Source organism: Schistocerca nitens, chromosome 2, assembly GCF_023898315.1.
Source record: "Schistocerca nitens isolate TAMUIC-IGC-003100 chromosome 2, iqSchNite1.1, whole genome shotgun sequence".
In the NCBI taxonomy this organism is placed as follows: domain Eukaryota; kingdom Metazoa; phylum Arthropoda; class Insecta; order Orthoptera; family Acrididae; genus Schistocerca; species Schistocerca nitens.
This window is the reverse complement of record NC_064615.1, coordinates 912,974,374-913,046,462: the sequence shown is the minus strand read 5'-3', so window position 1 is coordinate 913,046,462 and position 72,089 is coordinate 912,974,374. Positions and strand designations below refer to the sequence as shown.

Genomic DNA, 72,089 nt, shown 5'->3' with positions numbered 1-72,089 from the left:
AGTCGAACTTGACTCTGTTTGAAAAAAATATAAAAAGAGCGAAGAAAAATAAAGACTCGATAATTGAAATAAGAAATATATTAAACGACACTCAAAGATGTCTGAATGAAAGGAAGAGTGCCAATTTTATTGAAATCCAAACCAAGGTAAATTTGCATAAATTAAAGAATGACAACCCTAACCAAGAAATAAAGAATTTCATTTCGAAATTTGAGGAACAGGCAATTCTGTACCATAGCGTTTGATTACTTAGAGAAGTGGCCTATTTCCTTTAATAAATATCAAGTATGCGATTGGATGACGCTGTCTGAAACCCCAGACTGGGTGATGATTGATGATGGTGTTTGGTTTGTGGGGCGCTCAACTGCGCGGTCATCAGCGCCTGTGGGTGATGATTGAAAACACTATCATATACCTGACTAAAATGGTGTGAAGATTTCAGGCGACAGTTGTTTTCAGGAATGTATGTATTTGAAGAACTTTTAAGAAACACTCTGTGGAAGAAAGATGGATTTACCTTCTTAAGGGAACAGAAGTTCCTGAACGCAAATGCCAACTGTTAAAGTTATACGAGTATTTGTTTTCTATTCCCTCACACAACGCCACTATGGAAAGAGTATTTTCACTGATGTCGGCCCACAAGACTGCCGCCAGAGACCGTGTAACCAGTCTTACAGTGACAGTTTAACTACAGGTTGACTTGCGTAGAGTTTTATAAATATGTAAAAGGGAAATGAGACTTGCTGATAAAGGGGAAATCTTTCCGAAAATATGGTTAGCCAATTACTTGTGCTGCAACATGTTCCATGTAATTGTGTTATAAACAAAAAGTAATTACGTTCAGTAAATTTTTTACTTCATTTCTGTACCCCCATTTCGGAGCGTCCCGACGAATTCCCAGCTCGATATGGCAACACTATGCGTATCAGGCATAGTTGATCAAATTAGTAAAATGTGTTGATGCAAACAGACAATGTAGAAATGACTGAAGTTTAACAGTACTGTTGCGTTGATAAACCTGAAATGACGCAGAGCTAAGGCAGATTGTATTGCCCGACAATTTTCTAAAAAATGCTTTAGACTGTTGAATTTTCTTTCTAGAGGCTGAATCACACCATTAATTCTGTTTGGAATCCGAATAATAGTAACAGTCTCTTCATCGTCCTCCTAAAGATAGAGGTTTCATTAAGTCCATGCCAAAAGTCCAACAAAAGCAATGAATTATTTTCTGCAACTGGAATAAAGGCTTTTGGCTGTAATATTGAAAATTATTCTGTCCCATGTCTCCAGATTTTGCTACCTCGATTACTAGATATTTGCAACTAAACAGAGGTATTTTTTTACTTCTAATTTGCCCTGAGGGCCGTAAAAATAGATATAAAGCTACGGAAGCATTAATCCACTTACACTTACCACTGGCACTATTGTGTACGAAAGCATCATAGCTTTCATCGGCTGAACAACTGACTCTCTTTTTTTCACTCGAAATGATACAGTGCGGTTTGCACGTAAATCTTGTACGAAACGTGACCGATTTCCTTTAAACATAGCATTTTAAGGGGCCAAAAGAAGCTTCGTCTTTCTTTTCCGTATAATTTCTTGAATCTGTGTAACCGGAAGATTCAGTCTCGTAGATCTCCTTTGGCAACGGTGCATTGACGATCACGAGCAGTTCTAAATCATTCAGACAATTTTTGTTTCATGCTTTTACAAGTTTCATTTTGGCACATATTTTGTCTTTCGGGTAAATCTGTCTTCCACTAATACTTCTTAAATTCTGATTATAAGAAACGAAATCAGCTTTGCACACTGCTTGACTTTAAGTGCTTTCTCTCTCCTTCGTTTAACCGAAACATTTACAGCCTTTTCTGGCCCTGAAAGCTGTATTGTCCATTTCTTCTTTTTTTTTGCAATTGGAAGGTTCTGTATTTTTGTTCTCGACTTTAATTAGCAAAACAATCACCGTTTAGCCACAATTCATGGAATCGTAAGTGTTGTTTCCTGTTTCTTCTAATGTTTGCACAATTTCTAATGAAATATCGACATCATTCGAATGAATTGCCAAGAATTTAGTTAATAAATAGAATATATATAGGTCTTCAGGAGAAGTGATTTTGACTGCAAACCACGTTCTTCATATTTCATTTTTGCCAAGTTTAGTTTCACATTACTGTCAAACTCTGAAACCTGAACATACAGAGTCCGCCAGAAAAATGTATTCACAATTTAAGGAACGAAAAGTACAACTTATATGTTAATTTTACATTTAATAATTAATCACAGATGTTGTACAACCTTCAGTTTAGCACATGGTTACTTTAAATGTTCAAAATGCTCGCCGTTGGCGGCTATACACATAACACAACAACGAGCGGTCGCCGCAATTACGTCAGTCAATGACACAGTGGAGATCGCTACACATGTCGCTGTAATCTCCTGCGTGGCTTACGTCATAGACGTTATCTTTCACAGTTCCCCACAAGTAAACGTCCATAGGTGTTAGATCTGGCGACCGTGGAGGGAACTCAATGGGCCCTCTTCGTCTAATCCAATGCCCCAGAAAATTGTCACCCAGGAAAGCTCGTATGGTTAGGTGGTAGTGAGGTGGCGTCCCTCCTGTTGGTAGAAGACCTCTTCATCAGCTCCATAAAGCGCACGTATACCTGGAAAAATTGATGTGCGTAAAATTTCCAGGTATACTTCTCCAGTGACGGTAGCATCAAAGGAAAAGGATCCTACTAAGCACCTAGATAATAGTCCACACATGAACCCCTGGTAGACACCACTTTATCCACATAAAAATGCGGATTTTCCGGTGTTCAGCACACTCTGTTACGCCGATTCACGGTTCCGTTAAGTTTAAATCGTGCCTCGTCACTCCACACTACCTTCGTCACAAATTGTTCTGTCATCAGTTACCATTTGCTGATACCATTCTCAAAATTGCATTCGGCGATCAGGATCGTCATCATTAATCGCGCGCAGCCATCGTGGAATGTAAACTTTCCACTTTGCAGCTTTCAGAATTGTTTGTACACTTGTACTGCTAACCCCCACTTCATGTGCACACTGCATAGCAGACGTCTGTGGAGAATTAACAAACGTTTCCAACACGAGAGCCGACGAAGCAAGACTTGCAGCTGTACACTGTCTTCCTGATCTTCTTTTGTGACTATCACAAATCGTTCCATGTAATTCAGACTTGTCATGATGCGTTTAATTGTTAGGCGGGTTGGCGGTTCTAGCTCCCGCCTCCACTGACGTAGCACTTCAACGGCATTATCAAACTTGAAAAACCACTTCACAGTACATTTTCGTTGCTCGAATGTCAAGCGTGCTCCTGCCACCTTGTTTTCTCAATACCGAGATGAAAGTACTAACATCTGTTAAGCCAAAGACCATACAACACACTCGTAACTCAATTCGAACGACAATATCGATATCTCGATAGAGCCTGACAAAGCGTGTATAAATTTTTCTGGCAGACTCTGTAGACAGATGCTATTAGCATACATATACGACGAAAATACAAAAAATTAATTCAGTTTCATCTCAGCTGTTAACACTTAGCGATATCGCAAGGGAATTCCTAATTACCATCTATATTAATTAATGAGATGCGAATTCTAGTGAAGAGTTAGTATGAACAATTGTGACAGAGAAACTGTCAACGAAAACTGAAATTTGTTCACAAATTACGACCACGTCGTGCTGTGTTATCTGTTTATCGATGTTCCGAGAACCAGGAATATGCTTCTGCCGTGTTGTGCATGTATTGTCTGTTACAACTACGGTACTGGTGTACATTCCTCCGGCCGACTGGCGAGCTAAGAATTTGGTAATTTTAAGTACTTTTTAAAAAATGCTTGTGAAGTGTCTAGCAGCTGAAGTTTCGACATGTGTCACTGTGCGCAGGCCTTAGCGTAACTGCATATCATAACCTACAGATGTAATAGGGACGCCTTTCGGGATACAAACTCCGCATAAAGAAACGTTCTGATACCCTGAAGTTAAACACTAGGGCAGCTTAGAGCAGACAGGCTCAGAAAACAAGAGCATACTCGGTCTCCACTGTTGGTTGTTGGGAGGGGGGAGGGGGGAAGGGAGGGGGAGACCGGTCGTGCGGTTCTAGCGCTGCAGTCCGGGACCGCGGGACTGCTACGGTCGCAGGTTCGAATCCTGCCTCGGGCATGGATGTGTGTGATGTCCTTAGGTTAGTTAGGTTTAAGTAGTTCTAAGTTCTAGGGGACTGATGAGCTAAGATGTTAAGTCGCATAGTGCTCAAAGCCATTTGAACCATATGGAGGGGGAGACCATGTCATCGCCAGCTATAAAATCTCCACCGTCCTAAAGCTCGTTCTCACAGTGAGGTTATCCATCTGCAAACTACTGGTATGTTTACAGTATTTATTAGCCTGGCATTATAGAGTACATTGGGGGAAGAAGCCACGCTTCTTGCCTGTATGTGAAATTAAAAAGGTAAATTTGGAAATATTCAAGATATTAAACACATAAGTCTGCCAATGTATTTCCAAACTGAAAACATATGTAAATGGAAAAGTGCAATATTTCTGTCCCATAACTTTTTTTTTCAATGTTGGTGTAATGGGCATCTCACACCGAAGATTGCAGTAAGATGGCAAAATAAAATTGATAGAAATATATGCATTTTCCAATGATAATACGTGATTTACTGCATACAATAACACAATCTAAACTGTTTTATTGTAATTTCCGCCTTCGCCGAGTTTGATATTTACTGTCTTTCAGCACAGCCGTTACACATATCTGCTTCATCTATGCATGTTTCATGTAGCCATTTTTGACAATGAATGCAATGGATCCAGTCCACTTGTGGTCGACTGGGTTGATAGTAGTTTATTTTGCGGTGGTCGTGATCATTGTCTTCAGCTGTCAATTTTCCTTTTCTGTGTTGTTTGCTGATTGATGGAGTTTTTTTCTTGCTATTGATTTTCTGTTGCATGGACTTCATGATGTTCAGGTTTTCCTTGTCTGTCAACACCGCTGCTGATTTCTGCCTTCTTTTTTAAGATGGTCTCAAAACCGGTATTGGGGCAATACATTGAAACGATGTCCCTAATTTAGTTGCAATATGCGTATTAGAAGCATGGTGTAACAATAACATTGGTATTGTCAAGCTTCATATTCGTCAACGCAGAACCAGAAATAGAAAATGCTTCCTCTGGACATTCAATAGGAAGACACCGCAGGTTTCAAATGTGCTAGTGGTGTTTGATGGCGTTGTACATTTTTGCCACACCTCCTCCGGAATAGTCAAAACTGGCCTCTGGAGACTTTCCTAGCCGGATGAGAGATTGTCCAAGTACGCATTGCCTTGTAAAGGAAGTGCTTCAGCAACTTGAGGAGGCATCGATCTAGTGACTGTAGGAAATGTTTTGAATTAGGAGGCAAGCATACCGAGATAACGTGATGTCTGTCTGCATGTTCCAACATCTCAGTATCAGACATGTGCGATGTATGACCCTCAAGGAGCAACAAAACCTTTCCTTGTGGTTTCCTCTGGATGAAATGTTCCTTTCAGCACAATATGAAAACTGATGAATTGACATACCGATAGAATTCATTCATGAAAATTCTCGAACCATTTGGAAGAGAACCATCCAATTCAAATATCTCGTTTTTCCAACTGAAAATACAACCTGGAGACAAAGAATGCCCTTCAGCGCTACAACATGCTGTTATGGTAATTATTTCCCCCGTTTCCCCACAGGTCATGTCATTGATAATTGGGGAATCTTTTTCAGCAATGACTGATTCAACTCTGTGGTTCATCTGGAAATTTGAAATAATTTTAAATGTCTTCCCTGTTGAGAGCCATTGCTCTGTCGATGGAAAATCCCTTGGACTTCCTCTTCACAAGACCGGAAAAGCATCTCAAGAACGACTGTAACCATCCCTCCCTGCCATGACAGCATCCCTGTTGAAGCGATGAGCAATACCAGTGGTTTCGGCAAACTGAAATGCCTGTTTTCGCACTACTTCTCCAGTAGCAGGAAATCCGGAATCCTGCAGCCTCTTAATGTATAACATAAGTTGTTCCTCGCTTTCTGCACCAAGACAAAATAAAAACAAACACAATATTCTTTATTAAAAGTGGTATTATCATTTATGATAATCATCTCTCCTGTGTATTGTAATGTATTATTACAATATCTATGTTAACATAACTTTCATTTGTTATGATTTCAATAGATTAATAATTAATTAATTAAATTTTGTGCTGGTTCGAAGTCAAAATCAAAAGAAATACTTTTTCTAAGTTACTCGCTTTGAGGTCCCTTTCCTACTTTTTTTGTTGTCATTCTTCCCTAATCGTCTTATTAAACACCAATATGGAATCCCATAAGCTTCAGAAGTTAGAACGCAGCTGCTCATGCCACCAGTTTTCATGTGTTTCATTGCTAATTGGAGACTTCCTTCACTCCACTTTCTCCTGTCGTTTTTTCATAATGTCTAGGCGTTATCTTTAAAGAAATAAATACATATAAAAAAATCATGTGAATGACCGTTATACCCCGAAGAAAACGTAGCGTCTTCCCCAGCGTTCGGAGTGAGACGCCAGTTGAAATATTTAATCCAAAATGGCAACAAGATGCATGTAATATAGGTTAAGATCGATGCTAAGTGGTAAACACACTGTTATACCTAATACCGGTGGATACAAAGCGCTACTATTGCTTTAATATTCGTTTATAATTATTTTACAGCGTAAATCGACACTTACCACAGATTTTAAGCTCACAAATGTGAAAAAAAACATCATGACTGCATAATAACTAATCTTTATTAGCCACAGACTGTTTCGGCATTTATCACCATAATCAAGAAGGTCTAAATTGATGTGACGTCCATATAACGTCTTTAATGAACTGTCTTATAACTCACTGTTTTAATAAGATGGTAAATGATGTACATATACTGAAAATAAAATGTTAATTACGGAGTGACAGTAGTTTGTGAGCTCCACTCTTACGACGCTATACGTTTGTATGATATTTTCAGATGACCTGAGTTTCTAAAATGTCTCAACAATTTTTCCTGTCTTAAAAGTGGAAATTTATGTTAATTTGCAATAGCTTCTATTTTAGTTTCTAACAATTTTAACTGGTTCTTCGTCATATAGGGTGGTTACAATAACACATTCGCTAATTGCGAAAGCCTCAATGAAGAATGAGCTGTCGAAGGACAACGGCTCTTCGTGGAAAATTTGTAAGGTCTTGCCGGCCGCTGGTGGCCGAGCGGTTCTGGCGCTACAGTCTGGAACCGCGCGACCGCTACGGTCGCAGGTTCGAATCCTGCCTCGGGCATGGATGTGTGTGTTGTCCTTAGGTTAGTTAGGTTTAAGTAGTTCTAAGTTCTAGGGGACTTATGACCTCAGCAGTTGAGTCCCATAGTGCTCAGAGCCATTTGAACCATTTTTTGTAAGGTCATGTGGAAATGATATAACGAATAAACCATTGGAAGAAACACATTTTAATTTCCACACGAGTGGATAATATTTGTTGATTTCGTGCGATGTTTGTGTGCCAGGTTGCAAACGTCGCTCAATGTGACGACCATCTGCATCCGCGACAGCGTGAAACCGAATCAGAAATACACTACTGGCCTTTAAAATTGCTACACCACGAAGATGACGTGCTATAGACGCGAAATTTAATCGACAGGAAGAAGATACTGTGATATGCAAATGATTAGCTTTTCAGAGCATTCACACAATGTTGGCGCCGCTGGCGACACCTACAACGTGCTGACATGAGGAAAGTTTCCAACCGATTTCTCATACATAAACAGAAGTTGACCGGCGTTGCTTGGTGAAACGTTGTTGTGATGCCTCGTGTAAGGAGGAGAAATGCGTACCATCACGTTTCCGACTTTGATAAAGGTCGGATTGTAGCCTAACGCGATTGCGGTTTATCGTATCGCGACATTGCTGCTCGCGTTGGTCGAGATCCAATGACTGTTAGCAGAATATGGAATCGGTGGGTTCAAGAGGGTAATACGGATCCCAACGGCCTCGTATCACTAACAGTCGAAATGACAGCATGTTATCTGCATGGCTGTAACGGATCGTGTAGCCACGTCTCGATCTCTGAGTCAACAGATGGGGACGTTTGCAAGACAACCATCTGCACGAACAGTTCGACGACGTTTGCAGCAGCATGGACTATCAGCTCGGAGACCATGGCTGCGGTTACCCTTGACGCTGCATGACAGACAGGAGCGCCTGCGATGGTGTACTCAACGACGAACCTGGGTGCACGAATGACAAAACGTCATTTTTTCGGATGAATCCAGGTTCTGTTTACAGCATTATGATGTCGCATCCGTGTTTGGCGACATCGCGGTGAATGCACATTGGAAGCGTGCATTCGTCATCGCCATACTGGCGTATCACCCGGCGTGATGAAATGGCGTGCCATTCGTTACACGTCTCGGTCACCTCTTGTTCGCATTGACGGCACTTTGAATAGTGGACGTTACATTTCAGATGTGTTACGACCCGTGGCTCTACCCTTCAAATGGTTCAATTGGCTCTGAGCACTATGGGACTTAACTGCTGAGGTCATCAGTCCCCTAGAACGTAGAACTACTTAAATCTAACTAACCTAAGGACATCACACACATCCATGCCCGAGGCAGGATTCGTACCTGCGACCGTAGCGGTCACGCGGTTCCAGACTGAAGCGCCTATAACCGCTCGGCTACAACGGCCGGCCTCTACCCTTCATACGATCCCTGCGAAACCCTACATTTCAGCAGGATAATGCACAACCAGATGTTGCAGAAAATGTTAGACTGCTGCCCTGGCCAGCACATTCTCCAGATCTCTCACCAATTGAACACGTCTGGTCAATGGTGGCCGAGCAACTGGCTCGTCACAATACGCCAGTCACTACTCTTGATGAACTGTGGTATCGTGTTGAAGCTGCATGGGCAGCTGCACCTGTACATGCCAGCCAAGCTCTGTTTGACTCAATGCCCAGGCGTATCGAGGTCGTTATTACGGCCAGAGGTGGTTGTTCTGGGTACTGATTTCTCAGGATCTATGCACCCAAATTGCATGAAAATGTAATCACATGTCAGTTCTAGTATAATATATTTGCCCAATGAATAGCCGTTTATCATTAGCATTTCTTGTTGGTGTAGCAATTTTTATGGCCAGTAGTGCACATTTCACAACTGATCACAGCACTTTTCGAATGGTGGGTCATAGAGTGTTCAATTGTCGTGATACAGCTCGTGCACTGCTTGAAGACCGCACATTATGTCCAGCATTCTCAGCCAGTCATAGGTGTACCTGTCAAAAACTTGGATGCTGCACTAGCACCTAAAGAAAGGCAACAGCAGAATTTCCACAACTTCATCTACTTCGTAATCATCGACTGTGCTACTTCTCATTACTTTCGTCTTTCTTCTATTTACTCTCAGTGCATATTCTTTGCTCACTATACTGTTCATTCCATTCAAAAGATCCTGTAATTCTTCCTCACATTCACTGAGGTTAACAATGTCATCAGCAGATCTTAACGTTGATATCCTTTCACCTTGAATTTTAATTCCACTCTTGAAACATCCTTTTATTTGCGTCATTATTTCTTCGATGTGTAGACTGAACAGCAGTGCCGAAAGGCTACATCGCTGTCTTACACCATTTATTAATCCGAGCACTTTGTTCTTGGTCTTCCACTCTTGCTCTCCACTCTTTGTAGTTGTACATGTTGTACATTATTCGTCTTTCCCCATAGTTTACCTGTACTTTCTCAGAATTTCGAACATCTTTCACCATTTTACATTGTCGAACGCGTTTTCCAGGATGACAAATTCTATGAACGTTTATTGATTTTTCTTCAGTCTTGCTTCCATTATCAACCGCAACGTCAGAACTGTTTCTGTGGTGCCTTTACCGATCCGAAACCCAAACTGAGCGTCATCTAACAGATCCTCCATTTGCTTTTTCATTCTTCTGTATGTTATTCCCGTCAGTAACTTTGATGGATGAGCCGTTAAGCTGATTGTGCGATAATTCTCGCACTTGTAGGCTCTCGTAATCTTCATTGTTACCTATAATTATCATTCTGATAATTAATATTTCCCTCTAAACTCAGTTACAGCGCTCAGCATTGGGCCAGCAACCAACACTAAACCACCTTGAGAGATTCTCTCCTGAAAATCAGTTGTACTTGCTAATACCGGTCGCTACTTCCTGAAGAAATGGGTTTACAATGTACGTCTGTTCATTCACCTTACAATCGTTAATACCGAGCGAGGTGGCGCAGTGGTTAGAACACTGGACTCGCACTCGGGAGGACGACGGTTCAATCCCGTCTCCGGCCATCCTGATTTAGGTTTTCCGTGATTTCCCTAAATCGCTTCAGGCAAATGCCGGTATGGTTCCTTTGAAAGGACACGGTCGATTTCCTTCCCCATCCTTCCCTCACCCGAGCTTGCGCTCCGTCTCTAATGACCTCGTTGTCGACGGGACGTTAAACACTAATCTCCTCCTCCTCCTCCTCCTCCTCCAATCGTTAACGAATTTATAACTCGTGAAATGTAACTATTGCTTTCTGTATCAAAATGAAACTACCAAGATCTTTTATGATTTTTTAAACATTAATTTAAGAACTCTGCAATGAATTTAAGCAAATGAAATTTAATCAGGTAAGGTAACAATGCGACACATCAAAGACGTGCGCCTCCATTTTATTGCTTTAATAAATCCACGATAATACATTCGCTGTTATTACTTTTCTACGCAAGTAAAGTGAAGTAAAATAATAATAGATACTTGGAATAATGTGGGAAACTGTTTTAAATTAACTGTCAATATACTGAACGAAAAGCACTTTTCAACATAATGTACGAGCACAATCTGGCTCTTCTGCACACGTATAATGAAATAAATTGTCTGTAGCAGGCCTTGTCATAAGCAGTGGAGATAAGAAAGTGATGCAAAAATGCTTCTGCACATTCTTCACGTCTCTTATTAGATACACTGGACTCCATAATGTCTATGTTTGAGAACATTCTTGAAGTAAAGTACCGCAATTCTTGCCATATTTTAGCCTGGAAAAGTCTTGCATCCGTGGCTACGTTTTGCATGAGGCGATGTATCAATGAAGAAGTGCTGATTATGGCCTTCTTACATGATTTGTGATAATGTCAGCACAAATATTTAATATCTTGCTGAGCGCAACGAAACGTGATCTCACTCTTACATTGTTGGCAGCCTTCTCCTCACAGTTCATTCTGTCTACAGTAAACATCAGTTTAAAACGTGTTCATAGAAACTGAAAATGACAGGGTATCATTTTCAACCCTATCTCGGCGCTGTACACTGGTTGGGCCAACAGCCTACTTCCCTTCGTAGAAAATCTGTCCCAAAAGCGGAACAAGTGCAAAAGCTTGGCCACCCTCAGGCCTAAAGCACGGTTCTCTTAGGAGACACTGTGTGAAAGTAATTTTGTTACAGTATTTAGAAATTCGATGATAAAGTAAACGTCTTAGAAGCCTTTAACAGACAACAGCACCGGCCGGTGTGGCCGAGCGGTTCTAGGCGCTTCAGTCCGCAACCGCGCGACCACTACGTTCGCAGGTTCGAATCCTGCCTCGGGCATGGATGTATGTGATGTCCTTAGGTTAGTTAGGTTTACGTCGTTCTAAGTTCTAGGGTACTGATGACCTCAGATGTTAAGTCCCATAGTGCTCAGAGCCATTTGAAGCAGACAACAGTCTCCACTGTACAGGGCTTTTGTTTTAACTTGAAAGAACTAAATATCTCGAAATCGACGCATCGTACGAAAACATGTGCTAGGTGAAAAGTTAATATTAGTAAAGTCGACTGGCCATCATCTACCCACCCCGTCTATGTAGGCGGGGTCAGCTTTCTGTTTTCAAATGGGAACTGGCTATTTTTATTGCATATTCTAATTCTATCAGCTTTCTATTTTCAAGTGGTAACTGGCCATTCTTATTGCGTATTCGAATTCTACTTTTAGGACACGTGCGATTTACTCAACCATTGTTTTTATTCACGTTAGAGGGCTTAACTTTTCACCTTGAGCATGTCTTCCGTACAATTCGTTGTTTTCGAGATATTTAGTTGTCTGAGATTGAAACAATCACAAAACAAGTTTCATAGTCTGTGGTGAGTTTTATAAAGCATATAACCTCGCCCAAGTTTCTCACCGAACTTTATTATTCGCATACGATGAAGATGAAGTTATATTTAATTAATTTAGCATAATCGATATCAGCTCCTTTGAATCAAACTCATTGTTATGGCCTTCTGTTATTGTGAAATCTAAAGAAAACTACTAAATGATAACATGTCCTTTCTCAAATACTGGATTTTATTAATTAAACATCCTTTTGTAAACGAACATTTATAAATACTCATAGAAATCAAATACTGTGTGCTATTACACCTATTTTCTGCCACTAATCTCCGGCCTCGCTCCCGAGCAACCGTCTCTAGCCTCCCCCACATCCGACTTCCACTCAGGGACCCTAACACTCGACTCCCGCTCACCCACTCGCACACTGTTTACTGCACTGCAGTCTTTGCTTTAGTTTATGATCGCTGCATAGAGCTATGATCGATACTATGTGAGGGTACTGTACCCTTAGAAGCAGATAAAGTATGCAGCCTTATACAAACTATCGTGCTGTTCTGTATTAATTGTTGTATTTGTGGTGTCACTGCCAGACACCACACTTGCTAGGTGGTAGCCTTTAAATCGGCCGCGGTCCGGTAGTATACGTCGGACCCACGTGTCGCCACTGTCAGTGATTGCAGACCGAGCGCCGCCACACGGCAGGTCTAGAGAGACTTCCTAGCACTCGCCCCAGTTGTACAGCAGACTTTACTAGCGATGCTATACTGACAAATACGCTCTCATTTGCCGAGACGATAGTTAGCATAGCCTTCAGCTACGTCATTTGCTACGACCTAGCAAGGCACCACTACCAGTTTATATTGAGATTGTTATTAGAGTACCGTCAAGAGCGATGTACACCAGTTATGGATTAAAGTTAAGTATTCAAGCCACTACGTTCTTTATTTATTAGACTCAACTCCTTTAATTGTTCCAGACCTCACGCCAGTCTGCGTGAGCTTAAACGCGTGTATTTCGGCCTCCTCTAGCAACACGGTGTTGGCTCTTCTGCCAACACTACAGTATTAGTACTGCTTATCAGCAAGGCCATTTAGTGAGCAGCCAAGTGCTTGAGTGACAATGGCAGTCGTCTGAGTAACTTCACTAAGAGGTGTTGTAGGTGTGCTAGTTGTGGACCTGGGGAACGCTGCTGACGAGTACTGCTAGGACGAATGGTTGTCATTGTAGTTCACTAATGAACTAGAACAGCACAAACGCTGTTGGTTTAACAATTCAGTTTTTTTTTATGATTCGAAAAGCTCCGATCTTGGTCTGCGTAATGTGATCAGGACAAAAACTTTTAAATGTCGTAGTCACGGTTTTTCATCTTCTTGTGATGGTGGTGGTTCCGAGAGCTCTTCCAAACAGTTTTTACAGTAAAATGTGTCCTCTCGTTTAAATAATTGAGAAGGGCATCACTTTCATCCCTCTTTTTGGTCGGAGGACGTTGTCGTGTGGTTAAAACAGTTGGTTCCGATGTTTACTGACATTCAGCGGAAAGTGGTTCACACTGACTTGTTTAAGGACCGTTATCGGAAGCATTGCTGCAGAGGTCGTTGCTGGGTTCCACCGACACGTTACGACAACTTTCCTTATCTTCAGCGTGCGGTATAAAATCTGAAAAAAAATGTTCCGTTTATCATTCACACATTCTAGAAATCCCAGTCTTTCCCAGTAGATGATTCTATTCTTTTTTATCTGCAGACCCTGTGATACCTATTTCTTTTTTTTCTTTGTGTCTTATTGTGATCATGGATCCACTTTTTTAGCACTCATTGAGTAAAACGCAGCGTACAGCGCCCTAGAGTTCTGTGGGTCTGGTTGGCCTCTCATGCCTGATGCAAGGCGGTGGCACACTGCAAATTGCGCTTTGTCGGAAAACACATTCACTATTTTGTCAGTGTTGAATGGACGACGCACTACGCCGGGCGCAGTACGTTCTATGCGGCGCAAAAGTCCTGTTCTTCGGAAGGCCTCGCTTAAAGGCTTCCACCTTACTGTGGCAGAATTTTATGCTTTTCGCAATAGTGTATTGTCATATATTAATGAAAAGCTCAGACTTTACAAATTGGCTTGTTTCATGTTCTTAACTACAGAATAAAAAAATAAATGTGCAGCTCTTAATCCAACTATACTTTTACAATGTTTTGTTCATATCTCTCCATACAGTCATCATTACATAAGAACTAATCTATAAAGTCAGATCTCGACAACATACTACGTGAATGTAAAATAACGCTGTTACGTTATTGAGATGCACACGCTACATGAGAGGCTTAGTGCATTACAGAGAGGTTTACTGTTGAAATTCGGAGAGCGTACGACTCTGGAAGAGTCAGACTATTTACTAACTTGTCCCATCGACATCTTGCGGAATGGCAACGAAAAACACCCAAGAACTAACAGCTAAAACGGCGGTACAATCGTTGTTCCCATACGCCAATCGCAGATGAAACAGGGAAGTGGGGCCAAGACTTTTTTTTCAGTTTTCTGACTTGTTTGATGCGGTCCGCCACCAATTCCTCTCCTCAGACGACCTTTTCATCTCACAGTAGCACTTGCAACCCAAATCCTCCGTTATTTGCTGAATGTATCCCAATCTCCCCTTCTTTTTGTCAGTGTTTTCCATGCAGGAGGATCTGCAGCGAATTTACGCATGGTGCAGGGAATGGCAATTGAATATCAATGTAGATAAGTGTAATGTGCTGCGAATACATAGAAAGAAAGATCCCATATCATTTAGCTACAATATAGCAGGTCAGCAACTGGAAGCCGTTAAGTCCATAAATTATCTGGGAGTACGCATTAGTGATTTAAAGTAGAATGATCATATAAAGTTGATCGTCGGTAAAGCAATGCCAGACTGAGATTCATTGGAAGAATCCTAAGGAAATGCAATCCGAAAACAAAGGAAGTAGGTTACAGTACGCTTGTTCGCCCACTGCTTGAATACTGCTCAGCAGTGTGGGATCCATACCAGATAGGGTTGATAAAAGAGATAGAGAAGATCCAACGGAGAGCAGCGCGCTTCGTTACAGATCATTGTTGAAGTTTCGAGAACATACCTTCACCGAGGAGTCAAGCAGTATATTGCTCCCTCCTAAGTATGTCTCGCGAAGAGACCATGAGGATAAAATCGGAGAGATTAGAGCCCACTCAGAGGCATACCGACAATCCTTCTTTGCACGAACAATACGAGACTGGAATAGAAGGGAGAACCGATAGAGGTACTCAAGGTTCCCTCCGCCACACACCGTCAGGTGGCTTGCGGAGTATGGATGTAGATTTAGATATTCCTTTCCCCGCCGATTTTACGGAGAACTTCCTCATTACTTACCTTAATCAGTCCACCTTATTTCCAACATTCTTCTGTAGCACCTCATCTCAAATGCTTCGATTCTTTTCTGTTCCTGTCTTCCCACAGTCGATGTCTCACTACCACATAATGCTGTGCTCCAAACGTACATTGTCAGAAATTTCAACCGAGCGAGGTGGCGCCGTGGTTAGCACACTGGACTCGCATTCGGGAGGACGACGGTTCAATCCCGCGCACGACCATCTAGATTTAGGTCTTCCGTGATTTTCCTAAATCGTTTCAGGCAAATGCTGGGATGGTTCCTTTGAAAGGGCACGGCCGACTTCCTTCCCCACCCTTCCCTGATTGAATGACCTCGCTGTTTGGTCTTTTCCACCAAATCAACCCAACTCAGAAATATCTCCCTCCGATTAAGACGTATGTTTGATACGAGCAGACTTCTCTTGGTCAGGAACAGGGGGACTACATAGCGGCACGAAAAGTACCCTCCGCCACTGCACTCGGTCTAGATAGCCGCGTTTCGGACGCCGCGCTGTCAGCGAAGGCCGTGGGTGTTGTAGGTACACAGTCGAGACGAAGGTCACGACGCAGCAGATGTGAAGTAGTAGTGTGGGGCTGAGTCAGCAAACTCCTGCTAACGGCTAGCCGCCGCCTATGTCGGTGACACCCCAAGTGCCTGCAGTGCGTGATTTGCGACTCGTACCTACACCGATAAGCACTGGCGCAGCTACAGTACTCTTTTCATTGCATCGCGTATCTCTTGCTGACAACGCAAGATAAGTATGTCTAGCTGTCTGTGACGAGTAGTTCAACGCCTGTTCCAGGATGGTACTTTTCTAAGAGTTTTCTTCGGTTATTCCCCCCCCCCCCCACCAGCCCAGTTTACTATCTCATTACGTGTAAAAATGTGGAATGTAAAATTTGGTCTTTCCTTCAAAATCGAGAAAACCAGCCAAAAAAAAAAAAAAAAAGTCCACCAACTTCGCAAAATTATTACTTCTAAACGAAAGACGCACTCAGTTCGTAACGTGTGTAAGTAGGCTGTTTAGGTTTTTATGTTGCTAACGTCACCTAGCGCTCTGTATGGAAATCACTGGCTGTGCTGTGTGCAGTCTGTGGCTGATTGGCATTGTTGGAATATTCGCCATTGTAGTGTTGGGCAGTTGGATGTGAACAGCGCGTAGCGTTGCGCAGTTGGAGGTGAGCCGCCAGCAGTGGTGGATGTGGGGAGAGAGATGGCAGAATCTTGAGAGCGGACGATCTGGACGTGTGTCCATCAGAAAGAGTAAATTTGTAATATTGGGTATCATGAACTGATATATATATTATGTCTTTTGAACATTATTAAGGTAACTACATTGTTTGTTCTCTATCAAAATCTTTCATTTGCTGACTATGCCTATCAGTAGTTAGTGCTTGCAGTAGTTAGAATCTTTTATTTAGCTGGCAGTATTGGCGCTCGCTGTATTGTAGTAGTTCGAACAACGAAGATTTTTCTGAGGTAAGTGATTCATGAAAGTTATAGGTTATTGTTAGTCAAGGCCATTCTTTTCTAGAGATTTTTGAAAGTCAGATTGCGTTGCGCTAAAAATATTGTGTGTCAGTTTAGTGTTGATCAGAATAAGTAAAGAGAGTAATGTCTGAGTACGTTCAGTTTCGCACAGCTGTTTGAAAAGCAAATAACGTAAAGGGTTTTCCAGCACAGTAATTCATCAATTTTTCTAAGGGGACGTTTGATGTGCACAGGTTGTTCGTATACAAACATATTTCCATTCCAGAGATGGCTTTCGTCTTGTGGGTGACGTGACTTGCCCAGTGAGGCCAAACTAGCCAGGCAAAGGGCAAGAGCGAGCCGAGTCGTTCCCTGTTAAGATCCAATACGGACCACTCCAGCCGTTGTTCAGTTTTCATGGAAAGTAGCAGTCGCATCAAAAACAATCTTCTCGTCTTAAGTTCATTCACGACAGAAAATTTATCTCCTTGGCTGTTGTTCCCATGAAATAACTGGAAGCGAGCCCTTCGTCTGTGAACCAAACGTTTGTGGTTTTTCTTTTAGAATTTGCTGTTTTGTACTGCGCATCAAAATGTGACGAGCTAACACAGTAGTGACAAGTTGTGGTGACGCAGCAAGAAATCCTATAGAAAAGATGAGAAACTACATACTAAATTAGAAATTTGTATAAAAACAGAAGCTACTAGAAAAGTAAAATAATAATCGTGAGGCAGAATCATCAGACGATGGTATTACCGAGAGTTCAGTGGGAATGCTTAAAATTCCGTGAATTATCAGTAACTGAATTGAACTGTTTATAATAAAACAAAACTACTTTTTTTACCAAATTTGGCTTCAATGATGAGCTCCTTATGTCAGTCCCTTTGCAGTGATATAAAAATGAAGATTCAATCACAATCTACACCTGCAACAACAAAGTAACGGAAAGGAGTAGGAGAAATACGAAAATTATTAAAAGTTGTTAGAAGCATCTGTCTAAAAATTTTGCGAAGGAAGGATGCTAAATATTGTTTTGTAAGGAAAAACAGCTCTCTTAGGTTTCTTAGGGTATGTTTGTAACCTAGTTAAAAAACGAATAAGGTATGGACGACATAAATTCTTACATCATTTGCGTAGCAATGAGAATACGAAAACTGAGTGCGACATCTAATAATGTGCTATGCTTAATATTCACAGTAAAACGAATTCATTTATATGATGTAATAGAAGCTTAGTGCCTATGGGACTATTTTAATTAAAGTACTGTTGGGCCTTCAACGCCTTTTCGGACTGTGTTCGTTTGCGTATAAAAATAGAAATAAAAGAAACTGTAAGACATCTCGTGCAAGCTGAAAATGTGATTGTGGTTGTCTCAAAACGTGTAGTGGAGATGGAGTTGATATTTTAATGGAAAGGTTACTAGTCCGACGACCATTGCTGAGAAAGTGGAGCCAGCAGAATTTTGAAGGTTCTTCAAGAGTATCAATTGTTTCCTACGATGAGTAACCAGTAAATCCAACAGCTGTTTGAGACAGTCAACAAATGTTTAGTTTATCTTCATTTTATACTGCTGTTGATATTCTGGTATGGTCTGTTTTTATTTCTGTTCCATCATTTACTTAAAACAAAAATTAAATACTGAAAGCCTTATACTTTCCCAGTGATTCTGGTAAACATTATCTTTGCCATTAAAATATCCATGTACCTACTAGTAAGTGTAACTGGAGCTACATTCAGCCAAAAGTTATTCCCCCCTCTTTCGAGAGACTATTCTATAGACGACCGCATTTTATAATGGTTACATTTGAAGATCATTTGAAATATAGTACGCATAAATGTAATTAACGACGTATATTGAGCTTTCCAGTGTAGTCAAATTAGTTTGTTTTAGAAATGCTGTTTCTTACTATAAGAGTTTGAAATAACTATTGAGAATAGTGTAGATGTGGTACTGTCTTTTACATCTAATGTCTAAACCAGCGAAATAATTGCTGCGTAGCACGAATTGTTGTCAGCGATTTCTACATGTTTTGTTATATTTCTCAATTTGGTTACATTATCTTACTTTTTTGTTAAACTACAATGATAAATATTAACAATATCATGTAAAAAAGGTGGAGTTTTAAATTTTGAAACAATTTTAGAAAACAAATTTAATACTTTTTTATTTTTTAAGAGTCTGAAACACAAGAGCGACGAACGTTGTATGTCTCCCATAACAACAGTTTAAATGACACATAAATTAATACGTGGACATAATTACATAACATTCTCTTACATCATGAACATTATTTTTCACAACAAAATGGAAATTATACATAGGAAGATTGGCTAAAGGTGTTTTTTTTCATGTACAGTAAATCTACAATTGACTGATTGTGAAAGATACTCTGTTCGAAGTGTCCCGACTTCTACCTGTTGCTGACTTGGGAATCGCCCCTTGAAGAAGGGTTCAAATCCCTGTCCGCTGTCATCAAATTACACGTTTCCGCCGTTGCCCAACAACGTTTAAGGTGGTGAATGCACTAGGACCGGTTTTCCTCTCCGCAAGTGAACGAACCATCGTTAATAACATGGTTCGACCTCGATCTTCCTTCCTTCTTCCTTGCTTCAAACAGTTGTGCGCGGACTGTATTTGTCACAGATTTTAGGGATTCGAAGGTATCGTTTCGCTTTGTTCTCAGTTTTTTGCATGACATGACACTCTTAATCAGTGCTTTGTCAAAATATTGATTGCAGCACTGGCTCACCTGTTTCCTACACATTGAACTCGTTCTATTACGCTCCAAGACAGCTCTTTTCCGTCGCGGAGACTCTTTCGTCTACACGTGAGAGATGCCTTCTATCTGCAGGTCATGTCTAACACATTTCTGCCTGCCCATCTCTGACCGTACTGAACAAAAATGGTTACAATCAAACCATACCAAGATCTTACAATTCCTGATCTTTAACTTTCACTTGCGACGAAACTTGCGGATCGAATGCAAATAATCGGAGAAATTTACTGCTGGCTAAGCCGAAAATTACAGTAACAAGTGTGAATATCGGGCGGGAACACAGAAGGGAGCCGAAATTTCAAATGGTACAGACTGTTTAAAGTCTTTCAGTTCGGCGTCCGAGTAAACTTCCAGCCTCTGAAATTTACTTCATGTAATCTTCCTCGTCTTAACTGACGTGGACATAATTACATATCGGATCTGTCCTGTGAGGAAATCTCATCAGTGTCTGAATGATCATAGGGAATTACAGAAACCTTAGGTCGCATAAGATGGTTAATGTCTACAGGCGCTTCTCAGCCCTTTGAGTTCATCAATTTCTTCTTAACTTGCAACTATTGCTTTTGCTGGCACCCATTTTAAGGGTGATAAACACTTCATATATTACGTACTCGCGTGAGCTCTACTTGTACAGCGCACAAATTCAATGAGGTGGAAGGTTTGCTTTTCTGTAGAGATAAAAGATAATGGTTGTACGGACAAGATAATGAAATTCCGCACAAGCGACAAATTTGCTTGTTAGTCCTGTTAGTGCGCAGATTATAGAAAAGAGATCTAGCCGTGATTTGTAAGTTTACCTACATCTCGTCGCGTCATACCCGTCCGCTAACCATTAACGATGACACGGCGTGTAAGAATGACGCTGCGGTAGTTCCGTATAAAACAAGCAGTGATCTCCGAGACCATCATAGTTACTGGGAGACGCCAGAAGCATCACACGACGTTTAGCGGTTCGTCAACTAGTCAGGTATGTACTGTTTCCTCAGTCATTGTGCTAGACGTCAAAACTGCATTACAGTCCGCAGCTCGTGGTCTTGTGGTAGCGTTCTCGCTTCCCGCGCTCGGGGTCCCGAGTGCGATTCCCGGCGGGGTCAGGGATTTTCTCTGCCACGTGATGACTGGGTGTTGCGTGTTCTTCATCATCATTGACTCGCAAGTCGCTGAAATGGCGTCAACTAAAAAGGCCTTGCAATATGGCGGCCGAACTTCCCCGCGTGGGGCCTCCCGGCCAACAATGCCATACGAATTTTCACTGCACTACAAAATGCAACGTGCGTTGTCTGTATTACGTTTAAAGTTAATAATGTCAATGATGGTCTCTTATAATTAACGTAACATTCTAATCAGCAAAAGGCGACATATTTGTGAAAAATGTTAAGTATTCCTCTATTATTCGTCTGAATCTGTACGTAAATGGCGTATGAGCTGATCCAAAATAATGGTTTGTAAAGAACCTCGCTAAATCTGCAGGTTTGTATTACCAGTACGTTTGATTTGTATTATGATGCAATTGATATGCAGTCAGAAAACTCTTAGGGATAACATCGGATATACTGTCAACAGATCCACTGAATCACTGAACTTAGACTATCCATTTCGTCTGCGAAGTTTTATACGCAATGCGCCTTCGTATTCGCGGTTACTTGCAGTTTTACAAAATTACCGCTGGTCTCAATGGAGCCGGTTTGAACGATGTTATTGAGACGGTCTTTCATACTCAAGATCTGACTAGCAACACATCGGACGAGAGGTGATGACCTACATATCATTATTACCACTATCGCCACACCATAATCAAGTAGCTGGCGTCTGGTTCAGAAGTCGGCGTAGTGACTTATGTTTTGGACGCTTGTGATTATTCAGTTCCTGCGTTACGTTTTGGAGATCTGTCTTTTTCGAGCATGGCTGTGTTCTCTGCCCGTAAGACCCTAGCCTTATAAATACTCAAAAAATAATGAGACCACATGCTGCAGCTGGCACATCTAAATCGGTATATTCATAGTTAAATCGTACACAGTTTTCTGCTTATGGACAACAGCGGTTTTACTTGGCGTTAGGGACAAGGAAACACTAGTATGTCCCAGTTTCCTCTGATAAACATTATTAGTTATATACATTAGGCCATGACACGTTATGTGTGTGCGGGAGACTGCACAGCGGAGAAGCAGGTGAGTGTTTCTACTGTCCCAGTTGTGGGTTTTTCATGCTATCCTTAACTAATTTTACCTGAATTCCTAGAAGGTTCCTAAAAAAGTCATGGTCTTCGTTATCTAACCAGAAACTACAAACCGTCTCTGATGGTCTCTACAGGACGTTGAGATATGAATCTAGCTTCCCTCCGTGTACTGAGTTCGTGACGTCCAAATCCCAATTCGCTGTTGATAGCAAACAAATAATAATAATAATATCTGAACTGAAAATCGTTGGAATCAAAAATTGTATGCAAACACGCCAACACATACTGCAGTCATTCATAAAGAACATCGTTTGTTTGCATCACTGATAAAGACCAAACAACATGCAGTTATTTAGCTGTAAAACCAAGTCAACAAAACATCACACAATTATGGTCAAATGTTAACAGCGAAGTTTACTGAGCGGTTAATTCTATCGGAGAATCATAAACAATGAATCGATTTAGAGAGAATCTGAAATTTACTGAGCGGTTAATTCTATCGGAGACTCATAAACAGTGAACCAATTTAGAGAGAAATTATTTGAAGAACAGGGGGGAGAAATTTATAAAACAGTGTCGATGGAAAATTTAATTCTTTTCTTAACATATTTCGATAACATTTGAGCCGTGTTTTCCCGGTAAACAAATAATTACAAAATTAAACAGAAGCAAGGATGGGGGGGGGGGGTGGATAATTCTTGTGATTAAAGAATCTTGTGCTAGTAAGAGTGATCTGTACGGCATCTAATTCAAAGAACAAGCAGTAGTCAAGATTTGAAATCCATTGGCATCAGCATTGTCAAATCCCCCATTCTGTCATAAAAAAGGAAAACTCATGTAAAAACCACCAAAAAATACGGCCAAAACCTATTTGGAGTGTTATTCTACAAGAAACCAACAAAACTAGGCATCCAAATAAAAATGAGGCAGCAAAAAAGAGCTCTAGCGGAAATAGTGACCCTTTCAAGTCACTGGCCGTCAAATTCCATGACTGCTTCTTCACAGTGGCTGCAAACACTGCACTCAGTATTAAACGAGCAAGATTTACTTGTACAGACACTGCATGCAATACGAACGGACGTTAGTTATAAAAACACATGCCCTGAGGAGATTACAGAAGTCAGCTGGTCACTAAAAAGTACGGTAGTAGTTTAATGGACATGATGGTGTTTCTCCAAGAATACTAAAATCTTGTTGTGATTCCATAGGATTACCTCTAAGCTATCTTTGTTGTCAATTAATAACTCAGGGAATTTTTGTTGATAGAATTAAATAAGCTTAAGTAACACACGTATACAACTTTGGAGATAAGCAAACCACTTCTGATTACAGGCCTACATCACTGCTTCTAAGGTCTGAGAATGTGGGCAATATGGTGTACTGATCCATTTAAATGAACACGTCAATTGCATCTCTATTTTGCTTTTGTATCGGTTCTTCATTGAGAAAGAAATACAAGGTCTCACAAATGAAATGTTACCAGAGCTAAATCAGATAAATTATCTTACTGTTATATTCTGCGACCATACCAAATCCTATCACAAAATTATGCTTATAAACTAATATGTTATGCAACTGGCTGCATTCCACTTGCAGGGATGGAATCCTGCGTCCAGGCTGATGGTCTAATTAACAAGTTATATCTCAGGCTTGAAAATAACCCCATAACAGGGTAACAACATAAAGTGCCACAAGGCTCGATCTTGGTCCACTCTTCGTTCTAATCTACTTAAGTGGTCTTTCAATTAGTAGAGTACATCGTACGTAGAGGACATTGTACCTAGGAACACACGATATTTTTTGGTCGGTAATTCAGTCTAATGACTGATTTTGTGATCAAATGACGGAATGTGCACAGGGGACCACCATAAACAGTTTCAGGCATTCTCTACAGTTTTTGTTGTTGTTAGAGGCACGGATGTGTTTGGCACGGCATTTGTAAATATTCCACGTCCTGCACATTTAGACGCTGTATAATATATGTGGTGCCCGATCATGACACGGAGGAATTATAGACATTAACTGTGAAAGGGCATTGGTTGAAATCAATGGGGAAAGCTGAAAATTTGTGTCAAAGAATTTGGGTCTGACGGGAGGCGTGCTGACGTGCAGCTGCAGTTACCACTTTGGCCGGGTGACTTGGTGTTCAGAGCAGCTGCCTATTAAGCAGGAGACCCAGATTCGAATCTCAGTCTGGTGCAAATTTTCAACTTTCCCCATTGGTTTCAATCAATGCCCACTCGGAGCCAGTGGCTGTAATTCCTTTCTGTCTTAAAGAAATCTGGAATATTATTATTATTTAATGGTGAATATATAGAATTTTATTCATTGTTTATTTAACATGTGGACAAACTTCTTCTGTCGTGTACCATCTTGTACTTTGATACAGAAGAAGAGATTTTACCATGGAACACGTGACATTTGCAGATGAACTGAGTTTTTTTCTTGGTGTCTTAGTAATTTGTCCTGAAAGTGAAAAGTTGAGTTATTTTACAATAGCTTCGGTTTCAAAAGGTATTTAACTTGTAACTGTTTTCTGCTAAAATTAATTTGCTTACTGAGTATTGGTGTGTAGTAAAGTAACAATCCAACATTTAAATTATTGAAAATAGTTCTGACAAGATTGTCTCGATTGCAACTCTTGAATTTCAGTCGTATATTTTTTTGGTACATGACCATGTTATACCTTGGAGCGAATTTCACGTTTGGGAATACGTTGAGTCTCCAGAGTAACTTTTGTAATGGTAGAAAAAACTTCAGCATATACAGGGTGGTCCATTGATAGTGACCAGGCCAAATATCTCATGAAATAAGCATCAAATGAAAAAACTACAAAGAACGAAACTCGTCTAGTTTGAAGGGGGAAGCCAGATGGCGCTATGGTTGGCCCGCTAGATGGCGCTGAAATAGGTCAAACGGATATCAACTGCGTTTTGTTAAATAGGAACCCCTATTTTTATTACATATTCGTGTTTTACATAAAGAAATATGAATGTTTTAGTTGGATCACTTTTTTCGCTTTGTGACAGATGGCGCTGTAATAGTCACAAACGTATAAGTACGTGGTATCACGTAATATTCCGCCAGTGCGGATGGTATTTGCTTCGTGATACATTATCCGTGTTAAAATGGACCGTTTACCAATTGCGGAAAAGGTCAGTATCGTGTGGAATTGTGGCTATTGTGATCAAAATGCCCAACGGGCGTCTGCTATGTATGCTGCTCGGCATCCTGGACAACATCATCGATGTGTCCGGACCGTTCGCCGGATAGTTACATTATTTAAGGAAACAGGAAGTGTTCAGCCACATGTGAAACGCCAGCCACGACCTGCAACAAATGATGATGCCCAAGTAGGTGTTTTAGCTGCTGTCGCGGCGAATCCGCACATCAGTATCAGACAAATTGAGCGAGAATCGGGAATCTCAAAAGGGCCGGTGTTGAGAAAATTACATCAACATCGATTGCACCCGTACCATATTTCTATGCACCAGGGATTGCATGGCGACGACTCTGAACGTCGTGTACAGTTATGCCACTGGGCACAAGAGAAATTACGGGACGATAACAGATATTTTGCACTCCTTCGATTTAGCCAGGAAGTGTCATTCTCCAACAGCGGTAACGTAAACAAGCATAATATGTACTATTGGGCAACGGAAAATCCACGATGGCTCCGACAAGTGGAATATCAGCGACCTTGGGGGGTTAATGTATGGTGCGGCATTAGGGGAGGAAGGATAATTGGCCCCCATTTTATCGACGGCAATCTAAATGGTGCAATGTATGCTGATTTGCTACGTAATGTTGTACCGATGTTACATCAAGATGTTTCACTACATGACAGAATGGCGAGGTACTTCCAACATGATGGATGTCCGGCACATAGCTCGCGTGCGGTTTCTTTCTGTGGGGAAAGTTGAAGGATATTTGCCATCGTGATTCACCGACAACACCTGACAACATGCGTCAGCGCATTGTCAATGCATGTGCGAACATTACGGAAGGCGAACTACTCGCTGTTGAGAGGAATGTCGTTACACGTATTACTAAATGCATTGAGGTTGACTGACATCATTTTGAGCATTTATTGCATTAATGTGGTATTTACATGTAATCACGCTGTAACAGCATGCGTTCTAAGAAATGATAAGTTCACAAAGGTACATATATCACATTGGAACAACCGAAATAAAATGTTCAAACGTAGCTACGTTCTGTATTCTAATTTAAAAAACCTACCTGTTACGAACTGTTCGTCTAAAATTGTGAGCCACACGTTTGTGGCTATTGCAGCGCCATCTATCACAAAGCGAAGAAAGTGATCCAACTAAAACATTCATATTTCTTTACATACTTCACGAATATGTAATAAAATGGGGGTTCCTTTTGAAAACACTTAATTGATATCCGTTCAACCTATGACAGCGGCATCTAGCGGGCCAATCATAGCGCCATCTGGTTTCCCCCTTCACGCTTGGCAAGTTTCATTCTTTGTAGTTTCTTCGTTTCACGCTTATTTCGTGAGGTATTTGGCCCGGTTACGATCAGTGGACCACCCTGTATATATGGAATAACAAAATATATAAAACTTATATTACAGAGCTGGCTAAAGGCGAAAGTCTGAAAAGTGCACCAAAGTACAACACTCTTCCCGCCGCTACTTTAAAGGGCAGTTCAAAACCTGTAATGGCGAACGGCCATCATACTGTCGCTGTTTGTGATTTTATATCTCTTGCGAACAGAAACCAGACTGTCGCCATGTTTTTTAATTGTCTGCCTACTATGTTACCTGTCTGCATTCTGTGTATTTTTATTCGCTTTGCCAACCCTTTATTTTATGTTTTAACTTTCCCCAATTTTCCGCCGTTTTACAATTTAAGTCCCCGTTTTATTGTTTCTTAACTTATCCTTACATTTTAAAAAGTCTGTAGGCTGCAGAGCAGCGTAATAAGCTGCTGCCAGCCCGCCCCCTTCGAAATACAATAAAGGAAAAAAAAGAAACCTCTAATGTTTGCTGACGACACAAGCATACTAATCAACGCTCCTAACTCAACCTTAGCAGACACAGTGCAGATGATAGTTGAACCAGCCTACAATTTGTTCACAACTAACAATTTAAATCATAATCTCTCAAAGACACATAGTAGCGGTTTCAAATAAGCAATAACACACCACGAGTGGTCAAACATTGCACGAAGCGCATTGTATTCAAATGGTTCAAATGGCTCTGAGCACTATGGGACTTAACATCTGTGGTCATCAGTCCCCTACAACTTAGAACTATCTAAACCTAACTAACCTAAAGACATCACACACATCCATGCCCGAGGCAGGATTCGAACCTGCGACCGTAGCGGTCACGCGGTTCCAGACTGAAGCGCCTAGAACCGAACGGCCACACCGGCCGGCCAAGCGCAGTGTGTGAAATTCCTTGTGGTTCAGAAGGATAAGAGGTTAAACTGGAGGCAACATACGGATAAATTAATCAAGAGGCTAATTTCAGCGTGTTGTGCCCATAGAAGCACTTCTCTTTGTGCTGATTTCAAGACAAGAATATTGATTAATTTTACATATGTTCACTTGCTACGTATTATGCAATTACCTGAAGCAAATAATGTGTTTCTTTTTCACCAGACTCAGTACTAAGAATATTGTGTGAAACTGGTGTATCTTATAGAATCCTTTTTAAGGATTTTGCAGTTCTGGTACTCACTTCCCAATACATTTACTCCTTAATACATTTTTTTTAAAAAAAAGAATTCTTTATTTCATCATTATTGTGATACAAAGTAACCTACTACCTAAATACATTAGTAGGTCCTATTTTTAACTATTTCTAAGTTTCTATCTGCAGCTATTGTTACGTTTAACACTACAGGTTTTACTACAATCCATCACCACTATGGGGGGGGGTTCTGCTGCTGTGCTATACTATGTTATTATTTGTCTAGTGTTACTATGATTTTAACTTATATTGTTTGGATGCTACTTGAAGATGGTTAATTATTAATTACTATGACTACTCTACCTGCAGCGTTACAAGTGTGCCAGAATACAATACAAACCTAATTTTTTGGCCATTCCCACTGAGCTAATCCCAGTGGGACTTCCCCTGGCACTGGGCTGGCCATTGACGTATTCGCTGCAGTTCTATGCTATTTCTATTATCCTAATTTGATCTTATAACTAACCTTATATCTAATGTCATAATCGGTGCATAGTCAAATCCGGTGGTAATGTACTACCCCCCAACCTATTCCGAAGACCTGGCGGAATCCAGTCGTGAAGCGACTGGCCTATTCCACGTCCCGGCGGAACCGGGGGGTGTACGCGACAAGTCTGGTGTTTATTTAATGATTGTTACGTAAATATTCTTTGAGGACTTTGCTCGATATTACGTTTGTTAGTTGATTCAGGACGTTGAAGGTGTTTTCATGCCGGAGCAAGTGGTGCGTGTCGTTGTTCGGCAATTGTTCCCTAAGTTGGTGTGCAACATCGTTGAAGAGGGGACACTCGTACACCACATGGTCTGGTGTGCCCTGCACTGCTCCACAGTCACACGCTGATGTTGCCCTTTTCCCGAACCGACAGAGATATGTCGGGTAGGGCCCGTGCCCAGTAAGAAAGTGCAGCAATCCCCTTGACGGTTTGATGTAGGTAAGTTCAAGGCGTTCCTTTATGCTGGGAAACAGCTCGTGCGTTTTTCGGCCAGTTTCATCGCTATCCCAGAGTTCCTGCCACAATTCCATTCCCCTTCTTTTGATGCTTTGTTTATCCCCTACATATACCCCCATAATTTCTTCTATTTTCTCCCTTCTATTTTTCTTGATCCAGTACCAGGTGGCCTGTTCCCCGATTTTTATGTCCAATGGACATAACCCCATCAGTACTGAAAGTGCCCCTCCTGGAGTTGTTCTGTATGCGCCTACTGACCGTAGGAGCATATTTCGCTGCACTCTTCTTACGGCCACGGCAGGCATGACCCTCGTGAGCCTGTGTGCCCAGACCGCTGACCTGTAGCCTACTATGGATGTGAGGATGCTATTGTGATACAATTTAATAAGATCAGGTGGGAGGTGAAATCTTTTGTGCCCTATTCCAATTAAGTTGTGTAGTACTGTGAGTGATCGTTGTGTTACTGTGTCTATATGTGATGCGTAGTTCCACCTCTCGTCGATGATGACACCAAGATACCGAGCTTCTCGGCGCCTGAGGATTGGTAGGCCATTTATTCTAACGGTAGGGTTTCTTATGAGTTGACCCTTGAGCAGCAAGTAGGTTGACTTATTGGGTGCTATAGACATCTTTGTTTTATGACACCATGTGGTCAGTATTGTGATAGCTCTTTCTACTTTTGGCTCCAAATATTCGCGGCTATGGCCGCCGACCAGCAGGAGGAGGTCATCTGCGTAGGCTATGACCTCTAGCACATCTTCACTGATCTTTACTTCTTCTAGGAGTGGTTCCATATTTATGTCCCAAAAGAGTGGCCCCTGGACGGATCCCTGAGGACACCCCTTGGTGATTTTCTTACTGACTTTGCCACTAGGGGCCGATAGCCAAACCTCCCTGTCTTCACAATAGCTCCCTAGACAGCCATATAGCGGCCCTGGGCATTCTTTCTCCCGCAAGCAGGAGAAGAGCGAAGGCCACCACATGTTGTCAAAGGCGCCACTGATGTCCACCATGATGCCAACTATGTACTTGTGCGGGGCGGAGCCACGGACATCCGCGGCCAGGGCGATTGCGTCAGACGCCGACCGCCCTGTCCGAAAACCGAATTGTCTGTCACTCATCCCGCACAGGACCCGGTGTGCAGCCAGCCTGTCTGCCAGCAACCTCTCAAAGAGCTTGCCCAACAAGTCCAATAGACATATAGGTCTGTATGACTTGGCTTCTTTGGGGTCTTTGTCTGGGCCTTTTTTAATTATGACTACATTCGCCTTCTTCCATATTGAAGGGAATGTCTGAAGCCGTAGGCATTCGTTGTATAGCTGAGTGAGAGGTGCCACCAGCTAGGGGGCGAGGTACTGTATCACTTCCGCAATAATGCCGTCTGGGCCGGGAGCCTTACCTTTTTTGAGACCTTTTATTTGGGAGCTTACCTCTTCTTCGGAGAAGGGGTATACCACACGGTTGTTTTCATAGACCCGTTGGTTCTCTCGTCTTACTCTCTGCTGTTCTTCTGAGTCATCTTCCTCTCTATCGTCAGGTAACAGGGCACGGAGTAGGGCCTCTGCAGTTTCCTGCCAGGTCTCCGTCATCCGGTCCCCGTCCCTGACGGTAGATAACACCATAGGTGATTTAATCTTTTCTCTAACTATTTTGTAGGGTAATCCCCAGGGGTCCGTAGCCAATTGGCTTTGCACATATTTCTCCCAGCTCCTCATCCTGACAGCCTTAAGTTCCTGTTGGAACTGTTCTTTGGCTTCTCTGTATATCTGCAGCCAGCGCTGCTTTTCATGCCAGACGACACACCGCTGGTAATACCTCCTCGCCCTCCGTACTGCCTGGCGCATTAGCCCTAGTTCGGCTGACCATGGTGAAGGTGAGGCCGCGACGGCCCTCCTCCTGGTTGGTACAGCTGCCTTTACTGTCCTAATTATCGCACTTGTAAGATCTTTGGTATATTCTTCCACGTTGACATCACCCTCCAGTAACGCAGGAATGTCAAACTCCCTCGCCAGGCGGTCCCAGTCGGTTTTGTTATAGTTTAGCTGCGTTTCCCACCCCATGTCCCAGTGGCACTCGCTGTCTCCTATGATGAATGTTATCATGTTGTGGTCGCTAGTAGTGATCTGATCCCACACTGTCCAATTCGATAATTTTGTTGCAAGGTTTGGTGTTACCAGTGTAACATCAATGTTTGTACCATGTCCTCCCCCTCCGGTGTAGGTGGGAGGGTTTCCCTGTTTGTTAGCGACTATGAATTGTAATGGCATGATTGTATCGACAGCTTTTTCTCCTCTGTCATCCTGAGTACCACTGAACCACAGGGGGGATTTTGCATTGATGTCCGCAGTCACAAGAATTTTTTGTCCCCGCAACTCCGTGGCTATTTGGACAAGCTTATCCAGAAATTCATCAATTTGTCTTCCATACTGGAAGTACATGTTAACTAGGTATAGTAATCCTGTGGGTGAGTGAAGCTCCACGACGTTGCAGTGGTCATCCGAAAATTGTGTTAATACGGTGGCTCTTAACGCTTTATTTATGATTATAACCGCGGCCCTTGGCTGCGCTCCACTGTAGATTTGTTGCCAGTTGACTGCGGTGAACGGGATCCGGCCAGCCAGGGAGTATGGCTCCTGTATGCAGAGTACATCTAGACTCTTCTCCTCCACCACTTTCCGGAGTTCCTGCAGGACCAGTCTGCTGTTATGAGTGTTTATCTGTCCCACTCTTAACTGGCTCACGTGGGAAGTATGTATGTATATGAGACTCTGGCCAGTTTTTGCGCCAGTCGTGTGCTATTCTGCCGTTTGTGATGACAGATTGGTTGTATAGCTCATTTAGGTCGAATTTTTCATTTCGCCTTTCAAACACTTTCTTGACCAGGCCTCGCAGGGCTCCGAAGTCTGTGGGGAGATTCATTGTCTTGAGCTGTATTCTGTCTACAGCCTCCATCACTGGGAAGGTAATGTCTCTACCGTATTCGTGGTCGACACGCACCACGTGCCTCAGGGCTGTTGTGAGGGTGGCCGGCTCTTCCAGCCTAGACAGCTGCAAGGCGTGCTCCAGGTTGGGGTAAATCCTGGCAGGATCTATTCCCGGCCCTCGTTCAGTATGTGGGCTTGTTTGTGTATCAGTGTTAATCGGTACACTAGTGCTACTTATTTTATTTACTTGCACTAGCTCCTCCCGCATTGATAACCTCCCTACCACAGGATGCCCAAGTGGTCGTTCTTGATCTTTAGGCGACCTACCTGTATGTCCCCGATTCGGAGGGGAGGGTGCATCATTCTCATCACAAGGATCTGTCTGAATACAGACGTCTTTCATTGTGATGATGAGGTGTTGTGGCCTGGTAATCATCTGTATAAATTCTCTGAATTTGTTGGTCCTTATTGCATCCCTCAGCCTCTTGCTTGGAGACTTTCTTTTGGGCTTCCTGTTCCCATTTTGGGACTCAGCCATAGTCAATTCTAGCTATAAGTGTCTGCTCGAGCATCCTGTAGGTAGGGCAGTTTCTGCCAGTGGTGTTACATGATTTTTTGCCTCTCTTTGTGCAGGGTATACATTTTCCGGCTTTGCTGCAGTTTTTCCTCGTGTGATCTTCATCCCCACACCTGGAGCAGGCCGGCTTCCTTTCACAATGCTTATGTATGTGGTCTAACTCGCCACAGTTGTGGCATCTGGGAACTACTAGGTAGTCCCGTACGTTTATAGCGTGAAAACCTAAATAGATTCTCCCCATAGTGGTGATTTTACGCCACATCTTTCCAGAGACCTCGGCAACGTGATGTACAACGTCACGCTCCCGGGGCCCTGTCTTGAAGCGTAATTTGAAGTCATTTCTGAATGTTTCCCACTCCATGTCATCGAAGTTCTGATTATATAAAGTCTCATATATATCTGATTCCGTTAAAGCTACTGGTACATCATGATCACCAGCGGATTTCGCTTTTTCGGTGGTTCGCACTTTACTGCTGTATTCAATTTGGTGTTTTTTAGGATTTTGTCTCTATCTTCTTCTGTTACTACATCAACTACTACCACGTTTTTAGTTGCCTTAACTTTGTTTATTTTAATTTTATCTTTGGCAGGGTCAATTGTTGTAGTGAATATCTCTTGTACCTTTTTTACTGTTTGTCCGGGCAGGGGTCTTAGGAAGACCGCCGTGTCCGGCCTTTTTGTGACCTTAGCTATTGCTTTCTTAGTGGTTTGCGTTTTTGTGGGTGCTTGTGCAGCCACTGCAGCCCATGTCTTAGTTGGCTGCTGTCTTAGTCTGTTATTCTCCTTTTCTAATTCTTCGAGTCGCTCCTCAAGCTTTGCACTTGCAATAGCCCAGGCCGCGAGCTCATTTTTAATGGCCAGGACTGCAGCCTGGCTGATTTTGCCATTTTTCACGAATCCAGAATTTGATTTATTTTGGTATGTCTCTCGAGTGTGGTTTGCACATTCTGTTCCGCTTCCTCCTGTGAGGCAGGAACAGTCGCGATCGACGCCCTCGAGGTCGCATTAGAGTCACTCGTCTCTGATTCAGCCATGTTTAGACGAGTGAAAGAAAAGGATGGGAGCCCGTCTCTTGCCCCGGACCGGCTCCTCTGGCATAGGGGGGACTTCTGCAGCTCGCCCACCAACCTCGCCCCTAGGTCAAGGGCACTCCAGAGCTGCTGGGTTCAGCGCGCCGTTGCCAGCGCCCTGGTCCCCGTCGAAGGCCTCGTCGTCGACGATTGCACACGACGCTCCTCGGCAAGTGCACCCCGTACTCTGGAGAGGCGGATGCACCCCTCGCCCTTCGCCGCCTACTTGTCCGAGCTTCCACCTGAAGGCCAAGGACCCACTCCTACTCAGGTGGTGGGTCGGTCCCCCAGTCGTTCGGCGGTCTGGGCCCATCTAACCTGGCCCAGGCGATGTCACCACCTCCTGGGTTTGGCAGAACACGCCCCGGTTACCCAGGGGCGCGGCGAAGCACCCTTGCCGACTCGCGCCGCGATCCCACGCCGACAAACGAAGTCGCCGGCATGCAGAGCACCTGCTGGACTGTGCCCTGCGAACAGAAAGGGACAGGTGTTCGGTCCCTTGACACAGCTCCCCCTGTGCCACGCACCCTTCACTTTCGCATCGGGTTGGGTCGCAGTTCTTCCTTTGGTCGCAAAGCAGAATGCCAAGCTTAACGTCTGGCACCACGGGAAGGCGGAAAGAGCCACTTGGGAAGGAGAGGCTATGAGAGACGCATCACTTCCCCTGTGACGACTGCCGCGGCACACCCGACTGAAAGCGATACGCCCCAGTGCGAGCTTCCGTGCCTTACGGCGCGCCGGTAACGGGCGGGCCCGCACCGAACGCGCCGTCAAGCGACTGACCCCACGCCAGACTCCTTAATACATTTACTCCTTAATGGCTTTGTTGCTGATAATTATAATTAGTTTCACATTCGGAGTCAGTGTGCTCTTCTGACCGATCCGTGCCGGCCGCGGTGGTCTAGCGGTTCTAGGCGCTCAGTCCGGAACCGCGCGACCGCTACGGTCGCAGGTTCGAATCCTGCTTCGGGCATGGACGTGTGTGATGTCCTTAGGTTAGTTAGGTTTAAGTAGTTCGAAGTTCTAGGGGACTGATGACCACAGATGCTCAGAGCCATTTGAACCATTTTTTGACCGATCTGTTATGCTGTTACAGCGTCTCAGCTGACAACGCTGTGCTCCCCGTCTCCTGTTACGCTACTGGGTCCACTTCTCGTGACATCTGGTGGTCTATTCTGCGTTACATAGGGATGTCTTATACGTTTGATTGGATAGAATATGTTAGACTTGTTCCGCTCAAATATTTCAAACAGCAAATAAAAACTGACACACACAATATTAGTGTTCACTTGTCTGATGATCATTTAGGAAGCCGAAAGCCGGTTCATAAAAAAAATACGAAATGAATATTGTTGTGGAACATCAATACTTTGTGTGTTAGTTTTTAATACATCTCTGTTCCTCCAAGTACCAACGGAGTGCTGCATAAATTTGTGAAATTGCCTGGACATCTGAGGCGTCAGGTGAGGTTCTGCATATCTAATCATTGCAAACTGTGAGCGTTTTTGAAGTATCTTTCATCATCAAAGGCATTCATAAAACAGCCACGGACTATGACTGAATACGCTGAGTCGATGGCTGATGTCTGCAAATACTAATAGGGAAACTGTTGTGTTGCAGACCCGGTTAGCGCTGATTTGTGCAGTCTCTATTAGTGTTGATTTCTGTCACTTTCTCAAATATTGTTGCATACGTGTATGTCCACCCTCCATGACGCATGGACCTAGCCGTTGGTGGGGTGGCTTTTGTACCTCAGCTATGGAGACAGCCGTACCGCAGATACAATCACAACGGAGGAGTATCTGTTGAGAGGCCAGACAAACGTGTGGTTCCTGAAGAGGGGCAGAAGCTTTTCAGCTGTTCGGGTCAACATTCTGGATGACTGATCTGGTCATGTAAACAAAACGGCCTTGCTTTTGATAACACGACCGATTGAAAGCAAGGGAAAACTACAGCCGCAATTTTTCCCGAGGGCATGCACAGTATGGTTACATGATGATGATAACCTTTTGGGTAAAACATTCCGGAGGTAAAATAGCCCCCGTTCGGATCTTCGAGCGGGGACTACTCAGGAGGATGTCGTCATCAGAAAATTCAGAAGGGTGTAAGTTGCGGTTGTTACTCGAAAATGAAGAGGCTTGCATTGGATAGAGTAGCATGTAGAGCTGCATCAAACCAGTCTTTGGACTGAAGACCACAACAACAACAACAACAATAAATGTATGTGTATGAAATTAATTACTGAGAAACTCATATTTTAACATTCATTAAGACTGGCGTGTCTGAACAACTCCTGTCTGTAACAATTGTACCGTCTTGTTCACTATATTGTTCTCGAGCAATATTGCAAAAATTAAACACTAGACTTGGGAAAAATGATCATGAAGACATGCAAAGGGATTTAAATGATTTATTTCTCTCTTACTGTTGTAAAAAGAGAAAGCTCAGCTTAGCACATTTACAACACTGTGAGTATCCTATGAATGAAACCTGAAGCAGTTCGCCTTCTATAAGAAATTTACAAGTGGTACTGCAGAGTACCCCCCCATGAACCATGGACCTTGCCGTTGGTGGGGAGGCTTGCGTGCCTCAGCGATACAGATGGCCGTACCGTAGGTGCAACCACAACGGAGGGGTATCTGTTGAGAGGCCAGACAAACATGTGGTTCCTGAAGAGGGGCAGCAGCCTTTTCAGTAGTTGCAGGGGCAACAGTCTGGATGATTGACTGATCTGGCCTTGTAACATTAACCAAAACGGCCTTGCTGTGCTGGTACTGCGAACGGCTGAAAGCAAGGGGAAACTACAGCCGTAATTTTTCCCGAGGACATGCAGCTCTACTGTATGATTAAATGATGATGGCGTCCTCTTGGGTAAAATATTCCGGAGGTAAAATAGTCCCCCATTCGGATCTCCGGGCGGGGACTACTCAAGAGGACGTCGTTATCAGGAGAAAGAAAACTGGCGTTCTACGGATCGGAGCGTGGAATGTCAGATCACTTAATCGGGCAGGTAGGTTAGAAAATTTGAAAAGGGAAATGGATAGGTTAAAGTTAGATATAGTGGGAATTAGTGAAGTTCGGTGGCAGGAGGAACAAGACTTTTGGTCAGGTGATTACAGGGTTATAAATACAAAATCAAATAGGGGTAATGCAGGAGTAGGTTTAATAATGAATAAAAAAATAGGAGTGCGGGTTAGCTACTACAAACAGCATGGTGAACGCATTATTGTGGCCAAGATAGACACAAAGCCCATGCCTACTACAGTAGTACAAGTTTATATGCCAACTAGCTCTGCAGATGATGAAGAAATAGATGAAATGTATGACGAGATAAAAGAAATTATTCAGGTAGTGAAGGGAGACGAAAATTTAATAGTCATGGGTGACTGGAATTCATCAGTAGGAAAAGGGAGAGAAGGAAACATAGTAGGTGAATATGGATTGGGGGGAAGGAATGAAAGAGGAAGCCGCCTTGTAGAATTTTGCACAGAGCATAGCTTAATCATAGCTAACACTTGGTTCAAGAATCATGAAAGGAGGCTGTATACATGGAAGAAGCCTGGAGATACTGACAGGTTTCAGATAGATTATATAATGGTAAGACAGAGATTTAGGAACCAGGTTTTAAATTGTAAGACATTTCCTGGGGTAGATGTGGATTCTGACCACAATCTATTGGTTATGAACTGCAGATTGAAACTGAAGAAACTGCAAAAAGGTGGGAATTTAAGGAGATGGGACCTGGATAAACTGAAAGAACCAGAGGTTGTAGAGAGTTTCAGGGAGAGCATACGGGAACAATTGACAGGAATGGGGGAAAGAAATACAGTAGAAGAAGAATGGGTAGCTCTGAGGGATGAAGTGGTGAAGGCAGCAGACGATCAAGTAGGTAAAAAGACGAGGGCTAATAGAAATCCTTGGGTAACAGAAGAAATATTGAATTTAATTGATGAAAGGAGAAAATATAAAAATGCAGTAAATGAAACAGGCAAAAAGGAATACAAACGTCTCAAAAATGAAATCGACAGGAAGTGCAAAATGGCTAAGCAGGGATGGCTAGAGGACAAATGTAAGGATGTAGAGGCTTGTCTCGCTAGGGGTAAGATAGATACTGCCTACAGGAAAATTAAAGAGACCTTTGGAGAGAAGAGAACCACTTATATGAATATCAAGAGCTCAGATGGCAACCCAGTTCTAAGCAAAGAAGGGAAGGCAGAAAGGTGGAAGGATTATATAGAGGGTTTATACAAGGGCGATGTACTTGAGGACAATATTATGGAAATGGAAGAGGATGTAGATGAAGACGAAATGGGAGATAAGATACTGCGTGAAAAGTTTGACAGAGCACTGAAAGACCTGAGTCGAAACAAGGCCCCGGGAGTAGACAACATTCCATTAGAACTACTGACAGCCTCGGGAGAGCCAGTCATGACAAAACTCTACCATCTGGTGAGCACGATGTATGAGACAGGCGAAATACCCTTAGACTTCAAGAAGAATATAATAATTCCAATCCCAAAGAAAGCAGGTGTTGACAGATGTGAAAATTACCGAACTATCAGTTTAATAAGTCACAGCTGCAAAATACTAACGCGAATTCTTTACAGACGAATGGAAAAACTGGTAGAAGCCGACCTAGGGGAAGATCAGTTTGGATTCCGTAGAAATGTTGGAACACGTGAGGCAATACTGACCTTACGACTTATCTTGGAAGAAAGATTAAGAAAAGGCAAACCTACGTTTCTAGCATTTGTAGACTTAGAGAAAGCTTTTGACAATGTTGACTGGAATACTCTCTTTCAAATTCTGAAGGTGGCAGGGGTGAAATACAGGGAGCGAAAGGCTATTTACAATTTGTACAGAAACCAGATAGCAGTTATAAGAGTCGAGGGGCATGAAAGGGAAGCAGTGGTTGGGAAAGGAGTGAGACAGGGTTGTAGCCTCTCCCCGATGTTATTCAATCTGTATATTGAGCAAGCAGTAAAGGAAACAAAAGAAAAATTCGGAGTAGGTATTAAAATTCATGGAGAAGAAGTAAAAACTTTGAGGTTCGCCGATGACATTGTAATTCTGTCAGAGATAGCAAAGGACTTGGAAGAGCAGTTGAACGGAATGGACAGTGTCTTGAAAGGAGGATATAAGATGAACATCAACAAAAGCAAAACAAGGATAATGGAATGTGGTCGAATTAAGTCGGGTGATGCTGAGGGAATTAGATTAGGAAATGAGACACTTAAAGTAGTAAAGGAGTTTTGCTATTTAGGGAGTAAAATAACCGATGATGGTCGAAGTAGAGAGGATATAAAATGTAGACTGGCAATGGCAAGGAAATCGTTTCTCAAGAAGAGAAATTTATTAACATCGAGTATAGATTTAGGTGTCAGGAAGTCGTTTCTGAAAGTGTTGTATGGAGTGTAGCCATGTATGGAAGTGAGACATGGACGATAACTAGTTTGGACAAGAAGAGAATAGAAGCTTTTGAAATGTGGTGCTACAGAAGAATGCTGAAGATAAGGTGGTTAGATCACGTAACTAATGAGGAGGTATTGAATAGGATTGGGGAGAAGAGAAGTTTGTGGCACAACTTGACTAGAAGAAGGGATCGGTTGGTAGGACATGTTTTGAGGCATCAAGGGATCACAAATTTAGCATTGGAGGGCAGCGTGGAGGGTAAAAATCGTAGAGGGAGATCAAGAGATGAATACACTAAGCAGATTCAGAAGGATGTAGGTTGCAGTAGGTACTGGGAGATGAAGAAGCTTGCACAGGATAGAGTAGCATGGAGAGCTGCATCAAACCAGTCTCAGGACTGAAGACCACAACAACAACAACCGCAGAGTACACCCGCGGCGCTGTCCGCTGGATCTGTCACTGTTTTCAGATAGCCCCCGGTTGTCCCAAACTTTATTGTTGTATTACTGAATGACTGTAAGAGCAAATCATGTTTCGGAGAACAAAATGATTGCTTGAATTATTACCTAAATCATGAATTTCTGTGACGAAACGATATTTATTCTCCCGGTACATATGACAAGTATACAGCATTGCATAATCACAAGCATATCATCCAAGGAGAAGTTTATTTTAGATCTGAAACGATGTGATGATTTTCAGAATCCACAATGGCTCCTCTAACTCTCTACATCAGCCCTTTGAGCGCTCCATGCCGCTTGGTGCGTCTAGTGGCTGGTATTGTTGGAGTTGACTTGAAAATAGTGAACGTAAACGATCTTGCTAAGGACCTGAAGACGCCTGAGATGTTGAAGGTAACATATATATAACATATATAATCAGTATAGTTTAAGTATTAATAAGCGCAAAAAGTAACTGAAGAAGTCTGTTTATCTATCGCCATTACTTGTTGTAAACTACTATCTAAAATTACCAACATTCTCTGTGAATTTTAGAATGTATTCAGAAATCACGTAGAAAACGAGTCGAAGTGTGGATCTTGGAGTATCTGAAGAATAATATACTTTATCAAGTATTTTATACAGCTTTACTTTGCAACAGTGTTGTTTGGCTACAACAAGTGGTTTTATTGAGTGTCTGTTAATTTTTTATTATAGAAATGTGGTGCCTGGAAAATAAATACATTTATACTCCTTAATTTCTTCTCTAGACGTCCTTTCATCATAAATTGATATCTCAGATGTCATATGTCTACTTTTTTGTGATTCTTTTCCTTATTTCAGAAAAACCCACAACACACTGTGCCGACGCTGGAGGATAATGGCCTGTACATTGCTGAGAGGTAAGGCTACAGACTTAATAGTGAACAGTGTTACTACTCCTCGAAGAATAGCAGTGCCCAATCAATATATCCCAAAATCAGTCTTCGAAAGCAGAAAGAAAATTTAGTGTTTTGTAATGTTTTGGTTTCAGTATAATGTACCTTTCTTCTCATCCTTATGACTTGTTGTTAGCCGGCCGTTGTGGCCGAGCGGTTCTAGGCGCCCAGTCCGGAACCGCGCTGCTGCTATGGTCGCAGGTTCCAATCCTGCCTCGGGCATGGATGTGTGTGATGTCCTTAGGTTAGTTAGGTTTAAGTAGTTCTATGTCTGGGGGACTGATGACCTCAGATGTTAAGTCCCGTAGTGCTCAAAGCCATTTGAACCATTTAAATTTGTTGTTCCCTTGGGATGAAAATGAGCAACACCTTATTACGATACCAAAAGCAATGAGAAGCTGTTGGTACCTGTATGATGCATCTCGTAACTGAAAGTCACTTCTGTTTCGAAAAGTTTCCTGTTAGTAAATTGCTTACTAACAACAATCGGCTTTATTTGAGAGAGAAAACTTCTGTTTGATATTGAAAGAAAAATAGGCCCCTCTTGAGTTTGTCAGAAAATGTAGTTAGTAGCCGCACTGGATTAGCCGAGCGGTCAGTTCGGCGCTAGCGGCCGTGCGAAGCGGAGGTCCGATACTTCCGCCTGTGCGGCGTGTGCGAGTGTTTGTTTACTTGCGGACTTAGTCTGCGCGCGGGCTAATAACAACGATCATGGCGAACAAGTACAGGAAAACTACATTACGATTCAATTTCCGCAAAGACTACGAACGACCAAAGGCTTTAGCAGTGGAACGATTCATTCGAGAGGAAGTCAAGATACCGCCAAACGATATTGTCGGAATTCACCTGTCCATCATTAGTCCCACGGTGTATGTTAAGATGGTAAATGACGCGGCGTGTGAGAGAATTCTACAGGCGACAAAAGCAGGTCTCCGATTTGGCCATAGTGACGGGAATGTCGGCACGGTAACTGTAGAACATGCTGGTCTGGGTGTACGGACAATACGTGTTTTCGTGTTTTTGAGCTGCCATTTGAGCTCCCGGCTGAAGAAGTTATCGAGGCTTTTACGCCATACGGCACGGTACGTGGTCACACGGCAGAACGCTGGACACAATTCGCCACGTACCATGTTCTTAACGGAGTGCGACAGATCACTATTGATCTTTAGAAGCATGTACCGTCCTGTCTGACAATTGGTGGTTGTCGGGCGGTGGTGATTTACGATGTTCAACCGCGTACATGTTCTGGCTGTGGCCAGGAGGGACACCTCAGGTCGAACTGTATGCAACGGCGGATTACGCAACTGCCTTCAGATGTGCGGGAGCCATCGCCGGCAATGACATTACTACCGATCACCTATGCCAAAGCCCTCACTGCGTCTGCTGATGACCGAAAGGACACAGCCCCGGTGGAAGATCAAGATGGCACTCTCCGAAACCTTGTCGCAGACGTCGGGATGACAGAGGATGCTGCTCCATCGAGCATACAATCGACGGCGACAACATCAGATGAGACCGAACTCCCACCAAGCACACCGATAGTACACGAAACAGTTCCAGCCACTACGGATGCTGTTCCGTCTGGAACGCACTCTGAGACGACAACATCAGTTTCGACCGAACCTCCGCCAAATACAACGATGGGACTCGAAACACCAGGTTCCTACGGATGCTTTTCTGTCGGGCAGCCGTGATTCCCTACAATCTGAGGACACGGAAGGAAGATCACGCAAACAACGTTCCCCGAAAAGGAGGAAACGACGGCGTCGCACGACATCTCCTCGGGATGACTCCCCTTGCCCCGACGACGATGCGCATGTGGACCAAGACGATACAACAGCCTCTACGAAACAGGATGAGGCAATGGGAACTGTTCGATCAGACCCACAGCGGTCTGTCACATTGACGGTACCGGGACGTGGTCCTGCTGAAGAGGAATCACAGCCAGTTGGCTCTCCAGACGCAGATGCTGTGGCTATGGACACGAATACATCACAGCCTGAAAAGATGTGGTATGACGATATTGAGGAGGCGCCGGACGTCATACAGAGGCAGCCGGCGCTCACGGAGACGGCCTAATAATTGCTGAAGGTGAAGGGAGAGGGGCGAGAGCACGTCTTCTAACTCAGCCCCTAGCGCCGATGCAGGGAGATGTTGTTGCGCCTCGACAGAGTGGGATTCAACGCCATGCGAACCGTATTGCGACATTAAATATAAATGACGTGCGTTCACCGGCCAAAATACACCTACTGAAGGAAACGATTTGGGCATCTGATGTGGATATTTCTTTGCTGCAGGAAGTCCACATAGCTGCACTCCCATACATCGCAGGCTACCAATCCTATTCGTCGCATGAAGATCACAATGGGAGTTGGGTGGCAGTTTACGTGCGAGATGGCTTCCCAGTGGAAAACGTGTGTTATCTTCCGTCGGCCAGGGGAATGGCTTTCACGATGTTTGGGACACGCATCATCAATCTTTATGCACCGTCGGGAAATAATTGGCGGCGGGAAAGGGCGCGATTTTATGCAGAAGACATTACCCCACTATTCCATGGACGTTATGAATGTGTAATAATTGGTGGAGATTTCAACTGTGTTCTCAGCCAGAAAGACCAATGGCCGCAAGCAAACATCAGCCAGGAGTTGCGAATCGTTGTCAACGACCTTGTACTTAGTGACACGTGGGAATTACGACATGGAGATGCACCGGGATACACCTATGTGACACGTCATTCGGCGAGCAGATTAGGTCGCATTTATATCTCACGGGCTCATGCAAATGATGTCCAGGACGCGGAACGCTGGCCATTGGCATTTTCCGACCACAGCGCTTACATCTGTACGGTGCTTCTTCCCCGTAGAGAGGTGTGGAACAGTAAGGCCCCGTGGAAACTAAACATTCACCATCTACATGATCCTGAATGCCGTCAACGGATCCTTGAGACATGGACGATGTGCGAGCGAAGGGTTGGAAGGTATACGACGATACTTGATTGGTGGCTGACTTGTGCTAAACCGGCGCTTCGCCGTACGTTCATCTCATATAGCAGGGAGATGGCAGAATGGCGCCGCCGTACGACCGACTTTTATTTTGCAGCACTGCGCGACCTGGATGATGATCCGCCGGGACAGGACATCTGGATCGAACGCAAAAGGATAAAAGCTAAACTGGTGGCTTTAGCTCGGAAACATCTTCAGGGAACCATGGTGCGCGCCAGATGTCACGATACGATAAGGCACGAGATTCCTTCTATGCACCACGTCGTGAATGAACGAAAGCAACGACGACGTGTTTTTGTACGGGAATTAATTACCCGCGAAGACCGAAGAGTGACGCGTCAAGCGGACATTGTCTCTGCATTCGTCGACCATTACCAACACATCTATCGGGAAGAAGCAGCCCCTGTCGATGACCTCGACCCTATAGCCACGTACGTCTCCCGTACACTGACGGTGGAAGCCGCGGGAACCTTACTGGAAGCCATTAGCTGTGAGGAAGTACATGATGCGATCGCACACGGTGCGTTGAATCGGTCCGCAGGCATTGATGGGCTTCCTGCTGAATTTTATCGAGCATTTCGCAACGAAATGGCACCGCGATGGAGGAGATGTTAAATTCCGATGCGCCTACTCCACCGGCTATTATGGAAGGCCTCTTGGTGCCAGTACATAAACCGAAGCCAGGAATTACGGTCACACATTATCGCCCCATCACCCTGCTTAATGCCGACTATAAGATCTTTGCACGGTTGCTAGCGTCCCGATGTCGTATGTTAATTCGTAGCGTTCTCTCTCCAGAACAGACGACACCGGGTGGATCGGTGAATGTTCAAACAGCTACTGGCGAATGCCGTAATGTGATAGCGCTGGCGGAGGAGTGCCGGCTCAAAGCGGCGATGGTGGCAGTGCTTTTGGTAAGGTGCGCCACAACTATCTGTACGCTGTACTGGAACAAATGGGATTTCCAGACCGTTTTAATGGTCTCATTAGAAGGATATACGGGGGCGCACAATCCTTGGTACAGGTTAATGGGCGTGTAGCAGGGCCCATTCAAATTCGACGATCCATTCGCCAGGGCTGCCCTCTTTCGATGCTGCTGTTCGCGATAGCGTTGGAACCATTAATTGAGAGGCTAACCAATTCTCTTTCTGGGATAGAACTACGGGGCTACACCTTTAAATGTCGTGCGTATGCGGACGACCTCCTGCTGCTCGTTCGTTCTGAGGAAGAGGTGAAGACGGTCCTTGAACTGTTGTTGGCCCACAGTGTGACGGCGGGTAGTGCAGTGAACATGAACAAATCGGCGGCACTGCCGGTTGGAAGGTGCCTTACGCCGGAAGAAATCAATCCGCTTCCTTATGTGCAACGATTCCGCTATCTCGGCATAGACTTTACCTCATCTGTTAAACATACTGCTGCAGTTAACTACCGACGTATTTTACAGACAACACGAACCATGGTCCGACAACATCTCCTATGGCGCCTTGATCCTTTGCAGCGAGTCATCTGAACACTAACGTGGTTTCTCGAATGGTTCATATTTCGCAGATCCTGCCCCTACCACTCACGCTCGGACGTCGACTTCAATCAGCACTAGGCTATTTTGTGATGATTGGATCGCCCCTCAAGGTGCGACACGAAACGGTCACGCTCCCTACGGACAAGGGGGGACGAGGACTTACGAATGTTCACTGCCGAGCGACGGCGCTCCTTCTAGCCACGATTTGCAGGCAATGGCGTAGCGGGCGTGATTCCCTTACATCCCGCCTACTGGATCTCCTGGTTCCAGCGTTCCTCACACCTCCGGTGGCGGTGGGCAACATTACGCTAGATTTTGCGCATGTATCAACATTTATCGTGGAACTTAGTTATGTCAGAGACGAGTTTCCGCGCACGAGACCGCCATGCGCGAAGGATTTTTATGTTTGGCTGCTACAGCGGATAAGTCGTAATGTCATTGAACTCAAACACCCCAGGTTGCATTGGCCGAAGATTTGGAGACATGTGCACCAAAAATTCCTTCCTAGCTTCGTTCGGGCACTGTGGTTCTCTGTCGCCTGTGGCAAGTTCAACACCAACCAACGGCTCCATGCAATTGGACTAGTGGACACTCCACTATGCCCGAAATGTCTCCAAGTGGATAACGACCATCACCGCTTAACTTGTATCGCGGTGGAGGACGTATGGCTCCTAGGAAGACAGATGGTGGCTTGCTACCTCCGTGTGACCCCCCAACAGATTACACCTGCTTCCTTCTTACATCCGGAGAGTGACTACTTTCCGGCGACTAAATCACAGTCGATCATCTGGGTCAAAGGTTGGACGATCGCGTACCTCTATGGGGATGCTGCCAAGTCGCGACTTGACTTTTGGTATTTCTTGCAACAAGCCCACAATGATGTTCGTAGATAGTCACACTATCGGAAAACCTTTGCCAAGTATCTTCAGGCAGTCTTCCTCGACCCCCCACGCAGTTGGGATGTGCCGGGTGCAGTCGGTGTGCACTTTTGACAGCTGATAATGAACCTCACGCTTCTCTCACCACTTAATATGTAATTCACATACTATATGATGAAATGATCTACATGTTCCTTTTAACAGAGTGATCTTTATTGAAAATAAATAAATAAATAAATAAATAAAACAAAAAAAGCGGTCTAGGCGCTGCAGTCATGGACTGTGCGGCTGGTCTCGGCGGAGGTTCGAGTCCTCCCTCGGGCATGGGTGTATGTTTTTGTCCTTAGGATAATTTAGGTTAAGTAGTGTGTAAGCTTAGAGACTGGTGACCTTAGCAGTTAAGTCCCGTAAGATTTCACACACATCTGAATTTTTGTAGTTAGTATTTTTTCTTTTCAGAGCATTTCTGGCATTGGAAATGTGTTTTTGCTTTTTAGACACATCGCAAGTCGGCAGACTGACGACTGCTTTATACTGTCTCCTAAAACGATAAAGCTACATATTTTTGATCCATAAACAGCATTACGCACGCAGTTAAAGCTGTCAGCAGGTATAATGGCTTTTTTGTCTGGTTCTGGAGGTTAACTTTTCCTAAATGCTTTTTCACCCACACAAAATTTTCGTTTTTGGAAACTATCCTGTCTGTCCTTATACGAGAACATAAAAAATACTGTTTTGGCAACGTTACTGTTAAAATTTTCAGATTATTAATGAAGAAATAAGGAATTATGGAAGAAGATAGCTTGGTAAGGATGGGTAGTAGTGTGTTGTGTCGAAAATAATGATCAAAACAAAAACGTTTAAATTTAAAATAAGTTATGTTAATATTCTCTTGAGAACTGAGTTCTAAATGCAAGCACAGTACTGGGTATTCGTTGTCTAGGCTATGGCTGCATACGTCGCTGACAGTCCAAAATTGCATATGTGTATGCTGCACCTAAATAGTTGTATGTGCACAGTATAAATGAAGACGACGTAATCTATTCACAGAGTGAGTTTGTGTTACAGTTGAGTCCGAGTTGGTTCTTCATTCATAATAATTGACGTTCTAGGGAATGGAGCACACACAGTATTATATTTGAGCCTAAGTATTCCACTGGTAACATGTTACGTTCTTCGGCCGCAGTTCACAAAAGGCATTACGTGAGGCAGCTCTCGTGAAGTTAACTCTTACCTCGATCTTCCTTGGGCGCACTGAGTTGAGACAAGACAAAAGAGACCACAGAATCATCTGCAGTCTCCAGAAATCACTGGAGTCACATTCAGCGTGCCTCTTGTTATAAACTCATCGATCTTATGTCTAATGCTTATACGAAGTAAACCACTGCATCACTTGCAATGAAGTTCTGTCAACGGTAGGTTCTAAGAGAAAGAGATTGTCCATACCATTATTTCAGTGTAATGAGTACTTTCCTGCATTCAGTGCAAAAAAGGGTTTGTACCTGCCTACATTACTAACCTTCCCATTGCCACATAGATGTCTTTGGGCTAATAACGGTTGTTTGTTATGGACAACCTTGCTACTGTAGTTAAGACTCATAGCATCTGAACTGCTTCACTTCCTATCTGTTCCATGGAAATCTTATACAAGCAGTATTTGCTTGAAGTATGCTTGAGAAGCGGTCAAATTCGAAGGAACAAATGCTTTTAAATAGAAAAAAGTGGTATACGCATTATCTGAGAAGCCACTATCAATTAAATGTATAATAAGCATTAAATAAGTAGAGTCCGAAGCTTTACTTCATCAGTACACGATTCGTTTCATTTTCTGTGGTTCCATTAGTAGTTAGTGAGTCTTAACACAGTTTATTTAAATATCTCTCGAATATGTTTTGTTACATTTTACTGAGAATTCTTCAACTTTCTTAAGCCTTGAGAATGCTAGCTCTGAATCAGTAAAATTGAAAGTTCCCAGGAAAGTGGTTTTCTCAACTTTTTGTGAGTAATTTTATGCACAGCAACAGTCTTCATGCAGACACTTTTGAAGGTTGTCTCTCATGTCATATTGCGTGTGTTTGAGTGTTATGACATTTCATTGTAGAAAAATGTGTAAGTGTACAATTTATTAGTGGACTATTTTTGAAATCAAGAGGATCTCCAAACAAAAAAATAATATAATCCACATTTCTTAGGTTCATAGAAAATCAAAATTGTATATGGTAGTAATTATACTCACTCCTCGGTGCAGTAGTTTTGCGTGGCACGGAGCAAATTCCACCGAAAGGGCTAAGCAAGACGCGGCAGACAAAATTCGTCGTATTTTTCACTAAAATTATTACAAATACAAACGCAACACACGAAAAGCTAATTAGTGCTAATATCTACAGTTTTGTTCGTGTATTTAGGAAGAGTATATTAACTTACGTGGCAGATATGAATACGTACTACTATCGTCATTATTTTACGTTTTCCCTCCTGAACTCCATCTGGAAGGCTTGCAGTGGCAGCAAGGGTTGTAATGTTTCATTATCTTGTAAATAGTAATAGTGTAGTTCAAATGGTTCACATGGCTCTGAGCACTATGGGACTTAACATCTGAGGTCATCAGTCCCCTAGAACTTAGAACTGCTTAAACCTGACTAACCTAAGGACATCACACATATCCATGCCCGAGGCAGGATTCGAACCTGCGACCGTAGCGGTCGCGCGGTTCGAGACTGAAGCGCATAGTGCCGCTCGGCCACAACGCCCGGCAATAGTCTAGTAAAATAATACACATAATTATATAGATAATTAAATATTCCAGCATAATTTAGTTGATCATGTTTTGTACATGCAAGCATTTTATGTTGAGTCCGTAGGGATAGAAATGATCTGAGCATAGAGAAACAAAACGGTTGCTGCTGAAAGGTAGTCTCATTCAAAATGCCACTGAGCAGCTGAAATACCTATCAGAATGAAATTAATTCGCAAAAGTTAACCAGATTTAAATCTCCTTCTTTCTGTAATGAATACAATCTCAATAACTTTTCGTTATGTATAAATTCCCAGTATTTCTGAGCCTACTCTTTAGTAATATTTTTGTTTTTTGCAAACAGCCGCGCCATAGCCATGTACCTTATTTCTAAGTACGGAAAGAACGATGCTCTCTACCCGAAAGATGTCAACAGGCGGGTCCTCGTCGACCAGAGACTGTTTTTTGACCAAGATTTCTACAGCAGGATTGTGAGTGTTTTCGTAAGTATCACTTTATTTCCCTCTTTCACACTTGTCTAAATAAGTATTCTTCCATTTTTCAACGTCCTTACGTAAAAGTGACTTTATGTGCCGACTATCGAACGATACAACGTAGGAGGGAGTAGAAGAACTGACGTTTACAATGTTAAGTTCCTGGGTTCGCTGCCAGATGAGTTCGTCGAAATGAAGCGATGTTTCAGTGAGTATCACTCTCATGATCCTCAGGTGAAGTATCGGAATGGAATCTGAGTCACGGTTTTACAGGTGGTACCAGGGTTTGGTATGCACACTGTCAGTGGCCCAGGAGTGGGGTAGGTGCAGGTCGCGTATGAATCTTTTCATCAACAGCGAGAAAGTTGAATCCCTGCTTTGAGACAACTGTGTGTTAGCAGCTGTTGGCAGCTTTCAATTGAAATCTGGGGAGCGGTATTAGGCCCACACGAACGTTCATTTATAAGACGGCTTGTAGCAAAGGGCAGTCACCTGAAATTAGCGGCCTAGAATTCTTGTTTTTGTAAATTAAAAATAAATGAAATGGAAAGAATCGCTGGTATTTCTTATTACATTAAAATAGTTGAACAAAAACTAACTGGTGAAAATGCTACTACTTTTTTACTTTAACCTGTGAATTCATAAGAGATAATGATCTTGATTTTTATGCCCTGAAACGTCACCCCTTTACATCAAATCTGACCCGTATGTGAATAACTGCAATCTGCGTAATTTTATTTTAAGTTTCTTAGTGGCAAGAAGTTTCCCAAAACGCAACGAAATAATTAAAGGAGGTTTATCAAGAGTTAACCAAGTCAAAACAAACTTTAATCCTTGCAATATCCATCCCGCAGCTACTCACTATGCATGTGAAATAATTGGGTTTATAGATTGACTCCGTTCCATTCAAATGTTTTTGTTTTCTATGTCTTTCAACGGCCAGTAATTTGAAAACTTGAGTCAGTTTAGCAGCAGATATCGTCTCGATGTCTCCATCTTCACTGGCTAGTGTCTACAGCGTCATAAATTTTACTGTAGAACTGAAAACCTTATTTAATAAAACTGTAATCTCTACTTCAAGCAGATTATTCCCTCACAGCTTTTCTTCTAATTAAAATGAACATTGCACGTTTCGAGATTGTAGTTCTTGATCAACACATTTAATGTTAAGGAATACGAGGAAGATCAATCTGAACGCAAACCAGGGGGTATGAAAATAAGCTTAAAAAATTATACTCAGATCTAATATAATGACCAAATACTTGACTACCACATATCGTGTTACGTCTACAAATCCATTTAGACGGGCATTATGTCCTTACATTACCATCCGGATACAACAGGCAAAAAGAAAATCTACCGCATATTAGAGTTAATGCTCGAAATATTATTTTACGAATGAAGGGCAACGAGACAAGCCATTTGAATAAAAACGTAAATTGATCCCACGCGTTACGAAAAATGGAATGTACGGAAAAGATCTTACATTTCCAGCACTAGACTCGACAGCAAAGTGTATCCCTGGAAGAAATCTAATGCTCCATAATCTGAAAACCACGCAATATGCAATCACATAACAGCAGCGCAAACGCACTAGCCAGCAACTATCTCGTCATAATCCAGAGCAAAGTCGATTGAACGCACCCAAGTCACCCTCGCAAGATACAGCGTCTATATTAAATGGTGGAATCGGCAAATCGACATCTAGGCAACAGGCGGAAGGCAAGAGTGTGTCTTTGCCGGCTACTGGGTCTCGAACAAATTCTGTCACCAAACTTCACTACCGTCTGAGTCCCCTCAGAGCCCATGCGACTTGCTGAGCCACAATTTACAGTTTCGACCCAGATATGTACTACCTATCACACGGGCTTAAGTCAATAGATCTTCGAGGCAGACAAGTGCTTATCGGTGCGTGCATAAATACGTGGCATTTAAGTCCCTAACAGCAGACGCCTTTCGCTATGTGACATCGGAAGGCTGTTGATACCTATTCTTGCACAAGGGACCGCTGCTTATTTAAAACATATAATAATAAAATTGACAGAAGTTAGAAACCACCTACATTACAATGAGTATACCAAAGGGAGTATGGTGGTGCATCATACAGACGTTATGGCGTCGTGAATGATTCATCAATTTCGTACTATAACTGAGTAATACATTTTGACGTCACGAACAAAATAACAAACATGGCCACTGATGACACTGAACACACATGAAAAGCCAGGTAAAGATGCAAAAATGTTTAACAACGGTTCACATTAAATGGAAAGTTATACAGCAAAAACCATAAATACATCACTACAAAATTCCGGATGAGGAGAATAACAATATATAAAAGCCAAGTCTAAGATGAAAGAGAAGGGATAAAACAGATGAAGACTAGGCGGCACAGTAACTACGTGTCGTATTCCATGGACAAAGAGTGTAAGGTGTATGCTTCGCCGGCGATGGGCGAGGCATGACAGAATCTCTGACCAGAGAGTAGTTTATTGTTAGTTGTTGCTTGTCGCGAGTCTGCGCTAATCTGCGCGAGTCGACAGTAGTAGCGAGTGGACGGTAGTAGTCGGCGGGAGTCGGCATGCGTCGGCTGTGTGCTCTGTTCGCGCCTCTGGTCAGGACTCTGGAGGATGAGTATTGTTGTAGAAAGTAAAGAAGCAGCCTTGCGCATAATTAATAATATATGTTAATTGTAATTTAATTTGTTCAAAAAAATGCCCCAATAATAATTTTTACAATATAAAGTAACTTTTTTTAAAGAAAAGTATTCATTTCAATTTAAAGAATTTTTCCAATGCATTATCATTGCTTCCAAGAATAAAAAAAAAAATATACGCCAGCATTGCACGAAGCTGTGTCGATAAATAAGAGCAGAAATAGTTGCAGTTTTTATTGAGGTAAGAATTTTTGCTTTTGTTATTCAGAATACAGGGCCGAAGGTCAGCGCTTCTGTCCTTATAAAATTTACCTGATATTATTATTTCTGTTAGGAGGTTACATTTCGTTCATGGTTCATTATTTAATTTATATTATCGTGTGGTTTAATGGTCAATTATCATTCATTAATTTTTGTGGGGAGGTTACGCTTGGCACCATTCTCATTTTTCATTGAATAATTTCTGCTGGGAGGTTACACTTGGCGACATCCGGCCAGGATCTTATTTCTTTGTGAATCTTCTGAGAACTAGTCATATATCTGCTCTTAATTACTTAAACGTAGATAGCATCTGGCGCAACGCATTTTACTAATTTGTCACTCTTTCTTCCACAGATCATCGGCAATTTCTTGCTCTTTGTTGTATTTGTGTTTGTTGCATTTTTGCATTGTGTTTGTTTCATTTGTGAATAATTCTGATTTTTTGATTTGTGAAAAATGCCGCGAAAAACTGTTAACAGTACATCGCGATGTGTAATGAGTGAAATAACCGACTCGAATAATTTGACCGATAGTACTTGCGACACGCAGTGTAATGATGACAATCCTCCATTTGTAGACAATCAGTGCGTACCGACAACTAATATTGATTTTGATCCTAGTGATGAGCAAACGAATTCAGTTGTGTCGTCTGTTAATTTGACGACAACTGATGACGCGGGACGTTCTATTACAATGAACGCTGCCCAGCTTGACACACCCGGTTTGCAAAATTTACGTAATGAACAGACAAAATTTTTTAACGAAAATGAACAGTTTAATCAGAGTACGACAGATTTATTTGATTCCGGTGTAGTGACTAACAGTGCACATCCGATTGGCAAACATTTTCAAGAATCACAAAATAACCAAATGGTTACACAAAACGTGACAATTGCAAGTATGCCATCAAACAGCACAGTGAATAGAGCCGCTAAGTGTAGTTGGGATCAAGTTATGGCATTTTTACGACAAATGAATGAAAAACAGGACAACAATTATAAACAACTTAATGAAAATTCCATACAACAGAATGAAAGAGAAGACTACAATAACAAACAGCTTAATGAAAATTTCAAACAACTTAGTGAACAGAACAAACAACTTAATGAAAAACAAGACAACCTTAATGAAAAATTAGACAACAATTCCAGACAGCTTAGCGAACAGATTACAGCCGTTGCCACGCAGTGTCATGATACTAAAGAACAATTACGTGAGGAAATTGAGGCTTGTGCTAGTAATAGTAGTGAAGAAACTAGATCTGTTGCACAAGAATTAGGTAATAGACATGCAGGTACAACAGAATCAGTTAGAGATGAAATTAGTGCAGTCACTGAACAATGTTCAGAAAACGCAACACAGATACGCGACGAGTTTAATTTAAAGTCACCAGAACTTTCACACAGTCTGGATACGGAAGTTGATAAGAAATTTGAACAACAGATCAGTCAAATTGACGAAAGTATCAAGGTAACAGAGATGAAAGATGTTTCAGTCACTAACACTTCACAGCAGGCGCCACATTCCGAACATTTGTCACATTCACACAGCCAGTGTAACTTAGGCAATTTACAGAGACTACGCGACTTAAAATCCGAAAAGACACAAACAGATTCATATGCAATCGTGAACATATTCACACATTCAGAGACGATAACGTTGATTACGAGCAATTTTTATCCGTAAGAAAATGTAAGGAATTTAAAAATGACAGAGCACAGGTATACGCTTTGAACTGGATACGTCGATTTATTTTTGTACTTTCACCAGCTTGGTCTGTAACGCAGAAACTAGCTTTGAACTGGATACGACAATTTGCTCTTGAATTTTTACCAACATTTCATGTAATGCAGAAACTAGAATTAGCATGGATTCAGCAATTTGCTTCTGAATTTTTAACGGCATTGCCTGTAACGCAAAAACTAAAGTTTATTTGCAGTGCGTAATAAACCTCAGGGGATTCATTACGCTTTAATGTGTATGTGCCGTAGCGTGCACAGGGCCCCGAGCCGCAGTAGTGCTGTTTCATGTTTAGTTTTCTGCACTGCTGCCTTCTCTTCTACTATCCTTTATATCTACCAAAACAGCTCTTCAACTATTGCTCTACCTAGGATTAAGAAAAGTGTAAAGAAAACCCGATATGACAAGTTTTTACCGAAAGTGACAATTTTTCATTAGACGCTCAAGTAATGACAACCACGAGAACTTTAATATCAGAGAAAATTTTAATCATCAGTATGTGTAAAATTATCAGCAATAGCGAACACATTTTGGTAGCAATAGAGGTTTTTCTCCGCAATAGCAACAAAACCAGCCGGTTAGCATACCTAACCAACAATGCAGTCTACAAGGTCAACCAGGCTTTAATGTTTCGCCGCGTACACGTATAGCGTCGGCCTCAACAAATAGTAACGCACAGCAACAAGGGAATCAGTACGTACAGAAAACACACCATTTCAATTCCTATCGCAATGCACCGTATAGAAATGACTATCACGACAGACGTAAAAATAATGAGCACAATTTCCAGCGTACATTTAATAACAGTCTATCTTATCAGCAGCAAGATCATCCGCAAAAACATATTATCATGAATGAACCAGACAGTAAATATCATCCCGAGCGTAATACGTCAGGAAGAAATAACAGAACAGTACAAATAGTGGAAATGCCACAGCATCCTCCCGAAAATAATAACACGTCAGATAGAATTTGACCAGATACAGTACAGGTTGCATCTTCCAGTAACGCAAGCAATACTTTTGACACGCAGAATCTTGTTCACGAGAATGTTATTTGAAACATGCTTTGTTGAATGCACCACTTTTATCGCACCCAGATCTTACCAGAAATTTTTCCATTGCCACCGACAGATCTAACACCGCTTTAGACGAACATATTTTTCAGGAAATTGAAGAAGATGGTTGTACACTAATTAAAAACATCGCTATTGCAAGTCGCATTCTGTGACCTGCTGAACGAAATTATTCTGTTACTGAACTTGAAACATTATGTGTTGTATGGGCTTTTACTAGATTTAGGCATTTTCTTTATGGAAGACACACTACCGTTTATACAGACCATAGAGCGATACAATTTTTACTTTCCGCTAAATTTACACACGACAGATTAAGCAGATGGAAACTTTATCTACAGGAATTTAATTTTACAATTGTTCACATTCCCGGCGCACAAAATATTGTAGCAGATGCACTATCCCGTTCTCTCAGCAACAGTCAGCAAGACAATGCAACCAACTTCTGCAAAGCAAATTTCAGCGTCATGTACATTCAACAAGTTGCATTTGAAATTTTCTTTTCGTCGTCATTACAAGACATAGCACAAGAGCAGAATAAAGACAACGTATGGAAAGAGATTAAACACCTTTGGCAAGATAGGAATAATGTTACCATTATAAACCATTACACTGTACGCAATGATATTCTGTTTCCGCTCTCATCCTGACAGCAACAATTGGTTATTATGCATTCCTGACGAACTTGTTAACAAATTAATCTGGTATACTCATTTAAGTTACGCACATTACGGAGCCAGAAAATGTTTTCTTATATTGAGACAGAACTGTTATTTTACCAACATGGAGAAGCGTATTCGACGAGTTTTAGCGTCATGTAAAATCTGCCAGAAAGCTAAATCAGATACGACTTCACATATTCCTCCATTACATCCCATTGTACCTGTTAAATTGAGACATATGGCCGCTGTAGACATTTTTGGTCCGATTCCCAGAACTAATAGAGGTTTTTGCTTCATCTTTGTCGCTGTTGAACTCACTTCAAAATTTGTTACCTTCACTCCGTTACGCAAAGCTACTGCTAAAACTGTTTCGAAAGCATTTGTAAAACATTTTCTATTTCATGTAGGGCATGTGTTGAAAGTAATTTCCGACAATGGACCACAGTTTCGATCTGCTATATGGACACGTATGTTACGAGCTAGAAACATTTCTCATATATATATATATATATATATATATATATATATATATATATATATATATATATATATATATATATATATCCAGGTACCATGCTTCTTCGAACCCTTGTGAACGATTAATGAAAGAAATTGGTAAACTGTGTAGAATTTACTGCCATAAAAAACATATTGATTGGAACACACACATACTCTCATTCCAAGATGTAATTAATTCCATACCGAATGAATCTACTATGCTATCTCCGTCTGTTATACTGAAAAATGTTGAACCACCTAACAAAATTAAAGAATTAGTAACATTTCCCACAACTCGTCGACTACGACACCATGAAATAATTGACATTGCGCTGAACAACATCGAACGTGCCGCAGAGCGCCGGAGAAGACAGCAAAAACAGGTTTGTACACGCCGTGACTTTCACGTTGGACAGAAGATATTAGTACGTACACACTATTTATCCAACAAAGGAAAGAGTAGATGCAGTAAATTTGAGCTTCTATACGCAGATCCATATCGGATTCGCAGTATTCCTCACCCCAATGTAGTACACGTCGAAACTTTGAGAACCATAAAAACCAAAGGGAACCACCACATATCCAACATCAAACCTTTTATTGAATGAAGATACTTTATGATTTATCACACTGTAATGCCATTTCCTAATTTTCTTTATGACCGCTTATGCAATTATATTCACATGAACACCTACTGATGATTATCGTAATTTTTTCTTGGCAAGTGCCCGGCAAGGTAAGGTTAGCAGGTCGCTTTTCTTGTCGTTACACATTAGGCAGTGCACATTTTCCAGATAAAATTACGTATCTTACGAATAATTATGCAATTCTATCTAGTGATATATTAATTTTATCAAATTTTGTCTCTATTAAAGTCTTCAATTCTCGCCTCTATTAACTACACAACATACAAGCTGTACACAAACAAGATCTCATTTCTTGTCGTTATACACCCTAGACCGTGCATATCTTCCATTTTTATGTATGTATGATTGTTTTCCTGTTTTGTTTGTATGTACTATGAAATATTTACGATAGAACAAACACCAGTTGACTTTAACATTTTGCCTTATGATAGCTAAACATCGTGACTACTTTACTTTTTTTTTGCTGCTACATTGTGATACACTGTGTACATTTTTGCTTCTGAACACTGTCGATGTTTTTGACATATTACGTTTTTTGTCATGCTATGCTGTATGCTCAATTGTGTTACTATAAACCAGTTTTTATCTAATGGGTATATGAATTAAATGCAAGACATTAATCTTTGTTCGTCATTTTCAGAAAGAAGTAACGTGTAAACGAAATAAATTAAACAGAAATGGGAATTTCACCTTCGGAATGAACGAAAGAGGATGCAATACCTCGTGATGAAGAGTAAATGGATCAGAATTAACAAGCATTAACAAGAATATACTATACACATCGTAGAATAGCAGTCTTAACTAATTTTTTCTTTCAGAATACGAGGCGATTGATGCAGGCAGTCAGACAGAACTACACATCTTAGTTTTAGTGATGAAATATGATAGAAATAAGGAATAGTTGTATAATGAATAATGAAGTGACTCTTTTGCAGATGATAATGAATGGTGATGAATAATGATGAAGAATATGCTACTATCGATAATGAAGTTTTTCTTTACAGGTGATGATGATAATGGAGTTATGGTGATATGGATAATGAAGTTTTTCTTTGCAGATGAAAATAATGTTGAAGTTTATATATTTCCTGTTAGTTAAGAGATGCTATGTAGTTATTTAAGTATTTGTTGCAGTTCGTTTTGACAGTATGTCTTATATCGCATGGTATGATGACTGAAGGTTTTGGAAAGGACAGCTAGAGAACATATATATTTTTATACACATTTCACTACCTGTTAATTCGAAGTATACTACTTTTCAGTATAAAATTAATGTGGTATAAATAGTTGTTTATTAAACCTATGTTTTTTATGAATGTGATCACATATACTCTACTTGTTTCATAACCTTGCTACAGCTGACTCATGACGAATGACGTTACACATCTTCATTTGCAGCAATAACTCAAAAGCAAACAAAGTAATTACCAGTCACAAATAATGCTACTAGTTTAAGAGAGTTCTGAATAATACTGATCAGCTCTGAATAGTATGTCACTTCAATAATGACTTCTGAATAATATAAAAAAAAGCTTTGTAACTGGCCAATGAATGCCACTGTTTATTATAAGATGACCTATTATGCCAATGATTACTATAATTAGATTAATTATGTATAAATGCTATGCCAATAATTAACTCATTTTGAGTAATGACTTCTGAATAATACAAAAAAAAATGCTTTGTAGCTGGCCAATGAATGCCACTGTTTATTGTAATAAGATTACCTATGATGCCAATGATTACTATAATTAAGTGAATTATGTTAATACTATGCCATTCATTAGCTTCTGTTTTGAATGATGACTTCTGATGGTTTGTAATTGGGCAATGAGTGCCAATAATTACTATATTCAGATAATTTTATGAACATTATTCTCTAATACTACATACATGGTACAGAAATGTTCAGTAACTGGGCGATGAGTGCCACCAATTACTCAAATCAGTTGTTAGACTAGTGTAATTCTCAATGAAGACTACTATGTGACTTAATGTCCTTCACATTCTGACCTAATTACCAGAAATTACTGCAATATCCATTTGTCCTGTCTGTCCTCATGATCATGGAGCACTATATTTGGTTTTTGCACTAATTCTACGTTGGTCTACTTTACAAGAACATGGTGTTGACACGACATGCTGTCCACCATCTTGAGCGATGGAGATGTTATTATGGTTCCACTGTTTGGTGTACCTAGTGTACTACCAAAATGATAGCATGGAATATTATTACGACATTTCAGTGTCTTGGCTACACTGATTAATACTTCAAGGAAAAGAGCTTCAGATTGTCTCACTTGGTGTTGTGCTTCTGTAGAAAGATATGGACTTTCAGTGCAGCTGCGTGCAACCTAAAGTGCTACAACCATGTCGCAATCCTTCCCATTCCTTTCCTAATTCTTGTAAAATGATAAAGACATATACAGTGCGTGTGCACTTCCTTTCATTTGTTAACAAGATCAGTTGTCCTAAAAATACTAAAGACTTCTATAGTGCATGTGCACTTTATTTCACTCCTTGATATGTTTATTTGTTGTAAAAAAAATGCTAGAGAGTTTTACAGTGCGTGTGCACTCTATGCCATTTGTTAATATGATTTGTACTCATTACGTACACATTTTGTGATTCCCAGATATGTTCTGAACTTCAGTGCGTGTGCACTTTTCTCATTTGTCAATATGATTTGTACTCATTATGTTTATTTGTTGTAAAAATATTAGAGAGTTTTACAGTGCGTGTGCACTTCATGCCATTTGTTAATATGATTTGTACTCATTACGTATACATTTTGTGATTCCCAGATATGTTCTGTATTACAGTGCGTGTGCACTTTCGTCATTTTGTTAACATGATTTGTATTCATTGCTTATACATTTTGTGATTTGCTGATATGTTCTGAACTACAGTGCGTGTGCACTTTTGTCATTTCTCAATATGATTTGTACTCGTTGCCTACACATTTGTGATTTCCTGATATGTTCACTACTACAGTGTGTGTGCACTTTTGCCATTTGTTAATATGTTTTGTACTCATTGTGTATACATTTTGCCATTGCTTGATATGTCTGTACTCAGTGCGTGTGCACTATATTTTATTTCATGTTCTGCACTTATATATCTGTAAATATTCTGTGATTGTAAAGTTAATTAATTAAGAAAAATTTGTTGCTCATGGCAAGTCCAATTGACTCACCATCGCTGCCAAATTTTTGCCCCCCCAGTGGAGGGTTCGCCGGCGATGGGCGAGGCATGACAGAATCTCTGACCAGAGAGTAGTTTATTGTTAGTTGTTGCTTGTCGCGAGTCTGCGCTAATCTGCGCGAGTCGACAGTAGTAGCGAGTGGACGGTAGTAGTCGGCGGGAGTCGGCATGTGTCGGCTGTGTGCTCTGCTCGCGACTCTGGTCAGGACTCTGGAGGATGAGTATTGTTGTAGAAGGTAAAGAAGCAGCCTTGCGCATAATTAATAATGTATATTAATTGTAATTTAATTTGTTAAAAAAATGCCCCAATAATAATTTTTACAATATAAAGTAACTTTTTTTTTAAAGAAAAGTATTCATTTCAATTTAAAGAATTTTTCCAATGCATTATCATTGCTACCAAGAATCAAAAAAAAAAATATATACGCCAGCATTGCATGAAGCTGTGTCGATAAATAAGAGCAGAAATAGTTGCAGTTTTTATTGAGGTAAGAATTTTTGCTTTTGTTATTCAGAATACAGGGCCGAAGGTCAGCGCTTCTGTCCTTATAAAATTTACCTGATATTATTTCTGTTAGGAGGTTACATTTTGTTCATGGTTCATTATTTAATTTATATTATCGTGTGGTTTAATGGTCAATTATCATTCATTAATTTTTGTGGGGAGGTTACACTTGGCTCTATTCTCATTTTTCATTGAATAATTTCTGCTGGGAGGTTACAAGAGAAGCAACGATATATAATACAGCTAGATTAATGTATTAAGATAAATTACGTATGACTAAAATTAAAGTGGGGGAAATGGAGTGATCAAAGGTAAACACTGACGTCTTTATTTCATTACAAAATGCATAAACAATGAGCAAAATAGCGTAGTAGACAAGTAAAATGAATTCAGTTTTGATAATAATAAACCGAAAAATAATAAAAAAAAGAAAATATATTGGCCCAACTTAAGTGCAGAACATTACCGTGTACATCAACAATTATATAGTGCCAGACTTTAAGAAAAGTCAACAATCTTCACATATTGTTGGTAAAAATGTATCGTTGCTAAGAGCAAACACAGTAGCACATAAAAACAGGAAATGTTGACTAGAACAGCATACATATGCTATGCACCTCATAAGGAAACGAAGATCACGTCAGTGAGGGTTATAGGCGAAAATAAACAATAAAGTGACTGCAAATACGCTGTGGAACTGTATACTTAAACAATATGTAGTGCCAAACTCCGCAAAAAAGAACCAAAAAAATTAACACAATGCGGGAATAATACAGCATCAGAAAAACAAAAACAGCAGCACATAAAAATAGCATTACATAGGCTGTGCACATGCATTATGAGGTGCACTGCCTATGTATACTGTCTTGGTCTACATTCAGTATTTTTATATGCTGATGTGTGTGCTCTGTGCAATGCTACGTTTTTACCAATTGTTGACATTTCTCAAAGTCTGGAACTACATAATTGCCAGTGTACATGGTAATGCTGCACATTGAATTTGGACAATTCTATTTTATTTTTTTCTTTATTTTGCTGTTTGTTATGAAAATTCTATTTGTTATGAAATACACTGTTTTGCTCGTTTTTTATATATTTTGTAATGAAATAAATGTGCCAGTGTTTCCCTGGAGCTCTCTATTTGCCCATTTTATCATACATATTTTACCTCAGTACATGAATCTAAATTAGAGTGCTCCACCTACAAACGTATTATATGCCATTGCTTCTCTCTGTCCATGGAATACGAGAATTAGTGTGCCGCCGAGCCTTCATCTGTTTTATCCCTCCTCTTTCCTCTTAGATTTAGTTTTTATGTATTGTTGTTCTCTTGATCCGGAATATTGTAGCGATGTATTTATGGTTTTTGCTGTATAACTTTCTATTTAATGTGCATTGTTTTTAAATATTTTTGCATCTTTACCCGGCTTTCCATGTGCGTTCAGTGCCATCAGTGGCCATGTTTGTTATTTTGTTCGTAACGTCAAAATGTATTACTCAGTTGTACTATGAAATTGGTGAATTATTCACGACGTCATACCGGGAGTATGAAGCACTACCATACACCCTTTGGTATACTCATTTTAATGTAGGTTTCTAATTTCTGCCAATTTTATTATTATTTCATGAGGGTATTTTTGATCCGTCGTTGCAACTACTAAAATGGGTGATTTCTTCACCAGACGCGTTTCGCTTTATAGAGGTAAAGCATCATCAGCGGTGGTGATTTTTCGGCTGATTTCTCTCTTACATTGGGAAATGCCGTCTGCTAGCATGTCGTTCTTTTTCTGTGTTAGACAGTGATAATTTTGGTCTAATTTTTAGATGTTCTGCAGCACTATGCATTTCTCACAACACACTTTTATGTACACCAGTGCATACCCTCATGAGTTATAAAGCAACTACGGACACTATGGCCACACAAGTGAAGAATTTATTATTATTTGTTTTAAATAAGCTGTGGTTCCTCATGACGTTTATATTCTTTCTACAGATATGCTGAAGATCAGTTTACTCGAAACACGTAAATAAAATTGAGTTGCTGAACATCAAGTGACTAAACATCTTTTCTCCAGCGAGCGTAACAGCAGTGTTTAAAATTTATAATTTCATAAAATGGTCGTAGGCCTATTACGTGACTGTATGTCACACCTTAAAAAATACTGCTGCTAGGACGGTCAGCGATAAGGTTTTAATGGACATGCTTCTCTGTGGCAGTGTAAACGTTTCCGTGCACCGCAAGCTAATCGTAAACAATGGAAATTATTTCGAGTTGTGTCACTGCAATTTACAGATGGTTTTGCTGCTGTAATAAACGTATCGGTTGCATTCGAACTTTTTATGGGAACATCCAGCGTCTGCTGTAGAGATCAAAACTGTTCTTAATCTCGATGTCTTTATTTTATTATAGCTTTCCAAACGCCGAACTTCTTGCACAGCACTCCGGCCGTTCGAAATCGAACGTACGGCCTGTATACGCAAAAGGACTTTTGGAACAGCGTAGTTAGGGAACCCACCAAAATTAGGATTAATGTTGGCCACTTGAAGAGGAACATAGGCTATCAACTGAGATCTGTTTGGTACCCATTGCAGGCCACAAAGTGTTGCGACCTCTGATCGGGAATGGACTACCCTTTGGCTCCACCTATAAACTCAACAAAACGTCGCGCCATTACACGAACTAACCTAGATGCAAACCTGAGACCTCTACAGTGGCCCAAATCGCTGAGAGAAACGAGATAACTTCTCATCTATTTCATTATAATGGTTTACGTGCGTTACGGTAGAGTAATTTATGTGGACTGGCGTTAGAGCCCAGAGCTCTCTTACTTGTGGATCGTGGTCTATTTAATGAGCTGTCCGAACACAAATCGTGGATAGATTCACATTCGACTTGCCAATTTACTGACTCTTCTGAACTTTTGATCCAGCCCGCCGCTCTTATTCCGAATATCATTGGGAACAAAGCATACTGGAAGGAATAGCCTGAACACATTGAAATTGTTTCCAGATCCTAATCTCTCTGTGAATCACTGACTAATTGTGCTATTCTCTCCGACTCAAGTTGTGGTGTTTGTAGCCTAGCACGATTTCCAGGAGAATCACAATGGAGATGTAAGGTATGGGAAGAAAATGGGAAGAGATTAAGACTTGGTGTCGATCCATGACACACAGTGAAACTTCCTGTCAGATTAAAACTGTGTGCCGGGCCGAGACTCGAACTTGGGACCTTTGCCTTTCGCGGGCAAGTGCTCTACCATCTAAGCTACCGAAGCACGACTCACGCCCCGTCCTCACAGCTTTACTTCCGCCAGTACCTTGTCTCCTACTTTCCAAACTTCATAGAAGCTCTCCTGCGAACTTAGCAGAACTAGAACTCCTGGAAGAAAGGATATTGCGGAGACATGGCTTAGCAACAGCCTGGGGGATATTTCCAGCGGAAGTAAAGCTGTGATGACGCGGCGTCAGTCGCGCTTGGTTAGCTCAGATGGTAGAGCACTTGCCCGCAAAAGGCGAAGGTTCCGAGTTCGAGTCTCGGTCCAGCACACAGTTTTAATGTGCCAGGAAGTTTCATATCAGCGCACACTCCACTGCAGACTGAAAATCAAATTCTGCATGACACACAGTACTTTATTCACGCACACTGTCTGAGAAAGTAAAAGTTTCTACCTTGACTTATCCATCAGTTTCAAGTCAGATTTCTTTATTCCGGCAAATACTTCCATAATGGCTATTTTATGCCAATTTGGATGGAGATATTTATCTTTTTGTTACTGTCATTAATCATTCCAAGTAAGGTGCCCGATAACTGCTGAAACTAATTCGATAAGCTTTCTATCAAAATGGCCGACACTTGCCAATCGAGCAACTACTTAAATGTAACATAAACAATGCAGATGAGCCTTAAAAATTACACAATTATTTTTCCTGCGTTTTTCCCTTTGCTGCATGTTTCCTAGTTTTTGGTTCTAACTTTGAAGGCCATTTACCACAGTAACGATGTATTCAACATAATTATTGAGTACTGAGTCAAATAACACTTCTTTTCCAACAGCGGCCGAAATTAGACGGCAAACAGACCGACGCCAGTAACATCGACAAAGTGAACGACGGGCTGGAGAGCCTCAACAGAATGCTGGAAGGGAAGCAGTGGCTGGCCGGGGACAACGTCAGCCTCGCCGACTACGCTGTCGGCATCTCTCTGACAGCAATCGAGGTACAAGGACGTTCTTCTCACTTATCACCAAACATACACTGAGGTGACAAAAGTTGTGGGATAGCGCTATGCACGTACGCAAATGACAGTAGTATCGCGTACACAAGGTGTAAGAGGGCAGTGTATTGGCGGGACTGTCATTTGTGCTCAGGTGATTGATGTGAAAACGTTTCCAGCGTGACTGGGGCGACACGACGAGAATTAACAAGCTTTGAACGCGGAATGGTAGTTGGAGTTAGACGGATGGGACATTCCATTTCGGAAATCGTTAGGGAATTCAATATTCCGAGATTCACAGTATCAAGAGTGTGCCGAGAATAGCATATTTCAGGTATTACTTCTCAACAAGGACAAGCCGTGACAGCAGTGGCTGTGGCCTTCACTTAATGACCGAGAGCAGCGGCGTTTGCATAGAATTTTCAATGGGAACAGACAAGCAACACTGCGTGAATTAATGTGGGACCTACGACGAACGTATCTGCTAGGACAGTGTGGCGAAATGTGGCATTCATGAGCTATGGCAACAGACAACTGACACCAGTGCCTTTGCTAACAAATGACATTGCCAGCAGCGACTCTCCTGGGCTCGTGACGATATCAATTGGACCTCAGGAGACTGGGAAACTGTGGCCTGATCATATGGGTCCCGATTTCAGTTGGCGAGAGATGATAGTAGGGTTAGAATGCGGCACAGACTCTGCGAAATCGTTGGCCCAAGTTGTCAACAAGGCACTGTGCAAGCTGCTGGTGGCTCCACAATGGTGTGGGCTGTGTTTACACGGAATGGACTGGGACCCCTAGTCCAACGAGCCGATCATTGACTGGAAATTGCTATGTTCGACTACTTGGAGACCATTCATGGACTTCGTGTTCCCAAAAAAGGATGGAATTTTTATGGATGACAGTGCACCATGTCACCAAGCCACAGCTGCTGGAATTGATTTGAAGAACATTCTGGAAAATTCAACCGAATGATTTGGCCACCCGTGGAACACTTATGGGACATAATCGAGGGGTCAGTTCACGCCCAAAATCCTTCACCGGCAACACTTTCGCAGTTATTGACAGCTGTAGACGCAGCACGCCTCAGTATTTCCGCAGGGGCTTCCAGCGACTTGTTGTGCTCATGCCACGTCGAGCTGATGCACTACACCAGGCAAAGCGATGACCGACACGATATTAAGATGTATCCCACGACTTTTGTCACGTCGTTGGAAGTCGCTGCACAATAATAATTCTTACTTTAAGAGCGTCTCACGCACTTGTGTACATTACAATTTTGCGCAGTATTACGTATAGATACACTACTGGCCATTAAAATTGCTACACCAAGAAGAAATGCAGATGATAAACGGGTATTCATTGGACAAATATATTATACTAGAACTGACATGTGATTACATTTTCACGCAATTTGGGTGCGAAGATCCTGAGAAATCAGTACCCAGAACAACCACCTCTGGCCGAAATAACGGCCTCGATACGCCTGGACATTGAGTCAAAGAGAGCTTGGATGGCGTGTACAGATACAGCTGCCCATGTAGCTTCAGCACGATACCACAGTTCATCAAGAGTAGTGACTGGCGTATTGTGACGAGCCAGTTGCTCGGCCACCATTGACCAGACGTTTTCAATTGGTGAGAGATCTGGAGAATGTGCTGGCCATTTCTATATCCACAAAGGCCCGTACAGGACCTGCCACATGCGTTCGTGCATTATCCTGCTGAAATGTAGGGTTTCGCAGGGATCGAATAAAGGGTAAAGCCACGGGTCGTAACACGACTGAAACGTAACGTCCACCGTTCAAAGCGCCGTCAGTGCGAACAAGAGGTGACCGAGACTTGCAACCAATGGCACCCCATACCATCAAGCCAGGTGATACGCCAGTATGGCGATGACGAGTACACGCTTCCAATGTGCGTTCACTGCGATGTCGCCAAACATGGATGCGACCATCATGATGCTGTAAACAGAACCTGGATTCATCCGAAAAAATGACGTTTTGCCATTCGTGCACCCAGGTTCGTCGTTGAGTGAACCATCGCAGGCGCTCCTGTCTGTGATGCAGCGTCAAGGGTAACCGCAGCCATGGTCTCCGAGCTGATAGTGTATGCTGCCGCAAACGTCGTCGAACTGTTTCTGCAGATGGTTGTTGTCTTGCAAACGTCCCCATGTGTTGACTCAGGGATCGAGACGTGGCTGCACGATCCGTTATAACCATGTGGATAAGATGCCTGTCATCTCGACTGCTAGTGATACGAGGACGTTGGGATCCAGCACGGCGTTCCGTATTATACTCCTCAACCCACTGATTCCATATTCTGCTAACAGTCATTGGATCTCGAACAACGCGAGCAGCAATGTCGCGATACGATACACCGCAATAGCGATAAGCTACAATCCGACCTTTATCAAAGTCGGAAACGTGATGGTACGCATTTCTCCTCCTTACACGAGGCATCACAACAACGTTTCACCAGGCAACGCCGGTCAACTGCTGTTTGTGTATGAGAAATCGGTTGGAAAATTTTCTCATGTCAGTACGTTCTAGGTGTCGCCACCGGCGCCAACCTTGTGTGAATGCTCTGAAAAGCTAACCATTTGCATATCACAGCATCTTCTTCCCGTCGGGTAAATTTCGCGTCTGTAGCGCGTCATCTTCGTGATGTAGCAATTTTAATGGCCAGTAGTGTATAATCCCAATCTAGATTTGGGTTTTCAGTGATTTCTCTAAATCGCTTTAGGCAAATGTTGGTATGGTTCCTTTGAAAACGCACGACCGATTTTCTTCCCCATCCGGCCGCAATCCGAGCTTGTACTCAAACTCTAAGGACCACTTCATGGACGGAACTTGAAACCCTACTCCTCCTTCTTTCGTAAAGAATTAATTTATTGCTAATTAAATAGCACGAAGCCGATGCCACCACAGTCCAGAGGAAAAACTATCGATTAATATCCACGGGAAAAATGTAAAGTGACATATTAATGAAACATTTTTAAACTTCGGTAAATACCTTTTTTTATTCTTTCATACTGACAATGCTTTCAGCTTTGGTAACGCAGTCAGTGCACATCACGACCACAATTTGTTTTTCTTTCAGCTTGTTCCAGAGAGTGGAATCGTCCCCACCAAGCACCCTAACATCAAGGAATGGCTTCATCGCGTGGAAAGCTCTACTCCGAAATACATGGAGTTGCTCAAGACATTCCGTGAAGGCGTACAGGAACTACTTAAAAAATTTAAACAATAAATTTTAAAAAATTGTACATTCATTGTAAGTCCATAATAGGACAGTATTAATATTTTTCTTGTGATATTATACTTCTGCTTTTGTAAGACATCTAAGAGGTATTTCTTAATTCGAACCGTCTATTGATCTTATTTGAGTCTGAAAATAATTTTACTGATCATTGGCGTGAATAACAATGCCAGTTTAAATGACAATGATATCAACTGCAGCGTCGTATACCTAGTTAAATTTAAATGAATATCCTTCGAAATATGCACACACACACACACACACACACACACACACACACACACACACACACACGCACACACAGACACACATGTTCATGCTCAACTGCAAAAGCCACATCATAGTCTTTGCAAATTATAACATAAAATCCATGTGTCTAAAATTAACTTTCTACCACAGACTAGGTGCAAGATAACACAGAAAAGACTAGGATTATATGTCTGTACAGGATTTCTGATTACTGTAGAGGGAAAACTCAGAGGATCTGGAAAGATTTCTTAGGTATCTCCCTTCTCAATGCGTTCGTGGCAGTTCACAAATGGTCAACAGTGGTTATCGGACGACCCTATTAACCACGTCGCCGATCAGCAACGTCCAGACATGTTCGATAAGTGACAGGCCAGTCGAACGTGTGATAAAAGAAAACAAAGGCACCCATCGTTCCTCCAAGGAGTTTTGGTCGCTCCTCGTCACATTTGGCCAAGCAATGTTCTACTGAAACATAACATATGGAGTGTGTCACGTAATGAAACCTCCTCGACGTAGCAGGTTTTGATTAAACTGAATACGAGTAATCGAGACTGCATGCGAAGTAATTCAGATCGAGCCCCAAACCAAGCGCTCATCATGTGGGCTGCCGGGCTGTGGTCACTGCTGTCGTGTCTACAACGTATGGGGCCTTCACTCCAGAACGGGATGAACTGGGAATCCTCTGGAAACACTACGTTTGGTATTCAAGGTGCCAGAGAAAGCTTCCACGTGTCCATTGGAGTCGGAGGCGGTTTCGCTTTCTGGAAAATTAAAGATAACACAATGACACATTGGCCACCTGTCTCACTCGCCAGACGGCGTCGATTTGTGAACTCTGCCACACTCACCAATCGTCACAGGTTCATGCCGATATTGCATCTTGTGATATCGGTATTGCTTACTTGGATTAGGCTTAAAACTCTGGATTAACTTAGCATTGCGTAACATGACTAATTCAAGTTACACAACCTACTATTTCCCACCTCACGTTACATAAACTCTCACGTTGAATTTATTAATATTATTTCTTACGATTGTTACAATTTTCGCAAATGTTAGTGTATCAGATATGTCTGACGTTTCTATCTTAAAAACATACACTGAAGATTTTAAAAGTTTAATAATTAAACAGCTTAACAAAAGAGTTAGTATTGCGTGGTGTACTACAACATGTTGTTTTGCATTTCAGGTAGCAACTGGAACAAGGTAGCAAACTCTAATACCTGTTCCACACTCATATCGTTGTTAGCTTACACAAGGTCATTTTAAGACTGCCTACAGATTTATTAGTCAGTGTGTTATTTGAAGCTTTGTTACCACCAGTTCCCCATCTCTTCTGCTCTAGCCCACCTTATAAATAGTACTTCTTCAGTCTTCATTTACAGCCAGTCAGTCTTCCACTGACCTCTTTCCTCAACTGAATGGCTGAAACTTTTACATTGTTAGGTTAGTGTGTTTAACGTCCCGTCGACAACGAGGTCATTAGAGACGGAGCGCAAGCTCGGGTTAGGGAAGGATGGGGAAGGAAATCGGCCGTGCCGTTTCAAAGGAACCATCCCGGCATTTGCCTGAAACGATTTAGGGAAATCACAGAAAACCTAAACCAGGATGGCTGGAGACGGAATTGAACCGTCGTCCTCCCGAATGCGAGTCCAGTGTGCTAACCACTGCGCCACCTCGCTCGGTGTTGAAACTTTTACAGAAGCATTTTAAATATTCTGGCAACATCACAACAGCTCATTTCTTAGAGTGTATTAACTTTTCTATCGTTCTAATGCAACGTTTAGGATATTAGTTTACTTTGAAGTAAAATTGCATCGTACAAAGCTTGTTTCTAAATTACGATCTAAAGACTTTCTATAAGAATCTAGTTGGTATTATTTCGAATACGGTCTCATGTCATGTAACCTACCGTTCCTACCTTTAGGAACAAATATGCGAATAGTGTATTCCTTTATCTTGCGTCTGTTGGGTTAAAGAGAAATAGTGATCTACCAAAAATAATTGCATTGGAGGGATTTTCCAACACTGAAAGGCTTTTCACCTGAATCCTTCTTAAATTCATTGAAGGGGAAGAGTAATACAGGTGCATCAGGTAAACAGAGAGAGGATGTTGTTGAACGATGTTTACTTAGGTCACTACTTCATTTCAACTTTAATGGCTACTTTAGTTTTTTTATGACTGTGAACGAAACAGTTAGATTCTGAGCTGGAGGAAGGGGAGTGCGGTCTGGAAGTTGTCACTTGGTCTCCCTCAAGCTTTTGATTGAAACAATTGTATACATAAACATACATTTACAAGAGTAAAAGCAATAATCATTGTCCTGATGATATGGTGATGAATGTGATCTTGAGACCTGTTAGAATTATGACATTGTGGGCTCTTGGAAACATTTTCTGGCTGACGTACTCGACTATAAATGGGAGTGGAGAGAAAGTGATATGAGAAATGACGTGGAAGGAGTATTGGAAAGGATCAAAAGATAGGGTGTAAGTGGTAGAATGCGGGCAGAATCGCAGTTATGCAGAGAAGGGGTACACTGGGTACTCATTTGCAAAAAGAAAAGACAGGGTAGGATGCACGGAGAGTGGGCAAAAATATGTTAACATCAGAAACACAATATATTACTATCTCTAATACGATGTAGGAAAACCGTTGGCATGCGAAACAGCTTTCAGTTATACTCCTCTTCCAGCAAAATCGTGACGAGTTCAGGTAACAGTGGTGGAGATGGACAGAGATCACGCATCTTTCTCTCCAAAGTAGACCCCCAACTGGCTCTCTAATACTGACATCTGGTGACTGTGTTGGCCAGGACAGATGTGACAATTCATCCCCGTACTCAGAAAACGTCTGCGAGCTGTCATCTTGGAACACAGCACCACTACTGGCGGACAAACATTGTACCATGGGATGGACGTGGTTAGTCAAAAGGGTCACATAATCCGTGGCAAAAACCAGAGGGTCCATCTAATAGCACGGTATGGCTGCCCAAATCATCACTGAAGCTCGTCGATGTTTCACTCTTGGCAGCAAGCAGTTTGCATCATAGGGTTGGGACGACGGACGCCAGATGTAAACTAGGCGGGAAGTTGGAAACAGTGTAAAGTAAGAGTAATCCGATCAAATTATCTTCTGCCATTGCTCCATGGCCCAGGTTTGATGGCTTCGGCGAAACATTTTCGTGGTTCGTGCAATTGAACCAATTATGTGTGCTTGTGAAATTCCAACTTGCTCTGCTTTTCCTGGCTTAACGAGTTCCCTTCTTGTTGTTTGGTTTTGATACGGTTCGCGACTACGACACTCAGTTCTTTGGCTACCTTGGTTAAGAGAACCAACAATTTGTCCACATTCGAATTCACATATTTCCGGTAATGCACTCACGTCTACGCAGTACACTGTTCCGACAACGACTGACACTTATAACTTACTGAGGGAGTTGCACGGGTGCTGTCCGTGGTCAGCTATAACAGCGCCACCTGCAGTCTTGCCTAGCATCGGCATTTATGATCAAGCATGCTTTTCTCGTTGTTTTTCTATATTTTTTTTCCACCGCCTATAGTTGATAGGACGGGTCTAAGGAATGATTTCATGAAACTTCCTGGCAAATTAAAACTGTGTGCCGGACCGAGGCTCGAACTCTGGATCTTTGCCTTTTGCGGGCAAGTGCTCTACCATCTGAGCTACCCAAGCACGACTCAGCACCCGTCCTCACAGCTTCAATTCTGACAGTACCTCGTCTCTTACCTTCCAAATTTAACAGAAGCTCTTCTGCAGCTCAGCTCAGATCGTAGAGCCCTTGCCGCCAACGCAGAGGTACCGAGTTCGAGTCTCGATCCAGCACACAGTTTTAATATGCCAGGAAGTTTCATATCAGCGCACACTCCGCTGCAGAGTGAAAATCTCATTCTGGAAACATCCCCCAGGCTATAGCTAAGCCATGACTCTGCAATATCCTTTCTTCCAGGAGTGCTAGTTCTGCAAGGAATGCAGAAGAGCTTCTGTGAAGTTTGGAAGGTAGGAGACGAGGTACTGGCAAAATTGAAGCTGTGAGGACGGGTCGTGAGTCGTGCTTGGATAGCTCAGATGGTAGAGCACTTGCCCGCGAACAGCAAAGGTCCCGAGTTCGAGTCTCGGTCCCGCACACAGTTTTAATTTGCCAGGCAGTTTCATACCAGCGCACACTCCGCTGCAGAGTGAAAATCTCACTCTGGAATGGTTTCGTGGTTTCGGAGGGGAATCCGGTTCAAATTACATAATTTGAGACGTAACATATTATGAACTTCAGCGACTGGACACTAAACAATAATCTTGACACAGTTCAAGTCGCGTATCTTTATTTTCTGATAACCTGTTTCAGTTACGCCATCGTTAGACCAGAATGTTACTGCGTTGAGAGCGTAGGTAGCACTTAAGGTAGTCCCCTATAATGCGTACTAATGAACTGAGTAAATTAACTTCTTGAGACGCCATAAGCAAACTCAAACAGTC

At 42.0% G+C, this 72,089-nt stretch overlaps 1 protein-coding gene across 1 annotated transcript; it reads left to right on the top strand.

Annotated features, from left to right (window-relative positions):
* The first annotated feature begins 20,701 nt into the window (after nt 1-20,701).
* Nucleotides 20,702-67,339, top strand: LOC126235448 (glutathione S-transferase 1-1-like). Its single transcript, XM_049944171.1, has 6 exons — nt 20,702-20,749; nt 39,322-39,473; nt 39,903-39,961; nt 48,495-48,633; nt 63,927-64,088; nt 67,190-67,339. The coding sequence occupies exons 2-6, from the start codon at nt 39,330-39,332 to the stop codon at nt 67,337-67,339; spliced, it is 654 nt and encodes a 217-aa protein (XP_049800128.1). The 5' UTR covers nt 20,702-20,749; nt 39,322-39,329.
* The last annotated feature ends 4,750 nt before the right edge of the window (nt 67,340-72,089 follow it).

Coding starts and splice junctions, on each gene's coding strand:
- LOC126235448 (XM_049944171.1), top strand. CDS start 39,330: ATGGCTCCTCTAACTCTCTACATCAGCCCTTTGAGCGCTCCATGCCGC. Junction 39,474..39,902: donor AGACGCCTGAGATGTTGAAG/GTAACATATATA, acceptor TCCTTATTTCAG/AAAAACCCACAACACACTGT. Junction 39,962..48,494: donor GGCCTGTACATTGCTGAGAG/GTAAGGCTACAG, acceptor TTTTGCAAACAG/CCGCGCCATAGCCATGTACC.